Source organism: Clarias gariepinus, chromosome 6 (assembly GCF_024256425.1).
Source record: "Clarias gariepinus isolate MV-2021 ecotype Netherlands chromosome 6, CGAR_prim_01v2, whole genome shotgun sequence".
Taxonomy (NCBI): Eukaryota; Metazoa; Chordata; class Actinopteri; order Siluriformes; family Clariidae; genus Clarias; species Clarias gariepinus.
The window spans coordinates 35614123-35675070 of NC_071105.1; the positions used below are offsets into that span (position 1 = coordinate 35614123).

Sequence of the window (60948 nt, forward strand, 5' to 3'; positions counted from 1 at the left end):
TCTCTCTCTCTCACACACACACACACACACACATACACACATACACACACATAAACCCGCTCCACCTTCCCAGTCCCCATCAAGCTGGCCATGCTCCAAAAATGTCAAATATTTCCCTTAAACTGAACGAACCAGTAAACAGGCAGGCTGGGCGCCTAGTGGAGCTCGAAACTCAAAGCTCGGCCTCGTTGTCCAGAGGCCCGGGGGAAGGTTGCGCAAACACACACTGGTTATAGGCTGTTAAATTTTAAGGGTGTAACTTAAATTTATGACTAATTGGAAAACATAGTTCTATTACAGCTGTTACTCAGCAACAGTTGAATTCTTAAATCTTTTTGGTCAGGTGTTGATTCTGTCTCTTGCAAGACATCTTGATTTAAGGTTCAATTGTTTGTGACTTTACCCCAGAGCAGAGTGACTCACAGGAAGCTGGGGTCAGGACCCAGGGTCAGACGGGACACAGAGCCCCTGGACCAGACAGGGTTAGGGGCCTCGCTCAAGGGATCATCAGCGGCAACTTGGCGGTGCTGTGGGCTCAAACCCCCGACCTTCTGTTCAGTAACCCCGAACCTTAACCATATATATACATATTTCAGTTTCTGTAGTAACAATTCACTCATAGGGAGGATTAAATAAGATTAACAATAGAAAAAACACTGATCCAGTGAAGGCTTCTATCATTTATTAATCATTCTATCATTTATTTATATAAGGCATCATTTATTCAAGATTTATAAAAGACAACTTCGGTCAGTATCAGGGTTTGGAGTTAAAAGTTTCTTTAAAATCTTCTGCCGCAGGGAAATGCATCGAAATTGCACTTTGCGTTGTCAGTTTGTCAGTTACATGAAAAGTTGTTTCTACTTATTAACTACGAGAGAGAGAGCGAGAGATGAAGAAAGTTGTTATTAAAATTGCTTTAACAAAAGTCAAACCGGGACTTTTATTATTATTTATTTTTCCACGATTTTCTCCCTAATTTGGTCGTGTCCAATTCCTCCCCGTCACTAGGGGGCTCCCACATTAAGGCTACTACTACCATCAAATGTTTCCTCCGAACCATGTGACGCCAGCCACCGTTGGGGCGGTGTAACACACTCTGAGGACAGCGCTAGCCGCTCCTTCCATGTGTGTGAGCTCACAGACGCCCCTGATTGGCTGTAGAGCCGTGATCAATGTGGAAGCACGAAGTACCTCTCATTCCTCCCCTCTGAGAGAGCTCGACCAATCAGCTCCCTCTAGACCTCCAGCTGCGAGAGGTTACAGCATCACCCGGGAATCGAACTCGCGATCTCCAGATGATAGGGCGAGCATTTTACCACTGAGCCACTCGGAGGGCCCTAACCAGGACTTTTGATTGCACTGAAAAACTTTATAACTTAATTTCTTTTTATAATCCTCTGCTACACTAATGCACTTATCCCAGTGTTTCACTAGTGCTTGGGTACCATCAAGGTAGAAAGTTTTTTCAGTACACCAGAGCCATGACTTTCTGCTTCACGACTAAAACCCTGGCCCCCCTGGAATCCTTAAGTGGCCCAAACATGTAGAAATGGCTTGGTGTGAGGTCAGGACAGTACGGTAGGTGTGGCAATAACAGACAGATTCTTCTGTTCAGCAAGTTGGCGACAAGTTCTTCATCAATTTTCAACGATCAGGCGTTCCACAGTGGGCTCCGAGCCGCCTCAGCCGGGATTGTCATTCACAGGCGTACGGCCTCCCTTAAAACGTTTGCACCGTTCAAATGTTTTACTGCAGCTAAGCGTCTCGTCACCGTACTGTACTTGATATCAACGCTTTTATTCACCAGAAATTCCTGGTTGGATTCAAACGCCACCTGTGTATAAATTATGGCTGGTGCTTTCTCCCCTACATGAATATTAAACATAAGATGTTGAATGTAAAACCAATCTTTTCTCCACTGGGATAAGTTTGCTCACTTCTAGCTACGATCTGTTTTAAAGTTAAGATCCTGGAGTCGATGCAGCCGCTCCCTGAGGTCCAGACCCGTCTACGGCGTGCGCTGAGAGAGAATTTATTCCATTTCACGTCTCATATCTGGAGCTGAGGTTTACAGGGAGCAGGGTGGCCAGACTTTTCAGTCCGCTCACACAGTCTGAAAGAACTCTTCTTCATGCCCATCTCTCTTATGCTTCACTTTCTCACTTTCTCTTTCTCTCTCTCTCAATCTCTCTGTGTGGAATCCTAATCAGACATGTAGTTCACTACTAATAGACAGTTTTTTCGTAACTGTAGAAAAAGTGGATCAGCCAACACATCAAGTCTGACTCGAGCTGTTATCTGCTGCACGGCACATGAAGAGGATTAGACGGGCAAGTGTTTACACGGCAAACTCAGATGATAGCAGGTGAAGATAACGTATGACGCTCTCTGTGTGTTTACCTAATGAACGGATAACGAGGCTTATTCAGAAACAATCACACACACATTCTGTACACATACTGCTTTGCTCACTTTTCAAGTCTAACAATACACACGTAGTACTGTACGAAGAAAAAACACCGACACAAACTGTGTCTGTTTAGTGCGTCCGAATATCCCAATCTGTATAAAAACTTAAATTAAGATTGAAGTGGGTGTGGCCTAAACACAAACGTTTGTTTGTTACTTTTTTTTTTTTTTTTAAGCTTTTGCAATTAAAATTTTTTTTCATCATTTTTTGATTTAGAATCACTTTTACATTTACAGGGGTAAGTCAAAAATTATCCGCACTCTTATGCTTATATAAAAACTTCTGTTGTCCGGACCCCTGTAAATACGAAAGTTTGTTGACAGATGGACGAAATGTATTGAAAAGCAAGGTGATCATGTCGAAAAATGATGTATTTGTTTTTAAAAATAAATTCTAGGATCATTTTTGACTCACCCTCGTATTTAGGTCAACTTGAAACCGTTAAATGCTCTAAAAAAAAATTTTTTTAGAACATACAAACCACACGCATTTTAACACAAAGTGCTAGTGCAAAGTGTTGCCGCTTCTTCTTTTGAATTTATGGCCGGTTAGCGCAACACTGCCGCCTACTGTGCTGGAGTGTGGAGTACATGATTGGGAGTAAAAAAAATTTTTTTTATTATTATTATAGTTAATTTTAATTGTATGTATAATAGTTTTTTTATTATATTTATTAATACGTTTATAAATATAAATTGCTTTGTATAAGACATGACATTTAAACAATCAGCTACATAAGTTACATAATGTTTTAAAGCTTCTTGGTACTATTGGTAAATTTCAAGCAGTGCTGTCAATTCATTAAAATTTTTATAATACAGATTATACATTTTATAATATCTCAACTATTAACAAATGTTAAATTAAGATCTCTCGAATGGGGCCGGCGCTATGGGGCGTGGCAACCCACCGACAGCGGGGTTCGAACCTGGATCCTCAGATGCAAAAACCACTCACACTTTGTACAGTTTATTATAAGCTTTTTATAATGGAACTTGCTGTTCGGCACACCTGGTGATGTTTCCTCACTCGTCTTATAATCCACGTTAAACGTTCCGTTATCACACAAAGCCGGGGAACCGTGCTGCAATTATGGTCCACTATCCACTAGGAAGCACTGAGCATTCCTTAGCCTCAGCTACATCGCTCGAGTTTTATATTGGTCTTAACCAAAGACATGTGCACATTCATGTCAATAAGTGCAGTCTTTGTATCTGTATCTAACTTCCTGCTCGTAAAATTTTCTTGTTCTTGTCCCACAGGAGCCCAGTCCAGACGTACTCCAGTCACATCTAATCTCACCCAGATGCCCCGTGAACCTTAATGGCAAGCTTTCTTTTTGTCTTTGTAAACATATCCATTAAAAACACATTATCTGTGCATTATAAATAATGTATTTGTATTCAGGTACATCCTTAGTATGTACAAATTGAACAGCTACAACACATGCACAATCATTTGTGTTTTTGCGGCGCAATATGTTGAAATGTTTAGGATGAATATAAAACTCCTGTTTAAAACAATGTTGTTGGTTTTTTTCTTTTTGTCATTACTTAAACAATAAATATATAACTCACTGAGTTTAAGTAGTCAAAAAAAAAACAGAAATTTTGCTGTGAAAGTTTTATATTTTCAGACGTTTGTATATAGTCATATGTAGGATTATGAAAATTTGTTTCTGGAATTTTTTTTCTTTATTTTTTTTATTTGATCATTTCTCGGAAAATGCTCTAAAACTGTTATCGATGGCTCATTCCGTACTCAGGGGGCATTTACTAAATTTCTATCCAATGAAATGCTTCCCATAAAGTATAAGTCCCTCCTACTTGACAGTTTTTAACCAATTTGGCAAGGATGTGCCTTATCTTAAAACCTACTGGCTGTAAGTCAAGCTCCCAGACACGTCCCACCCTGACTTCCTGTTTCGGAGAATAACATCATGAAGTCAGCTTATAGGCATTTTAACTCATGTTCATGTTTTAGAGGATCGGACAATGATGGTCTTCAAAGTCAATAAAATAATGCAGGCTGGAACTCAGAAAAAATATAGGAATAGACTTTAGTTTTGTAGTCCTGATTTATTAGATGTGATTTGCCACAATCACACATTCTTAGTGTGTGTCTGTGTGTGAGAGAGAAACAGCGAGAGAGAGAGAACTGGGACAAAATGGACCATCAAGCTTGGACACTTTGCTGCTACATCGTCATTCAGTCTTGCCACGCTAGTGTTAATGGTGTAAGTGTGATGGAAGAGTAACTGGTGCTAGCTGGCTCGGTTTGTCTCATATCCTCACACCGGGTGATTCACCGGATTCAACTCATGTGCCCTTTTCATCTGTGATTTACCCTTTTCACTTTTCGCATGTGTCCACTCTGTATAGAAATATCCTTAGCAAATAAATATATAAAAGGAATAAAAAGCAACAGGATGCAGCAGTTTGCCAAAAGTAGCAATTCAAAAATTGCTTTTTTTGTTCACGTACAGTAATATTTGAAAAGGCCTATCTGATACTGTTTATGAAATGTTTGCTCTTGTTATTACGTATTGCTAATATTTAAAGCACATAAGACTGTCCCACATTGGGTCCAACTTTCCTAAGTTCTGTAACTGGAGACTCCTTCCAAAAATTTGTTAGAGGAGGTGGAGGTCGTGGACAGTCCTGTAAATCTCATAAGTTTCTCCTTATGTCCTTCTCTTGTTGTCCATCCACGTGTCACCGGCCTCATCGGGGGCGATGGATAGGGATATATCAGTACTTACGAGGTTGGGTTGCCCGATTGTCATTGATACACTACAGGTGATTTCGAACGCCAATTAGCCTTACTTAAATGTCTTTGGACTGTGAGAGGAAAACTTAGTACGCAGAGGAAACCGACCATAAGCATTGCATTCTCACACAGACCCAAGGTTGGATTTGAACCCCGAACCTGGAGGTGCTGACTCAAGACAGCAATCGAACCCCAACCCTGGAGGTGCAAGACCCAAGGTGGGAATTGTACCCCGACTGTGGGGGATTCAATACAAGGCGGGAATTGAATCCCAACCCTGGAGGTGCAAGACCTGACTGAACCCCGACCATGCAGGTGCAAGACCCGAGACGGGAATCAAACCCCGACCCTGGAAGCGCAAGACCCGAGGTGGGAATTCAACCCCGACTCTGGAGCTGCAATACACAAGGCGGGAATTGAATCCCAACCCTGGAGGTGTAAGACTCAAGGTGGGAATCGAACCCCGACTGTTGGGGATTCAATACAAGGCGGGAATCGAATCCCAATCCTGGTGGTGCAAGACCTAACTGAACCCCGACCATGCAGGTGCAAGACCTGAGACGGGAATCAAACCCCGACCCTGGAAGCGCAAGACCCGAGGTGGGAAATCAACCCCGACTCTGGAGCTGCAATACACAAGGCGGGAATTGAATCCCAACCCTGGAGGTGTAAGACTCAAGGTGGGAATTAAACCCCGACTGTGGGGGATTCAATACAAGGCGGGAATTGAATCCCAACCCTGGAGGTGCAAGACCTAACTGAACCCCGACCATGCAGGTGCAAGACCCGAGATGGGAATCAAACCCCGACCCTGGAAGCGCAAGACCCGAAGTGGGAATTCAACCTCGACTCTGGAGCTGCAATACACAAGGCGGGAATTGAATCCCAACCCTGGAGGTGTAAGACTCAAGGTGGGAATCGAACCCAGACTCTGGAGGTGCAAGGCAAACCGGGAGGAGGATACCAAGCAGTGTAAAATAGAAAACTAGTCCCATATCCAGAGTGTAAGTTAGAATCTCATGTACTGTACCACACACCAAGTAGTGTTTTAAACAGGGGTTAGAGAGGGATTCGGGTTTTAGCCTTGTGTTTGAAGCTAGTTTGCTTTGTGGATTGCATTAGTCGTGAAACAAAGCAATGACATGAGTCATGAACCTGTCCGGGCATTGGCGGCAGCTCACATTCCCGTTAACTAGCAATAATAAAACAGAGCTAAATAACAGAGCTAATTCAGAACAACTTCAGAACAAAAACAGAAGGTTTTGGCAGGCAGCTGCTCTCCCTTCTTTACGATACCGAGTATCATGATTGACTCTTTTAATCATACACAGTACCGGACCAGACTGGCCTACTTTCATCTATGGTTGTTGCTATAGAAACGATAACATTTTAAAATGAATACTTTACTATAATGTCTACCTGCGATTTACTTTAAAGTCAAAACTACTATCCAAGCTGCTGTTCTGACCAATCTGAATGAGATTTCTTATTCTAATTTTAGAGTTCACATGGTAATGTTCATCTCACGCACTACAACCTCTGCCCCAGTCAATACCCTGTGGCGCCATACACACGCACCCCCATCGCTTAGGCCCTGACACACTGATCTGCCAACCTGTTGCAGCGTAGAAAAAAAAGAAACATGATGTACAGGCAAGAAGAAGGTCACGTTGGCCTTTTGACAGCTTTGTGTCTCCGAAGGTTTCGAGCTCTGCATGGGGAGGTGTGTCTGTGTGTAACATTAGAGTTTTCCCTCTTTACAGAGTGGCCATTCTATCCTTCTGGTCAATACTGTCTTTCACTAGTGGATGGGAACCGCAGAAGAAGATGCAGGGACGAGCAAAGTGGCATTTTCCCCCATCCCAACCAGGGCCAACCAAAATACGCTGATGTAATTTGGAGCGTTGTAGTACAACTACTATATACAGAATGTCTACCTAAAGAGATAACAGGGAGACAAAGACATGAGGGATTTAGTGGGAAAGAGTTGTGGGGGGTGGGGGGGATCTAGTAGCGGGTAATGTAAGGATGAGACTGAAAATCTGAAAATTTGCTCAAAAACATTTGCATTTACAGAAACATCATGGCATCATACATGTATCCATCCATCCATCTATGAACCTCTGTAGACCAACTGGTGATCAAGGCAGCCAATGGTGAACATTAGATCTAGTTCCATTTGAGTGTATATGTATAGCATAGTGCGAAATATCATATTTGAAGAAGGATGTAACTCACCCATGAGTAATTTTACTACGGTATGTACCATAGTTTGCTATATGGTATGTAACATACCATAGTATTACTGTAGTACTTCAGACATTACCATAGAGGCACTATAGACCCTATAGAGTATAAGGAGTACTGTAGGTACTATAGCAGTTACTTCTGCAGATACCACAGTAGTACTATGGTGTGTACCACAATACTTTGGTGTACATAATGGAAGGTACTAGGGCACTTCAATGGGTAGTACAATAGTACTATATGTACTACCAGGGTAGGCACTGTGGTACTTCAGTTGGCACTGTGTTAGTACTACAGTGTGTATCACAATACTTTTCTGAATACTGTGGAAGGTACTATGTCATGTCAGTTGGTACTGTAGTAGTACTTTGGTCTGTGCCACCATACTTTGGTGAATACGAACTATGGCACCTCAGTGGGCACTGTGTTAATACTATGATGTGTACCATGGTGGTATTATGGCATGTACCCTAAGGTACTATGGCACTTCAGTACACATATGGTACTATGGTATGTACCACCATACTCTGGCGAATACATAGGGTAGGTACTATGGCACTTATTTGGGAACTGTGGTAGTACTATGGTGTATACCACAATAACTTGGTAAATAGCTTGCTACTTACTGGGTACCACAGTGGCTAGTATAATAGGTATACAGTATAATATGATACGATTGTAGTTAGTACATAGTACTGATATGGTATAGTACCGTAAAATATATATTTTCAAAAGTATCTTTGTACATATTCTATAGTACCAGCCTATACATTGTACATTGTAGAATAAGATATTATAGTATACTACATGTACCATAGTGTGGCACATGTACTATCGCAGCAGATACTCTAATACATAGCATGGTAACATTTCCAATGGGGCACTGTGAGCAGATTGTAAACAGGACTCCTGGGAGGGGCAAAACTCCTGTCGTTATGCCTGACTAATAGAAATGATCAGCACAAGGGGGACCTACATAACATTACACAGGCTTCACATAGTCAAGTGATTTGCTATGGAGGGGAACTCGTCATGAAGCCCTTCTCCTGGAGCATTTAGATCAGAGTGTGAAAAATTCATTTTCTGTATCATTACTCTTCGTCCATTGATAAGTGGGCTAAGCCAAAAATATCACTCCTGCCAAAATTTATCTGAAGATACAAAAAAAAAATACATTTAAAATCCTGTTTACACATCATTAGCACAGTTTGTCAGTAGCTGAGTTTATGCACTGCAAAAAAAAATATATCTTAGCAAGTGAAATATTTTTGAAAACAGTAAAAATTATCTACATATTCCTAAAATAAGGAACCAAGTATAGGCTTATTAAGCATGTTTCTAGTCAAACGTTAATAAAATTGCAAGTGAGAGATGTCTTGTTTTAATGGCATGTAATTTTACTCCTTTTCAGGAATTTACTTCTTAACAGAAGCAAAATGATAACATAGTAACATTTCCCTAGAATAATCTTATTTGGTTTGTTGTAAACTTATTTTAAGAAATTATATTTGACTAGAAAATAATATTTCACTTGCTAAGATATTTCCTTCATGGTGGACCTGAGTTTCTTGCTCCGTACTACGTCTTGGTAGGATGCTTTCTAGTAGCGGCACAGTGGCGTAGTGCTTAGCACTGTCGCCTCGGGGTCGAGGGTTCGATTCCTGCCTCAGATCTGGGAGCATGGAGTTTTAATGATCTCCCTGTGCTTGGTGGGTTTCCTTAGAGTATTCTGGTTTCCTCCCAAAGACAAGCAATCTTTTGGGCTAATTGGCTTTCTCAGATTCCTCGTTGTGTGTGAATGTGTGTGTGTGTGTATGTCCTGTGATGGATTGACACCCTGTCCAAGGTGTACCCCATCTCGTGCCTTCTCGTCCCTCTACAGGATCAGTTGTAGCGAAAAAAAATGAATGCATGAATGGAAAAACAGAAACTTGCACTTTTTTGAAAATATATATATATATCTTTTCAATTATTTATGCTCCTCTGGGATTGTCTTACCAGATGCATAGGGATGAGACCCTGAATTTCAAAAATCATAAAAATGAAAAGAATGAAAATCAAGGTCACGGAGGTATAAAGGTTGTGGTTTACGTTGCAGTTGTAAAAATGAGCCGCGCAGCCATTCAAAGACAGCCGTAACAAAGACTGTGGTTTTCTTTGCATCCCGAGGAGATATAGAGTGAAATCTATATGCCTCTGACATCATTGTCCAGATGCCCGAAACTGTCTCGTCTTGCTCAGGAGAGGCATGAAAAATACATGCCTGGTGTACAGCTCCTTCCTTCTCTCTCTCTCTCTCTCTCTCTCTCTCTGTCTCTCTCTCTCCCTCTTTCTCTCTCCCTCTTTCTCTGTGGTATGATTGAATCAGTGCGATGCTACCGATCTCAATGATGTATGATGCCTGCATGTAGACTCTGCCACGAGGACACTGTGACCTACTTACACACATGCGCACTTGGTGGACGGTCTGGTGTACGGCTACATTCTAGTCCAAAGAAATGTGATTACAGAAGTAAATATATATATACAGTATACGTGCATATCACTGTCATCCAGGACTATTTTCTCTATTATCACTAATGTAGACATAAACATAGCGTAATTCGACCGTATGGTTTTGTTATGACGTTTCCAAGCCGAGTATAAATATAGACCATTCCATAAAGAGGACTATGCACGACTTAAGCCTTGAAATAAATCACAAGGTTTTTTTTTTTTTTCCTATTACAGCCCTTCCTCATTAATACACGGTTATTTTAAAGTTCCATGAAGCTACGCGGTCTGGTATTCATCCCGTCCAGGAGATTTCAAGTTAAATGAAAGTGCTATTAAGTAAACAGCTTGTCAGCTCGTCTCCATAAGGGAGAATATTCAATTAGAAATGATCAATGCGTATCCATGATGATTTGAAAGGACAGCAGTCACATCGCATGCCAGAAACTGTCGGTAAAGTAAAAGGCTTACACGTTTCGCATGTTACTGGTGTCCCTGCAGAGATCTACTGTATGTACTGGATTCATAGCCGTGTCAGCGAGCAAAGCCTCTGACATTCTTGTATGTGCTTGCAGATGCAGGATTTTGCAAGTGCTTATTTGTTCCTGTGTGCCACAATAATGTGTCGAAGCTTACAGCTCTGAAGCTGAAAAAAAAAAAAATCGCAGAATCTCGCAGAATGCGAGATGCAAAGTGTTTCTTCACACGGTAACAGCTGAAGGCGCTGAAGGCAACGTTGCACAATATCACAGCATTACACAACCCCCTTCCCATCATTTATGCAGAAGTGATAACAAATATGCACTCAAACACACACACACACACACACACACACACACACATACACTCTGCATGAATATGTGTGGTATCACTGAGCGATATAGCCGTGTACCAAAAAAGCAGGCTGTTAGGGGAGGAATTTAACATTGCTTCAGAGAGGCCACAGACAGCAGGACATGACGGTGCTCTGTGGGTAACAATGAGACCTTAGTGGACAGCAGACAGAAGGAAAGAAAGAGCAAAAGGGACAGAGATTTAATTGTACAGGGAATAAGAGCTGTGAGATTGAGATCTCGCAGTGGAGCTCTGCACTCAATGACCACTTTAATAGATACGCCTGGCCTTTCCTGGTCCTTTTATGAGATACACCTACAATATAACTAACATTTTACTGACTCTAGCTCATCTTATCTACGTGTTAGTCCGCATCACAGCTGTGAAATAAGTCTGCGCTCACTGTACACTTTATTACACTTTTATGGGTAGGGCCTCCTTTGCTCTCAAAACAATTGAATTCATCAATTCTCCATGACATGGATTCCATAAGCTGTTGGGAGAAAAAAAAATGCCTTTGAGTTTCTACCCCGTGTTGACATGATTGCATCATGCAGCTCCTGCGGAATTTTCAGTCGCACTCTCATGCTCTCAGTCTCCTGTTCTAACACATCCCAAAGGTGTGCTACTGGATTCTGATCTGACGACTGGGAAGGCCAGTGAAGAACACTGAATTTATGTGTCATGTGTGTGAAAAGAGTGTGAGATGGCATTTGCTTTGCGTTTTTCATGCATTATTGTCCTGAAAGATGGGTAAGTTGTGATCCCAAAGGGATGCACATGGTCAGGAACAATACCTAAAACACAGTTGACTAATCAAATGCATGAAGGAAAATGTGTACAAGTGTTAATAATAATACCATACCTCATCCTATTATAAAGTACCATGCTAAACTAAACTGTATATGTTATAATGCATTAGATAAGTATACCTTACTACAATATACAGTACTTAACTATATTTTAATAACACAGATGAAAACTTATATTTAAAGGTTTAATATATCATTGCTCACCAGTTTTGTTTTGGCAAATTGTTTTTTTCTACCTATTTCTATTTCAAACAATACTATACTGCACTATTCTATACTACATTGCACTTTACTATACTGTAGTATACTACTTTATAATGCACTATTCTATACTACATAGTGCAGTAGTACAGTGTTCTGTACTGTACTACACTATTCTATACTATATAAACTTAGTGTTTATGCTTTACTTCACTACACTATTATAGAACATATAATAGTAACTATGCTGTACTGCAGTATTCTATGCTACATTACATAATATTATGCAATACTATAGTATTCTATTATATTCTATATTATACTGTATTTTACTATACTTTACTACTCTATACCACATTGCATTATACTACATTATACGATACTTTACAGTTCTATCCTGTGTTTCACTATACTACACTACACTGCACTAAACAATAATATACTATACTCGTCTGCTATACTTGTACAATTATAATGTAATTACTATTCTATACTATTCTATCCTAGCCTACACTGTAATATACTGTACTGAACTATTCAGTACAACATTGCATTGCACTGCACTGGACCATACCATACCATACCATACCATACAATACCATACCAAGTACAGTATATCACACTGTCTTGCACTATTCTATACCACATTTCACTATATTACTCTATGCTATTGTACGCCATAGTATACTACACTAGTCTATACTATACAACACCATACCATTCCACATAAATGCCATGCTAATCCACACAAGATTATACGACATTACACTACTTTATACTAAACTATACTATACTGTACTTTACTATTTAATACTATTCTCTACTATCCTATTCTATACTACATCGGACTATGTGAAACATACTACATGTGACTTTTTGATTTACATTTTGATTTACTATACAGTACAGTATAGTATAGTATATAGTATATGTATAGTATACTATAGTATACTATATTGCAGCATTGTATATACTATACTATAATATAATATAATATTAGAATATTAAAATAATTAATATTAAAAGTTACACGTAGTATAGTATAAAGAAAAGTATATGTATAGTATACTATAGTATACTATAGTGTAGTATTGTATAGTATAGTATATACTATACTATACTATAATATTATTTATTTACTATATTATACTATACTATACTACTGTATACTAGAATAATCGTATACTATAGTATACTGTATAGTAAATCAAAATGTAAATCAAAAAGTTCCAACTTACAAATAGCAAAGAAAATGTACAAATATTACAGAATAAAAACATACTAAATAAAAACAATAACAACTGTGTGACACTCGACACAACGATGCCATGCATGTTTGTAGTTTGTTTGTTTACGAATAACTTAGTGTTTATTGGTGAGGCCTGAGAAAAGACAAAATCTGAGTATATGCATAAAACCTTCAGCCCACATGTCTCCCTGTTTCCACTGTTACAGTTACATACATTCTGTTATACGATTGGACACATGTATAAGCTCGTGTGGTTTTCCTTCCTCTCTATTGGTCGTTTTAGGTGTCAGTCTAACCCCTTTAACATTCGCATTCCATGTGTAGGGGGCGGGGCTGACGTTTCGTTAGGAGGAAAAAAAAAAACCTAACACAGACGCCATTTTGAATCCTGTATGCACGTAGACTTGTGTTGTTTTCGTTCTCCCACCCGTATTCCTTAGCATCCGTCCTCCTCCTCCTTTTGCAGTGAAAGGCTTGGACCAATCCGGAAGCGGGTCGGTGATTAGTCTTAGCCAATCACAAATCAGGAGGCGGGGTTTCTATGGAATACGGGTGCACGTATTCCCTGACTGAGGAGAGCGAAGATGGTTTAGTGGAGAGACTTTGATGCGGGAATTTTTCTTCTTTTTTGTCAAGCAAGTCGCGTTGAAAGTCATACCGAGGGACGTACGGGAAGACGCTTAAGGAGTTCTCTGAGGGGGTTATGAGAGGAATTTTGTTGTTTTAGTGTGCGGGGTTTGTTTTTTTGGGGGAAAATATTTGGACATGGCAGCTCGTGCTTTTGGTCGGGGCGCGAGACACTTTTATTGAGGGTTGTTAGCTAGCGAGCTAGCCGAGACGCGGGGTTTTAACGTAAACGCTGAAAAGTTGGATTTTACAGAGTGTAAGAATCGTCAAACATCAATTTTTCCGAAGGTTTGGTTTACCATCGACGACAGAACACATTTTTTGGATGTCTAAATGCGGTTTGGGAGATAAATCCTGTCTCCTCGCTGTGTCCCCCCCACCTTTCCCTTCTTATGGACCGGGTTGCTATGGATGATTTACCCGAGTGGACACCTTCAGACTAAGATTTTTTTAAATATATATTTTTTTCTATATAACCCGATATTATGGACTATACTAGTTTTTAGGATTAACTCTGAAACTGGATATCATTGCAAACATTTATTTATGAACTTGTAACTTGAGAAGAAAGACAGACAGAAAGAAAGAGGACAAAAAAAATCTGACTTCAAACTATCATTTAAGAAGAAGAAGGAAAAAAACTAATAAAATAGTTGTTTTATTATGTTGTTAATAATAATAAGTACCATGAATTTAGTCAGGTGGAAACGTTTCTCTTTGAGAAATGGATGGGACAGACTGATTCATGTCCAAGTCTAGTCACCACTTTTTAAACAAACAAACATTTATTATTATTTTAAAATTACTTATAACTTATAAGTTACGATAAAGTCTAAGATTGATCCTGAACTTAAAAAAAAACAAATAAGGATGTTTTTTATTTGTTGTGTGGACTGTTTTATATCTCACATTGGATCAGTGAAGCTGAAGATGCTTTAGTGAAGATCCTTGATATCACTGGCGCTTCATGAACATTCGGAAGAAAATACTCAAAAAAGAGACAGGTCTATCTTCATCTTTATCGTAAGCAGGAGCAGCATCGTTGGTGCATGATTTGTTTCGGATTTAATCCCGAACTGAGGATTAAACCATCAGCCTGAAGATGGGATCTGCGACCAAACTTGCGTTTGCCGTTTTCCTCATCTCCTGCTCATCAGGTGGGTGTATAAATCAATAACATCTAAATAAAGGAATAGAATATAGAATATTTTTATTTCAGAATGGAACATCTCATGGACTGCAGTGTGCACGCGACACGAAGTCCACGATCACTCAAATTTTAAGCAGTGCATTTCCCACTTCTTGAATCATACATTGCTAAAATATCCCAACCTTTATTATTATAAAAACAAGAGATTTCTTCTTGATGATAGATGCATCGTTGACATAAAACCAACCTTTTCTGTCTTTAGGTGGCATCGCTTTTGTACTGATCGCCAGCTGCAGAGTTACAGCATTAACATTGATCTGTAATGTGTATATATATATATATATATATATATATATATATAAACTGCAGTTTTAGGACTGTTTTTGTGAAACGTAAGTCATAAAGGTTTGTGTAACCTTTGTGGACCGCTTTGGACATAAGGAGAAGAAGAAAAGGGCAACTTTATACCTGGTGCCTAGCCCACTAATAACCCAGTGCATATGTTAGGGCTCAGCTACTCTTATTCACACACCAGTATCTGATATCGCACCATATTATGTGATGTAAGCCTGTTCGACTTTCCAGAAAAACTATAATGATTTTGATCAGGTGTTCAGACAGATGCCTGTTGTCTGTCTGAAAAATATTCGCCTCTATAAACTTGTACTCAGAATCAGTCATTTGATATTATTTTTATCATTCAATTATAAAAATTAGTCTCTTAAATGTTCATGAAACACCTGCATTCCAATACTACTGATTTTTGGTAATGTTTTGATGATTTCCCTGTTTTGCCGGTTTTGCACACGCTTTTATTCGCCTTGAAACATACTAAGACGTTTATGTTGTGCAAAGTTAAACAAAACAATGCACCTGTTTTAGATTGAAGTCAGAGTAAGTACATTACTGAAGCAGTGTACGACTAAGGGCGACCTGCTGGTCTAAAATACTCACAACTCACAATCCACTCCGGCCAAGCACTGAGCACCTTACGTATACAAAAACAAACAAACAAAAAAAACAGTCAGGCATGTAATTTTTAATCAGACTTTTCTGTAAACTTTGATAACACAAAACTGCATCGCACTTCGGAACTACTGATAATGTAAAAATATCATGTTATAGAAGGAATGAGTGTATCTTAATTTAATACAGGTGTAAGAAATGTACACCGTAAACATAAAACTCGTCATACACAAGAAAAATGTTTAGGTTTCTTGGTTGGTCAGTTATGACCAAGAAATGTGCTTTATGTACAAATTTTAAGAAAATAAAACAAAAAAATTTATTTAGTTGAATGAATTTTTATTTGTATAGCACTTTTAACAATGGCGATTGTCTCAAAGCAGCTTTACAGGATCAAAAAATTGATGCAAAAAATTCAAAAAAATCTGAGGAAATGTGTATAACTATATATAATATGTAAAACACATTTTTGTCCCTGGGTGGATAACTGCTGCAGAAAGCTAATGCACTTTATTAAATTTAAAACGTAGCTAGTAGCGTTGCAAGTTTCACACGTTGCAAGATTACTGCTGGGTTGTCGTGTTTACACCACAAATTTTATCAATTAATACATTCTTTATCGGTTAAATTTTTAATGACAATTAACTGATTAAGAATCAACCGTTAACGGCTCTACTAGTAATCATTAAAAACATCCACATGTGCAATTTCATGGCTGCTGTGTAAAACCTGATGCACGTAATCAAAGCTCAGTGTAGTGGACTGTGAGTGATTAATAACTATTAAGGAGGTTCCTAATTTCAGTGTTTGATTGAGGTGAGTGAGTGTTAATGCGCCACTATGATGTGTGTCATTAATGATTCTGTAATCATTGTACTTTATACATGTACTGCAATCACAGCCACATTTGCATTACAGCATAGGGCAGACATTATACATTTTTATCTCATTATACATTTAAGGTCCTCGGCTGGAGGGCCCAAAAGTGGCTGATTATAAGTGGCTCGTACTGATTTCTGTTCATCTGTAATGTTGCACGCACTCCTGTTATATTTGTCTGCGTCATCACAGCACCAACACTGATGTTGCATCAATAAACCAATCAAGCATCTGGACTCGCACCTTGCCAGGGACATGTTGTAAGTCTGTGATATCTGTAGTCTAGGGGTTTGTCTTGGCAGGGCTAGGGGTGTAAGACAAGTTTCCCCAACTTGCCTTTGTTGTATTCATTCAGCTGAGACATATTTGGCATCCAAATTATCCTTCTTCACTTGTGCACTTGTCTCGATTTGATTTTTGTATTTGCCTTTAATAACAGTATCTCATAATGGTTTATGTTACTGTAAATTCTTGTCTTTTGTGCGCACATGCGAGTTTGTTTGAGGCCAACATCTGGATCACTAGCATCCCTGGAAGCTGTTACTTCACAAACAGATCAGAAACATTTACAATTACAATCCCGCAATTACAGGAGTCTAGACGTTCAAGACCAAGCCGAATATGTTAATGATGTGGAAGTAGGCGATATAAGTTGACTCCTGATTTTTAATTTTTTTTGTATTTAAAGAAAAAAAAAATTTATAAACGCTTATCGTGCTTTAAATTGCAAGCTTTTAAAACCTGATTGTGAATAAGGTTTGCGTACACCGTGTAACATCTGACAATAAGGAAACTCGTTTCTGGCGAGGGGTCAACAGGTTGATCTCAAACACGGCGTTGATAACGCTTCAGTGCGTTTTTACTCTCAGGGTGTGCAGCGTGTTGTTCGTCCGACCCTCCCCGAGTTGTGTTTGTGTGTGCGCGAGTGTGAGAGGAACAAAGAGAAAGACATGTGTGTCGTCGTATCTGTGGAGTTGGAGCAATGCCCAGAACAAGGTTAATTACACTTTCACTCTTCTGATAGAGAGAGAGAGAGGACGGGATTAGATAGTGACAGAAGAAGGTGATTTACAGAAGAGAGATGTTTACAAGACACACAGGAACATGTACTTTTATTGTATTTTATTGCATTGCATTGTATTTGTTTACTTATTTATATATTTGGATCCTGCCTCAGAGTGCGATTGCATGCGTGTGTGTGTGTTTATACAAAGGATATGTAACACGAGGTGAAAGTTTTTAAAGAAACATGCAGCGTCTCATACAGCTTAACCTCAGACCGAGCTTAGGTCAGTACACAGAGACTCGATTTGAGCATCCTAAAGGAAACTGCATGATCGTACGTGACCGTGAGAGCTTGATCGCTCTCTGTGCAGATTAGCAGAGCTCCTCAGCGTTGATCTTAAATAGCTGGGGTTGCTGTTAGTGCAATGAGTATCATCCTCTTTTTAACGTAAGCCCACAGAGCTTCCTCCGGCACATGCCAAGGTTAAGAGAGCTCAGAAAATACCAGATCTCTAACACACACACACACACTCACAGAAAGGCTTCTAAGCTTCTAAGGGTTATTGTCAGTGTACAGATGTCCTCATCGTAACAATTTGAAAAACATTCAAAGTCTATTCAAAGAAAATAAGTCATTTAAGTCTTTTTAAGGTTGTTGTTGTTATTATTATAATGACTTTATGCATTGCCTTGACAAAAAAAAAAATGCACACTGTCATTCAGTCACCTTTAGCTTTGATTATGGCATACAAGTGTGGTGTCCAGTTCATGTGTGACAATGATTCCTCATTCTCCCAAAACCACTCTTTCACAATCTTGAATCCTGGAATAAACCCTGTGGCATCAGGAAATTAAAAAAAATACTCAATAGATGTGATAATCTGGTCATTCAGTACATTCAGGATTAAGCAACCCCAGATCAATAACACCGCCAGAGGTGTAGTAGAGGCTTGAACAGTGGACACTATGCATGATGGGTGCATCGATTCATATGCTTCGTTTCTTACCCTGAAGCACCCATCGCTCTTGGAATATGCTCCATCTGGACCTTTTGCTTGAAAAGTCCAATCTTTATGCTCCCTAGCTTAGTCTCGCTAACAACAGTTTTTCATGTGTTGTTTTTTTTTTTTTTTTATGTCCACACAGCTGTTTTGTCCCAGTCCTGTGAGTTCTCATCATGCTGTATGTGTGGGTCTTACTTTTACTGTTAAACATAGTTCTGATATGACACAGCTTGATCTGCTTGATGGCTAGGCCAGTAGACCAGTAGGCTGTGCATGTCGCTTGTACTGGAATTTTTGTAGGACAGGTTTCAGTCTCAACAACAGAAACTCCAACATCCTTGTCTCGGCCGGCTTGTTATGCCACGTCGGATTGGACATAGACAGCAGCGCGTACTTTCACTTCCTTCTTTTTCCTGTTTGACAGAAAGCTTCGACTTTTCCGACAAACCAGGTGAACAAAGTGTAGTTTCATCTGTAATTTTGGGGTGATTAGTGAACAGGTGACAGGGTGAAGAATGTCCACGTGGGGTTCTGGTTCTGGCTCTTGTAAACCACCTCCACCACTCTTACCCTTTTGCCCGGCCCCCACCTTTTGAATTCCTGTGCTAAGAGCAGGAGCCCCAAAGGAGCAGAGCGTCACTCGGCAGCTGTAAGAGGGGATAAAACAGATGCAGTGCTAACACGCGCTCTTTCTCTCTCTCTCTCTCTCTCTCTCGTCTCCAGCCTTTCCGGCTCCACTCTGTCCAGGTCAGAAGGGCAAAGCTCTGGCATGTGCCTATATTAAATTCTCCTAATCGCCACTTTTTTTTTTTCCTTTCACCTACCTGGTTTAGAATATTAAGGTCTATATTTTGACGGATAATGAACACTAAAAGTGAGCATGCTTAAAAATAATGGCCCGGCTGCTAGATCTTTTTATGCTACATCATTAAAGGTAGAGCGAACCAGCTAAAGTTTGAGAGCTAACAGGATTGTAGTTAGATATCAGATCAGCCGTGACGTACTTGTATATTATGTCGTGATGGGTATGTATAGGATTTTACCACATTGACAATGTAAACTTGTTGTGGCAGCATTCACAAATACACCGTTTCAGCACTGCGACCTGGAGCCGTTTCACACTCGGAAAGATCACAGAGCCGATCTGCAGAATCTCACAAGTGTGATATTTGTGTGTGTGTATGTGTGGGAGAGAAAAAGAGCGAAGTTGTTGGTGTGAAAGGAAGCAGACCAGCCTGCCAGCGCCAGCGTATTCCTCGTGTGTTTATGTGTTGGCAGCCTTTGCCTGCGTGTGTGGGCGTGCGTATATTCAAGGGTCCGGAACAGCGCATTCGGAGGCACTCGAGGACGGCGTTAGAGGAAAGAGGGAAAAAAAAACTCGGCGGTGATTACAGAGTAGGAGCCGGGAGCGAGGCCGCACTGTTCAGAGGACACACAAGCTTTAACAGGATAATCACAGGCTCTGAGACGCTTCACGGTGGAGGGATGTGTCCGTTTTTATCAAGACTATTATTACGGGTTAGCGTTTGCCGGTTTAGATTCGATGCCCCGTCATACACGCCGTCTCAGCTGTGTCGAAACGGAGTCACGTTCCGTGCGCTGTAGAATTCTCAGGTCTGATTACCGGTAGGCTGAGGGCGTTTTTACATTAGTAGGAGCGATTGCTCTCTCCCTCCCTCCACACACCCTCGATGGCCAGCGTTCACATTATTATTTTTATTATTATTGGCTCTGTTGCCTGGTATACTTGTGTATTTACACTGTCTGATACAGCAGGTGGCACCTAATTGGTTTGTGAGACGCAGTCAAACACAACAGAAAAACTGAATAAGGGTTTTAACTTTCACACTATGCCTAAAATCATCAGTATTCTGTCAGTGCCTGGATTTGTAACTTCGCATAAACCTCTATTAATTAAAAAGGTGTGTCCTTAAAACGTTTTAGATTTACGTGAGTTTAATTAAATAAGTAAGTAATTAATTTATTTTTGGGAAGGAGTCTCCAGTGTTGGGGCATCCTAAAACAGAGGAGTCTTGTCTAAACCGAACAGCAGTGTGCGTTTGTGCTGACGTGACAAGTTGTGTTTCTTTTCATCACATTACCCCACCTAATGTTATTTTTTGTTTTTGTTGTTTTTTTTCCTGTAAGAACATGCCACAATGTTTTATTCTTTACATAATGCCTCCTTTGAAGTGACAACGAACAGATTCACTGTATGCTAAAAGTTGTCATGTAAAAGTGTTTAGGATTTCTTCTTCTTCATTTTTTTTAATTAAATTTTGTTCTCCGAGCTCAAATGCCGAACTTAATCAAGTAGATTGTGACTTTGATTAAGAAGATTAGTTAGAGATTAACCTGACTATGTTAATATTTCTGTAACGTTCCTACATTTGTGTAATGGGTTGTTTATTACACTACCAAATCGGGGGAAGGGAGGGGGGAGCTCCTCGCTAGAGGTTGATGCTCAAGTTCATAAGACGACTTGGTAATTATTACTACTACAGAAAAAACCTACAGGATCAATAATAAATAAATAAAAAAATACAAGTTATGCAAATAAAAACATAGAAAGTGTGTTTCTGGGAAGGAATTTGCTAAGATTTTGTAAAATAGTGACTGATCAGTCTGACTCGCTTAAACACCTGAGTTGGGTGTTTAGATGTGAAGCACATACACACAAACACGCACATATACACACACACACCCTTTTTTACACTCAGGTACAGGTGTTGTAAAAAGGAAAAAAATACTGAAACCACAAAATGAACTTCTCAGGGTGGAAATAACACTGCTGACACTGAGTGATTAATGCGGTTATGGTTCTGACGTGTGTGTGAGTGTGAGAGAGAGAGAAAGGTATTGAGTGCAGTTTCATCGAACATGGCAGGGAGATTAATGGGAGACGTTTTTTTTTGACTGCATATTTGCCTAGAATGTAACTGCGTAACAGGTGTATCAGGGCTCTACAAAGCGAGCGTTTTATTTTGCATCTGCGTGCACGGGGCTCTCTCATCCGCGCCAACAGTGAGAGTGCGAAGCGGCTCCCGTGGCAACGGCGGCAGTTAATGCTCGCAAAGTCATTGGATCCCTACTAGCTCATGGGTCAAAAAACATAGTATGTTGCATTTATGAAATTAATGAACTGCTGCAGAGAAAAAACTAAACCTTATTCCTACATACAACAAAAACATTTTGAACTTCGAAAAAATTAAAGATGCTGAGTTGAAGGTTACTTTCAAATAAAATACTCAATGTCTGTTGGAGTCATCCTCGAATTTATGAAATAAAAAGCCGAAATTAAATTATCCACTTATCGTTCGCCACCATCCTTTCATCGCGTGTACTGGAAAGTACAAAAAAAAATTTTTAATTGAGCTCGAAAAAAGATTAATATATTTATCATCATCGGCTACAACGTATTGGACTAGTAATCTGTAAAAAAAAATTTATAAATCTTGCTACATCTTTAATCAGTTATTATTATTATCATCATCATCATCAATAATATGGAGTAAGTGATGGCCAGGGTTAGGGTTTTCTGGAATGGTGGGGTTTTGTTGAGGGAAGTTCCCTGCAAAGGGAGTGCACTTCCTGTGAAGTGCACTTCGGAATGGAACGCAGCTTGGGACTCAAAAAACTCAATAAATCGCATGCCATTGGGTGTCGCACATCGGCGGTTGTGACGCATATTTTGAGCGGAAAAATGTAAACGCGTTTCAAATTTACAATTACATAAAAAACTAAAATAAAATCAATTTCAATTTAAAAACTCATTATTTATTTTTAAAAGCCACATGGAGCTGCAGCAGGGGGATGAAAGAGCCACATATGCGGCTCTGGAGCCACATGCGCGTTGCCGACCCCTGAACTAGACGGAAAACACGAACATGTAAAAGCGCTCGCTTTTAAAGCCGAACAAAGAGAGCTAGAGAGAGAGAGAGCGCTGCCGAGCGGCGCAGCTGTTTCACTTCATCATCCGGAGATTAGAAGTTCACATCACTACGACGCCTGGAGTCAAAAGGCCGATTCACGAGCTGCTTTTCTCTCTCTGTGTCTCTGTTCTCACAAACAGATGTGCTGTCTCAATTCGTAGCAGCTCACATTAACAGAAACGTCCGTCCTGCTGAGGTTTTCGCGCGGTTGTGTGAGTGAGGCGCCACAGAAGTCTTTTACGGTTTATTTATGGTCCAGCTCCAGTGTGCAGATCATCCTCATAAAATGCCGGTCGTAGTCGTAGGTTTCGAGTCTGTTCTGTCTTTATTCTCCGTTAGATTGCCACATAGTCGATGAGTGTAGTGCAGGAAGAGTCTGTGTGTGTGTCTGAGAGAGAGGGAGGTTGGCGGTGGTAACTGCTGGAGAGGGTGAGATTAATGGCTTAAGGTGTTATGACAGTACAGCGCGAGTGTGAGATCGAGCAGTTAATGGATGACTGTAGTGTGTGACGGAGTAAATGAGACCATTTCCTCTTCACAGAGCCTCGGGTTAAGCGTTTAAGGTGCTGGAACTGTGTGTGAAATGTGTCCTTGTGACTGCCGAGTGTGTCTGTGTGTGACAGAGAGGGAGTGAGAGAAAATGGAAAGGGATATACGCACGCGCGCACACACACACACACACACACACACACACAGGGAGAAATAAAAATAAAAAGATGCATGCACAGAGAGAGAAACAGCAAAAGAGGTACAGAGACTGAAAAAAGAGAGCAACATACACATAATGGAGAGACAGAGAAAGACACAGTGAAAGAAAGAGAAAAGCAAAGAAGGAGAGACATGGTCAGAGGTAGACACTTTCAAAGAGGGAAGAGAGACAGCAAGCCAGAGGAAGGGAGATGGATAAAGAGAAAGATTCACAGAGAGAAAGGGAATAAAGCGGAGAGGCGGTCAGAGACAGAAACGCGGTATCATGGAGAAAGGAAGCGCAAGTGAGAGAGAGGGAGGAACACAGACACCAAGAGAGGTAAATAAAGGAAGATGGAGGCAATGAAAGAGAGAGACACAAAGTTTAAAGTACAAATTAACAAAGAATAAAAAAAAATTTTCTGCCTCATGCACACGGGCCGCTGCTCCGACTAAAATTTCTCCTTTTCTAAATTACATCTTAGTACGATTTTTTTTCAAATGTTCAAGCTTTTTATTAAATATTTTTTTAGTGTTGCATTTGTTTGCTGTTTCTTTTTAGGTTTTCAAAGTGTTCAAGGATCTTTCTGCCATCAGCTCAAGCCAAATCAAAATGTTAGTCTTTTTAACCTTCTCAGGAGGCGAAAGTTTGTCCGTTTTCCTCCCTCACTCGCGGCAAGGTTGCGCGCGCTTTCAGTTATGTATTCAGGTATTTTTAAACATGCTTCTGAGCTGCTTCTCTTGAATACTGTCTCTCGAGGGTCAATACTACATTATACTGGCATGTGTGTTTTGTAAGTTTTAAAAACTTTTTCTTTCTGTTTTTTCCTCTCCTACCCCACCAAGCTAATTTAATTTTCCCCCGAATGTGACCTCATAAAAGATCATCCTTCTCCCAGGCTTGTTGTTCGCTCTGGAGCGCTCTCATTTTTACATTAAGACCGAAAGTGCGTTTGGAGGAAGAGTGAAATAAAGGGAGTTTAAGGTATGAGAGGGAATTTTGGCTGGAGCATTATTACACACACACTATTTAGGCGAGCTCTGAGGCTCGGGTTAACTTTTTTTTTTTTAAAGTAAAGAAAGTTAAAAGAAACAGTAAAATATGTGACTTTTAAATTTGTGACTTTGCTGCATGACTTAGGAATCTGTGATCACTCATGACACTGTAAAGTTCTTTTTTGAATGTAAATTGAATCCAACCAAATCAAAAACTGTCCAGAGTCGATCATTAAGAACGTTGTGAGAGGAAAGCACACGAGAGTGAAAACATTTAGCTGAAATCTTCCTAGATTGATGTACAGTGCCGATTCACGATCAAGGACGTCTACATAAAAGCGTCCTTTATGTGAGAACGATGCAGCTGAATTTCTGCGCTGTTCCTGCAAACGTTCTCAAAAACACCAATAAAAAAAAACTGTAGCGTAATAGTATTTCCAAATTCCATAACCTCAAACAACATGGATAAATATTTCTTTTTTTTTAAGGTGTTTTCCTGATGCCTGGTTTTGTGATCAGCATCTATGGGTTTGAACTTGTGCACAAAAGACTGCGTTAATTCTGCACATTCTAGGCTTAGGCTGCTCTGTCTAGCACTTTTTCTTTTTAGGAAGGCCATCTCCCATGGTTTTGTGTTTCATTTCTGCTGATTCTCCCAGCTCCTAATGAAGTGGCTGTGCACTTTCAAGCTAGCACTGTACCAGGATTCACACAATGCCCACTAAATTATCCTGCTTAACAGTTCAGGTCCTTAACTCGCCCTCCCTTAACCATGTTTACTTCACGGCAGGCTGCGTTAAAATCCGCTTGTGTTTGTTAAAGGGCTGCGCGGCACCGTGTTCTGCTACGGTACACCAGAGGAATGAATGCTATGTGCAGCTCGAGTGGCTTGAAGGGCAGCAAGCAGGAATGTGCAGAGCTATTGAGGGTACAGTAGAGGGGCAGATCTCGAGACGAGGGTGAAGGTCAGCGATTAGGTTTATGGCTCACTGTTAGCGCCTAGGATGAAGTATGACCGTGTTATCTAACGCTGCACTGTCGCCGCCGCTATTTTAGCCAAGTGTTTTACGTGTGTGGTGTTCAGATGTGGTCGATTTGAATGTGTGGATAGCAGAGGGCAGTATTCGTGTGTAGATTTACTGTAGGTACATGCCGTCGGTTTAAAGTGTCAGTGTTTAGGTTTGGATCTGTGGTGTTTGGATTAGATTGTCAGTGTTTAGACTTGGTTACGTGGTGTTGATGTGCAGTATTAGGGTTTAGACGTGGTTATGGTGTCCGACGCATTTAGCTGTGGGTGTCTGGTGTTGGTTGGAAGTATCAGTGTTTAGATTTGGTTATGCAAATTTTGGTGTACAGTATCAGTGTTTAGATTTGGGTCATGGTGCTTGGAGTAATGTCAGTGTTTTAGATTCAGATATGTGGCATTTGGAGTACAGTATTTGTGTAGGTGGTCTTGTAGTGTTGATGTGGAGTATCAGGGTTTAGACGTTATGGTGTGTCGACGTATAGAATTAATGGTTAGATTTTGGTGTGTTGGCTTTTGGTAGTACCAGTCTTTAAATTTGGTATTGTGGTGTTTAAAATATAGTTACAGTCAGTTTCTATGGAGTACAGTGTCAGTGTTTAGCTGACACTTAGATTTGGGTTATGGAGTCTGTATATTTGTGTCAGTGTGTCAGTATTTACACTCTAAATATTGACGCACTGTGCCAAACCCCATAATTCAAATCTAAACACTGATATTGTACAACAAACGCCATAACCCAGGTCTAAACACAGACACACTGGGCTAGAACACCATAACTTGGATCTAAACACTGACACACAGTGCCAAACGCAAATCTAAACACTGCTACTATACACCAAACATTGGCACAGTATGTCAGTGGTTAGATTTGGTTATGCAAAGTTTGGTGTACATTATGAGTGTTTATATTTGGGTATCCTGGTGTATAATATCACTGTTTAGATTTGGGTAACCTGGTGTCTTAAAGGGGATTGTTAGGCTTTAGACTTGGTCATGTGGTGTTGATGTACAGGATTAAATTCAAATAAAAAAATTTATTTGTCACATACACAGTACGATATGCAGTGAAATGCTTATGAGACCGCCGGTGACCTTAAAAAGAAAATAAAAAAACTATATATAAGGAATAAATATTAATAAAAAGAAATAAAATACAAAGGAAAATAAATTTAACTAGTAAAATAAACAAACTGTACAGTTAAGGGCATGTAATAAATATCACAAAATATAGAATATAGGAATATGGGGGGGGAATATATATAAAAATTTTAACATGTTTTAAAGTGGCATTAAAATGTTTTAAAGTGCAAAGTGTCATGTGCGATGGCAGATAAACATGTATTGTATAAAGTGACTTATGAAAAGTGACATGTGCAATGGCTTCAGATATGTAAATATGTATTGCATGAATGTGTCCATGATTGTCCAGACAGTGTCAGTGTTTAAAAGATATTACTCCTGTGTGGTGTGATGTGATTGAGAGACCTTATCGCCTGCGGGAAGAAGCTCCTCCTCAGTCTCTCTGTGTTGGCCTTCAGGGAGCGGAATTACTTCCCAGACCGCAACAGAGAAAACAGTCCATTGTTGGGATGGCTGAGGTCCTTCACAATCTTCCTGGCCTTGGTCCAGCATCGCTTGCTGTAGGACAAGTGCAGGTCAGGGAGCTCGGTGCGGATGATGCGCTCAGCTGATCGCACCACCCTCTATAGAGCTCGTCTGTCCTGCCTGGTGCTGTTTCCAAACCAGGTCGTAATGTTTCCCGTCAGGATGCTCTCGATGGTACAGGAGTAGAAATTCCTGAGCATCTAGAGGGCAGTCTAAAGTCTCTCAAGCGTCTGAGGTGGTAGAGACGCTGCCGGGCCTTTTTTACCACGGTGTTGATGTGACAGGACCATGACAGGTCCTGCGTGATGTGAACACCGAGGTATCGGAAGCTGTCCACTCTCTCCACTGGGCTCCTGTTGATGATGGGGGTCTGGTAGTTCCTCTCCTGCTTTGTACTAAAGTCAGTTGTGGTTAGATTTGGGTATGTGGGCTTTTGTTATGGCAATACCATTCTGTAAATTTGGTAAAGTATTTTTTGAGATAGTTTAAGTGGTTAGGTTTGGGTTTGCAGTAATTTTGAGTACAATGTCAGTAATTAGCTGCTATTGGTTTCTAGATTTTTGTTAATATCAGTGTTTAGATTTGGGCGTGTGGTGGTATTGAGAGGCGTCACAGTATAGATTTGGTTAGCAGTCTGTCGTCGTACTGTCTCTATGTTCAGATTTGGGTATGTAATATATATTTTGTACTATATCGTTTAAGGTTTGCGTGTTTGGTGTCGGTTGTACAGTATTGGTGTTTAGATTTGGGTATTTGGTTTCAGCCATGCACGGTTGGTGTTTGGAGTAGGGTTTCACTTGGGTGTTTTGTGGCGGGACAGCTGCCGCTCTGCAGTGTAATTGAAGTGGAGACTGATTGGCTGCGCTGCATTCCAGCCTGGATTAAGAGATCGGATTCTGCGGCCGTGTTCTGCTCTTTACTGGCCCTGTGGAAGGAGTGCTGCCTTTCAACCTTTCCCTGTTTTTTCTCTCTCTCCTTCTCTCTCTCTCTCCCTGTGATAATGTGTGTAAATGTTTCTGATTTTCTTTTTTTCAAGAAAAAATAAAAGTTTGCTTATAAATTCTATTTGTTGTTTATTTCTTTTTCATTGCGCTTCTTTTCTAAAGAGTTCCTGTTGAGGTGTCATGGTGTCTTGACTCACGGATACGTCGAGGAGAATATTTTGTTTTAGGATTGCTATTGCTACCAGGCGGCGTTTCATAAGCGCATATGCCGTGTTTCTTTCAGGGAATGACAGGAACATGCTTCTGCGTGTTTTCTTTCTTTCTTTGGTTCATGTCCTCTTATTCAATTAAAGAGCCGCATGGACTTTTTGTTTTTGTTTAGTTTTTTTTCTTTCCCTGAGACGCATTACAGAACCTGACGCGACAAAGAGACGTGTATTAAAGGCAAAAAAGTGGAGTTCTCAAGAAATATTCCCGATTAGGATGCCAAATATTTTGATTAAGATAAAGTAGGAAATATTTTTCTTCCCTCCATTGTTGTCTTGAATGTCCCGTGTCCATTTCAAACACACTCTTATCCACAGAGTGGCTTCCATGAGGCCATTTGCCGGCCCAGTCTCTCTGGAGCTGCCTGGGTTAAGTGCTTCCCTTGAGGGCACAATAACAGCAGCAGGATGCTATCAATCAGCGTCGAAAAAGTTCATGACTTTCGCTGGGTCTGGGTCAAGCTCCCGTGGCTTCACGACTCCCGCCGGTAAATGCAGTAAAATGCCAGTTATTAACATAGCGCCAGTGCTTTTGGATGTAAGTACGACATTAGTGTGATGTACGTCTATTTTTTTCCGGGACGCCTGAGCATCCAGACAGCCAGTCGTCTTGGGATGTACAAAACGCAGGCACAAGCTCTGTTGTCGAGAGAGGTCAGAGGTAAAATGAGCAAACTGCTTCAAGCTGACTAGAAAGCTGATATGATAAGTTGAGTAGCCACTCTTTATATCTGTGTTTAGCTGAAAAGCATTGATAGGGCAGAGAATCTCACTTTAGTCAGACCAATGTGAACCAATCTGATGGCTTTTCACGTAGCTTTTTGTGGATTTATACAATAGGAAACGAATAAAACATGGTTTACACCCGTCTGTTGATTATTTAGGACGTTGCATTTCCAGGCAACACAACTATAAGAACTGAGCCGAGGTTTGTTAGTTGATGATTTTTGTGTTAAAAAACGCAAAAAAAAACTGAACGATCTGGAGCGATTACAACTAGGGTTCACCTGCTTTCTCATCATCTTAGTTTGCTTTCTTCTTGCATCTTTCATTTGAAAAGTTTCTCTTCTCTTTCTTTTCTTCGCGTGGTCCCTTTTTGTAAACATATGGTGCAACTCCAGGCCCGAATGGAGGTCTTTTGTGCATGTTGAATTATTAAGTGTGGTCAAAGATGTCTGTCAGCAGAAACCTTAAACAGCTCGGAGACTCCTCGTCCCCAGCACTCGTCCCCTCTCCAGTCGCCATCGTAATACAACCCCCACCTCTTGCTCTCTCTTCCCTTTCTCCTTTTTCTTCTGTCTCTGTCTCGGTTTCTGTCTGAGACAACAAAAACACACAGAGACAGACTTTTAAGTCAAACACACATTATCAGCAGTTCACACTGTGACAGTTTAAACTGGAGGTGATGTTAAACTGGTGATTCTCCAACACTGCTGTTTAATTCAAGTCCCTTTTAGACAAGGGGACACTCAGTGGGCGTCCCGTACTTTTTGCTATCAGTTGGTGTGTATGGTGTAATGGCTGAGTCTAATTGTCTTATTTTGGCTTTTTGACTGACAAAAGGCCTGCATAATGCCAAGCTGTCAGAGAAACGCTGCTTCGATCCGGCTGCTCTACTCCGCTTTAACGAGAGCCAGGCCGTCTCTCTCTCTCTCTCTCTCTCTCTCTCTCTCTCTCTCTCGATGCCAGGACAGCATAATTGGAGCTGAACCCAGGTGTAATTCCTCTGTTGGCAGTTTCAATGTCAGCGTTGAGATCAGGCCATCCTAGTGTATAATTTAGGAACAGCACAATCCTGAAGCTACCATGATTGGACTTTGGTTAATTGGAAGACTTTCTATATTCTATAGAATTTTTTATAAATATGTTAATCACATCGTGTACTTTCATCTTTTTTTTCAGATATACATGTATGAACCCATACAGCCCACCTGCATATTACAAACGTAATGCTGATTGAGTTGTAATAGTGCGCCATTCAGTTCTCTTTGTTTACCCATCCAAGTTTCGAACTCAACCTCTTGGACATGTCATATATGTTATTAATTACATTTGCCCGGTTTACGCTTGCTGCGTTGAAAGATGATACTGTGTGACCTAATCTTTGTGGACCGTCCCACTCGTATGTGCTTGTTGAGCATCCCATTCTAGATTGAGTTGTCCCGGTGCCTCCGTGTTTTTCCTCTTATTTAGTCGTACATAATTCCCACACATCAGTGGGGGCTCTCACATTAAGGCTACTGCTGCAGTCAGGGAGGGTCGATCATGTGTTTTCCCCAAACCATGTTATGTCAACAAACTGCTTGAACTGTTGGGGTAGTCGTGACTCATTTGGATGACTGCGCTATCTGCTCTGTCCGCTGTTACGTGAGCTCACAGACAGCCGTGATTGGCTGTAGAGCTGTGATTGATGTAAGAGTCCTAAGTGCCTTCCATCCAACCCTGCTGAGAGAGCTTGTCCAATCAGCTCTCTTCAAGCCCCCTCGGCTGCAGGAGGACTTTACCACAAAGCGAGATTTGGTCTTTCTTTGCTGTTATAATGCACCCCACTGGTACATGAAGGGTTTCCCCCAGATTTTGGGGATTCGTGTTCATACAGCTTCCAGTTCCTCTTAATTCAGACTCAAGTTCCATTTCATCCCAAAGCTATTCAGTCAGGGCTCTGTCTGTGCAGGACCCTCAAGTTCTTCGACTCGGCATATCTTTGCAGAGCTCACTCTATGCATTATAATTCCACTTCATGCTCAGAGTCTTATAAATTAAACCATTGAACCAAGAATTTCGTCCTTCGCATGACTAACCAACAGCTCATCCAACATACTGTATAAAGAGCAAATCATGTTGCGGTATTCTGTTAAGAGACATCAGTGTGTGTGTGTGTGTATGTATGTATGTATATGCGTGTGTGTGTGTGTATATATATATATATATATATATATATATATATATATATATATATATATATATATATATATATATAATGTGTGTGTGTGTTTTATTTACTTTATTTTAAAGGACTGGGTGGTGTGATGCAGTGATTTATGATTGCAGTTTACCAAGAATTCAGTCTGAGAAATGAATAAATATCTTTAAATTAAAGAGTAACACTTCACTTTGCTGTAGCTTATTAGGCCTTATTGGTTTAAAATAAACAGGCCAGTATAATGGTCTAAACAAAGTTTATAAAATGCACTTTTTTTTGTCAAATTTATTCCTTTTGTTGCTTGACAGCCTTTCATACAACATTCACTCTCCTCCGGGGAAATACAACACTGTCCTGTGCAACAGAACCACGAGGCGATCTAAAATATTTATCGCCAGGCTTTGACAGCAGCCATACCTGTCACTTCCTCACCCTAAATACTGTACTGTAGGAGAAAAAAAAAAAAAACATACAAGCAACTTTGTTCCCTTGTCGTCTTTTTTTTTTTTTTTTTGCTTTTACGGTCTGACGAGTCACAGGTGTGTCAGAAACGTGCTTCATCAATCAGCGTGGTGAAGTCGTCATCATCGCTGTCTTCAGATCTGGTGTGTCCTGAAAGTGAAAAGCACCCTGGTGGTGTGTGTCAAAGCAATTCCCTTTCACTTTAATCTTGTTGCTCGGGTTACGAGAAAGATACTGTGTGCGCGGATGAACCAGAGCGTCTTAGTTCAGATCGAGCGCATGAATATAAACCTGTGATTTTCTTTGTCTTGCAGTCTGAGCGAAACTGAATCAAGAATGGGAGAATATTACAGCACTGTTGTTGTGTAAATGATTGTCTTTGAAAGGTGTAACGGGATGGATTGTGTCTTCTGAAAAACTCTTTTGAAACCTCGCTGCGCATTTGGCTACAAACTCGGGTGAAGTTTGTCCTTCTGACTTGCTGCCAGACATTCCTGAACATTCCTACTGTAAATCAGATAATGGCCAGTTCATGAACCGGAGATAAGCCCTACTGCAGTCTCTGGCAGTAATGAATACGTTCTTAATCAACACAGACAAATTCATTATGGCTGCGCCGGGTCTATCGCATGTACCTCAGAGCGCTCCACAGTTTTAAAGCAATATAGTAAAACTGTAAATATTCAACAGGCTCTACATGCACGTTTCCTACAGAGCTGATTATCGTTGATTGCCGCACACGGACCCTTTGCGAAGGAGAGAAACCCTGCTACCAGACTGAGTGGAGTCCTGCTTAATCGACCCTCCAGCTTCACTGACGGAGCACTCGGCTGCAGGTCGTCTGCTGGCTAATACCCAGTTTAACTGCATGTGAAAAAAAAACTTGATTGTGTGCGTTCTGGTGAAGCTTGCTGTTCCTGAGGATCTTTAAACGGCCTTGTCTAATGAGAGCGGGTACTTTTAATTATTAAACCAAAGCTGTATTCAGACTGTGGTTTAATAATTAAAAACAAAACATCGTGACTGCTGTGTGCTGTCATTCGTTATTGTATAAAAGCAAGTTAATTAATATTTACCAATACCTATAGATAGATAGAATTTGTAACAAGAATTTCTTTGTACAAATTTGTCCATATTTGCTTCATTGTCTAAAGGTTGACGTATAATATAAATAAATAAACAACATAATGGTGCATGTTATACCTTGTAGGCATGTTGAAGGTATAAGGCATGGTGATGTTGCTCAACTCACGCCGTGGTGTCAGCAGTCAGCATTCAGCTTTAAACAGACATGTCATGTTATTGAGAAATTTTTTTTTTCTTTATCTATTTTGGGAAGCATGCTCTTATGGGAAATTAGTCAGTGACAGTTTTACTGTTACCACCCTGAGGTTTTTTTTTATTATTTTTTTTATCATATCTCAGTTTGTCACAGATCAGTTTTTTAGTTAATTAATGTTTTTAAAAAATTTAAGGAAACGAATATAATCATGCTTTTATTACTTAAAAAATTTCAAGAACACATCCAGCATGGAACTTTTGTCTTGAAAAATTAAATGAAGAACAACGTTCAAGAGGTCCAATGTTAAAAATAAAATACTCTAGTTAAATTATGAGGCATTAAGTATTTTTTAGGGATGCACCGAAATGAAAATTCTGGGCCGAAAACGAAACCGAAATTTTTGGATGCACTTGGCCGAAAACCGATACCGAAACCGAAAATGGCTTCATTAAAAAACATGTTTAAAATATTTTCTTTTTGTTTTTATTAAAAAAATGTTGCATATTGCAACTTTGCTGTCCTCATCTGAAACTTTGAAGTGCTTCCAAACCGCCGACATACTCCGTGTTTGATGCGTAATGACAGCGCGAACGAGACGGGAGGATGGGAGAGGCGTGGCGACACTTTCGGCTTTTATTTTCGGCGCTTTCTTACGTTTCGGCTGAAACCGATAATGCTATTTCGGCCGAAAATTTTCGGCGGCCGAAATTTCGGTGCATCTCTAGTATTTTTATTTATTTATTATTATTGTTTGTTTGTTTTTTGTAAACCTTGTTTTGGACACAGAAGGTCCGAACGGTCTTTTTTTAACAATAATGGATGAATTAAAAAAATAAAATTCCTTTTTATTTGTCATACAAAAATGCTGTAGTTTTAGTAAAACAAGGTATGTGCTAATATTTAGAGGCCTACAGCATGAGAGCTAGTCCAGATGCTTTTATTTGTTTTGTTTTTTTAATCAGAGTGGAAAGGAGGTTTTCACTATTGCGTAAGGGGATTTTGTTGGCATCATCGGGCAATACTCTCTTGAGAGAGAGAGCATATACTTTGCCTAGTTGCAAAAAAAAAAAAGGAGTACTTTGTTCAGCAGTGTGCCCAAATACTAAACCATGCAGCTGCAGTCCAACTTTATTTTGTACTATGATAGTTAACCTTTGCAAATAATCAGTAAGTGATCCGTACAGGTCACAGTTCAACTATGATAATAAAAATATTTCCATTTATACTGCAAACTTAAGATTTTTATTAATTAAAGAAAGAATCAGAAAGTGCGTTGTGTGATTTACATTGAATGTCACATTCGATACAAGTAAGACGAGATATCGCTTACTTTTAAAGTTCAGTAGTGCTAGTTTCTCTCTTTTGAGTTAAAATTGTGTATTGTCTTTTGTGATTGTAAAAAAAAATTTTGGATTATTTATTTATTATTATTAAAGTTATTTTTTTTACAAGTAAGGAATTTCAAATAAACTAAAATTCCAAAGTGATATCTGTCATATCAGCCACCTCCCTGCGGTTCTCTAAAGCTTGTTGCTCACGAGTTGTGGGTCCCTGTGTTTTGACTTGGCTTCCCGCTGTGAGAGCGGAGCCGAGTCCAGGTAAACTCGAGCGTCTCTCCCTAACTGCCTGCGGCTAACCGCTGACACGCGCTCGCTCCGTCCGTGTCAGACGCTGCGTAGCGCTGTGAAGTTCTCTTCATTCCAACGACTTATTTTTATTTTTGGTTTGTCACCCGGATTTAATCACGAGCAGTGCCCCGCTCATACTTGTGGTTGTGTTTGTGGTGGCCCTTGTGTACAGGGTTAAGCCAGTGGCCGAGAGAATAAAAAAAACTTGATTGAGTTATGATTCGCCGTCTCGCTGATTTTTGGCAGCTGTAATGCTCTGATGGATTTTGACTCCTTCTGTGGTGTTGATTTTCAGTTCACGACGTACAAAAGGCGTACACACCGTGATTAAATCCTTTCGGGGAAATTTCATTAGAGTTGAATGGAATGTGCTGATTGGGAAAAGTGGAGCAGGTTTTCTCACACTGTTTTGAGAAACAGGAAGCAAAAGAAAGAGAGAGATGAAGATGTTGCTGCTCTCTTTCCTGCTTTTTATACTGAATTTTCCATTTAGAATTAAATCAGAGTTTGTTTTTCTATAAATTCTGACCAATACGGAATACACTGTAAATAACCACTCACCGGCTTTGGGTACAAAAGTTTGCACACCCTGAATATGCACTTCGGTTTCTAGTACTTTTAGTCTCACCCTGTAAACCTTGATCTCCTATTTCAGATTAAAAGGTCAGGTTTGTTTTTGTTTTTTTTGAGAGTTCTTTCTTTATTGTCTACTGTGGTGCTTGAGTCTGTTTGTACAAACCGTTCACAATGGTGTGCATGTTGTGCCCGTTAGAGCTGTGCGACTAAAGCGTTTTCATACCTTTTTTGACTTATTTTTGGCCTAGTTTTAACATTTTAATTTAGTGAAATCTTTTTTTATTATTATCTCTTCTTGAATATTTTTAAAAGCCTGAATTTAAATTTAAAATGATTTAAACTGCAACCATTAAATGGTCTAAATAGTCTCGTTTGCAAGTTTAAGTCTTCTTCTTTTGAATTTATGGGCAGTTGGTGCAATACCGCCAACTACTGGACTTAAGATAAAAAAGATTATCGTTTTGTGTGTATGAGACATGAAATTTAGGGTGTTTTCACATCAGATGTGATTTATTTGTGCAACATCCAGTTGGAAAGAAATGTCAAGAGCGATGCTATCGCGATGGCTGTGTAGGTCAAATGAATGAGAGGTTTCAGAGGACCGGTGATGACGTAAGGGATAAAGCGTGATCTCCTTTCGTTCTTGGGTACGACTGGCTTCCATATTTGATTAGATCCGCGCGCAAGTACACCGCTTTAATGGGATACAGGCACATTTCACAAGTGCAGAACGATTGTGTTCTTATAGACCAAAATCAAGCAGAGTCTTCTTGGAAATAATCCCAAGGCCCCAATGTGTTTTTTTTTTTTTGTTGTTTTTTTTGTTTTTTTACGTCCTTACTTCCTATGAGAAAAACTAGTAGCCAAATTTTTCAAATACAATATTGTAGTACAAATATTGCAATATAATTTGGGCTGCTCGATTATGGCAAAATTTATATTCGCCGTTACTTTTGGTCTGTACGATATGATCAAAAATGATGATTAAAAACGTTTTTTCTTTGATTTTGGAAATATTAGACATTTTTTATTATTATTTTTAAATGTTTAATTGTTGCCTTTCTTGAACTATAAATAAAATTCATCGATAAATGAAATGCAAGACAATAAATCAAGAAATCATTCTCATCTTGTTGATCTCGGTTCTCCCTTTCATAACAGTTGAAAGCCAAAATCATATTTGAAAATAAATTTAATTTAATCGAACACACCTGAGTAGGATGCGCTCTTGATTCTAGCTCTGTGAGGTTACACACACTCTTGCAGAGCTGCGATGCATCCCTCCAAGCTGTATTTCTTTTCTATAGACATTAATTACACACCATGTACAACATTCATTTTTTTTTCTTCTTTTTTTGCAAAAGGGTATTGATGGCCGTTAGGAGTTTATATTGAGAGATTGTGGTGGGGGAGGGTGGTGAGGGTAAAGATGTCGTACCACGTGGCAAGGTATCGTTCAAACCGTTCGTTTTTAATTTGCATGATTCAGTTTGTCGCATTCTGCTGTCCCTGAAATCACGGCTCTGTGACGCACAAGTGCGTAGAAAACAGCTGTCACGTCTCGCTTTGTCGTTCGCTCAGGGTTAGTGATGCACATTTTAAAAATGATTACCAAGAGCATTTCAGCGAGGAAGCAAGCCTCCAAATCGGATACTGATGATGACTGTCGCTGACATATCAAGGCTGTAGCATGTTTGAAATCAGGTGACGCTACACAAACAAGATAAAAAGGGTGCCAACTTTTTTGCACACAGGTGTTTTACGAGTAGATCTCATGAGTGTTGGGTTCAGTTGCGCTGGTTGTTGAACAGTGTGTAGGTGGAGTGTGTGTGTGTTGCTCAGGTGTGTTCCTAGACATGTTTATGCAGAGCCAGACTTATCGCGTTCTCTCTGTAGATTGACGACGGTGATACCGAAGCATTTCCGTCGCTGCCTGTCGCTCTGTTTGTTTAGCCTGCATTTGACCCCTGTGTTATTCATCCAGGCAAATGAACTGAGCAGATTACTGCACCTTAATGGCTTTGTGTGCGCGCAAGTGTGTGTCTGTGTGTCTGAGAGAGTGGATTGGGGGGGGTGCTTAGGTTCATGTTTTTGAATTGAGATATTGTGTTTAATCTGACTGAATGAAAGAGGGAATGTATGTACGAACAGAAGACAGATGGCGAGAAATGACCAAAGGGTAAGGTGATTAGAAGGTCAGTGAAAGAGCACGGGAGCTGACTTTGAGGAAATGAGACGTCTGTGAGAGGTTTATGAAACGAAGTATTATTTAGGGTTGTTCACTTCTTTTCTTTTTGGGTTTTGGGCGTGCTGTTGTAGTAAGATAATCAGCGGCAAAGTGACCCGAGATGAGCGGGCGGAGATGCTGCTTGCACCCGTAAATTTCTTCTTTTCCAGCTAGAGTAGGTCGTAAAGTGTTTTATTCCTCTTCGTGATTTGAATTTGAATCTGTTTACAGGTTCTGTAGTAGTTCGGTAGTTGCGACTATGGGTTCTGTCTGTTTATGGTGCTAGCACTTGTTACTTTCTCATAATTGCTTTTAGGAACTCGTTTAATAGAGGTGGAGAAAAAATCGATCCTGTGATGTATCACGATTCTTTAGTGTGACAATCAGGGTCTTGCCACACTGACTCCAAAATTTTTTTCGTTTGTTTTTTTAATGATTTATACATTTATACATTGCATTGTATTTTGTAGGTATGTGCACTCGTGTGGAGGGGTGTGAGAGAAATCGGCCTTACTCGGTTTCATTGAGTCAGTCCGGAAACACGATATAAAATGGCTGTCCTGTAAAGCTGTCCTGATGGTGAATAATCCTAATTACGGAAAATCCTTAACAAGACAGTCCAATACACTGAAACACAGCTCTGAGAGAAAACGGTGTCCGGGAATCCCTTGCGATTTAAAGGCGCAGATTAGTGACGCGCGGGTCGTCTGGTAACCCGGAGGTCGGGTTGGGGCGGGTAAAGAAATTGTCACTTTATTTGCGGGGCGGGTTGGGGCGGGTCATTAAAAACAAAATTAAATTTTAAAAAAATCCATGTATGGGCCCTTCCTTCTCTTTTTTCATATACATTTGTAGTTTGATTCCCTTTTTATTTAATCGTTTGTTTGTTTTCTTTTTCCTTTTTGTTGTTATTGTATGCAAAACTAAAAAGCTTCCAGCTCCAGGTTCTTTTTTTCTTTTTTAGTTTCTCTCCCTTTTTGTTATGCCTGGCGTCTAGCCTTTCCTTATACTTGTAAAGCTGGCTTGGAGCTAGGGAGGGGTGGGGTGGGGTGGGTGCTATAGGGATTTATAAGGAGGTTTTAAAATTCTGTATTGAAACATTTCATGTCTACCCTGTAATATCCCTGTTTTAAAATCAATAAAAATATTGTTGAAAAGAAAAAATCCATGTATGTTGCGTGCAATTCCCTATAGCCTATATTAAATATTTGGGAATATCTGTTTTCATATTTTATTAAGTTCTTTGATAAGGTTACGTCACGTGACCAGTCACGAAAGCGTCACAACAAAAACAAAGAAATAAAAGTGAAGATGGAAGACGAGGCGCGGGAGAAATTGAGGTTGGGAATTTACATCATTAAAAGAAAAAAAGGTCAGGCTGTCACAGCGAACGTAAAAACGCTAAATAAACATTTCCGTGTAATAAATGAAAAAAGTCAGTGGTTATTTAGCGTAGGCTGTAAACGCTAAAGTATACCTGCCCTATACAAATCTAAAATAAAAAATTGTTTAGCCTAGATTACAAACTGCTTTGTAAATGTTCAAAATGTGTCTCAGTATCTTATTAATATGACCTGATTTATCGTTCATATTCATAATTATATGTTGTTGCCAGTTTACACGGCGATGTTTCCAAGCACTTTTAGACTGAAATAAAGGCTGTTTTCATTTGAATTACAATGCCTACTATGTCTATTTAATGGTTGCGGGGCAGAGGCGGGTTGTAAAAATAGATACAGTGGTGCGGGGCGGGCTGGGGCGGGTCAAATTATTTCATAAGAGCGGGACCCGTGGGTTGGAAAAATACCCGACCCGCGCATCACTAGCGCAGATACAACACTTCAAGATTAAGTATTTCTTAGGCAATTTTAATTTTTGTGTGTTTGGTGGGGGAAAGGGTCAGGGATTTAGTCAAATGGATTGGTTTGCTTTATAATGTATATTCGTGTCTAATGCGTATAAGACTCATTTTGTCGGACTTTAGAACAAATCTAACTTATAAACATGCTCTTGGAACAGAACTAATTTGCAATCTGTCTACCTGTATTCTATTCAATTTATTTTCATTTAAATAGCCCTTTTACGAATTGTCATTGTAGCAAAGGAGCTTTACAGAATAAAAAAATTATGGAAATGAGTTTTAAAAAGTGTGAAAAAATCTGTGTAAACTAATAATAGTCGGTTTTTCCCTGATGAGCAAGCCGAGGGCGACGGTGGCAAGAAAAAATTCCCTGAGATGTCAATAGGAAAAAATCTTGAAAGAAACCCATCCTTATTTGGGTGATATTTACTGTTCACATATCCGCAGCGCAGCGTCCTGCGTGGTAGGAGCGAATAATTTGCGAAGTTTAGAGTTGTCTATAAAGAAAGAAATTTGGGAATTTATGAAACTGTGATACAAAATCAAAAGAGAAGAATATGCACCGAGCTATCAAGATATTATCGTAACGGCTTTTCCCTGGTGTTTTCCGTCCCTGTCGCTTAAATGAAGTTTGTTCCTTTCTTTCTAAACCCTTTCTTTATCTCGATTCTCTCATGTCCTTCAGGGGCGATCTTGGGCCGATCGGAGACGCAGGAGTGTGTGTTCTACAACTCCAACTGGGAGAAAGACCGGACGAACCGCAGTGGAATTGAGATGTGTACCGGAGAGAAAGACAAGCGCCGGCACTGCTTCTCCACATGGAAGAACAGCTCGGGAACCATCGAGCTCGTCAAGCAGGGCTGCTGGCTCGACGACGTCAACTGCTACGACAGGTACGGCACCACCAGCATCCAAAACACCGTCCGAGTCCCACACAGCAATCTGTAGTAAAACCCAAAAAAGGGTTTTGATCACACGCGCGCACACGTTTCAGGGCTTCATAAAGCTTGTGATTATTGTATGTTTATTTATTAATTTCTGATAGGAAAAAACAATCATGTACAAATCAGTTAGCAGTAAATCCTACACACATACGGTGTTCAATAAATAAGAAGCCAAAAGAAAAAGATTCATACACACACACACTCTTATTCTCTCTCCTTTTCTTATTGCGGTACTTGTGATGTAGATGAGGGGCAAACTGCCAGCAGATGTAAACAATACAAAACAACCACTGTTCTGTGTGTGTGTGTCTCTCTCTCTCTCTCTCTCTCTCTCTCTGCAGTAGCGAGTGTGTAGAGAGGAAGGACAGTCCAGATGTGTTTTTCTGCTGCTGTGAGGGCAACATGTGCAACGAGAAGATTTACTACAGTCCTGACACTCAAGAAAAAGAGAGTGAGTCTGTTTCTCAGACACACACACACACACACACACACACACACACGTTTATAGTAGAATTAAACAGAATAGACTTTGGGAGGACTTTGGCCTTGTTTGTCGTTAACAGAACGGACGACCCTCATAACTATCAGAGTTTTTTTTTTTTTTTTTTTTAAAGAGTTTTGTAGTTAAACACTTCAGTATGAAAAATTTGATTCGATTTGTTTTCCCCTATAGAACATCATAATCATCCGAAGTGTTCTAGCTTTAATGGAGGAGTCTCTGTATTGACTTACTTTGCACCGGGGAAAAAGAGCTGTATGGTCGAGTGGACCTTTCTCATAACAACCTCGTCATTATATACAGTGTTTCTTATTTTTCAAATTAAAGTAAGCAGTAAATAGTTAAGTGCATTTTTGCAGATTGCCCGTTTTGTTTGTCTGTGCGCCTGTACAGCATAAACAGTACTGAAAGATAAATAAATTTTTAGCTAGACACTAGCCTAGTTGGTTTGTTGATTTATCTTCAGACGTTAGCACTTTTGCAGAAACTCATAACCCCTGTCGACTCGCACTTAATACCGTTTCCCAATGTTTCTTTTTGTTTTGTGTTAATGAGCAATTGGTACAATACCGCCCTCTACTGGGCTGGAGGGTGGCCCTCAAAATTGGTGGGGGGTTAAAAAAAAGTTTATATGAAAAAACCAACAACACACAGCGGTAGTTTTTAATACTTGAAAATCAGCTGCTTGAGACAGTGGCATAAGTGCTCTTGAATCGAAATGACTCGGAAAAAAAAATTTGATCGACAGCAGTGTTTCTCCGCACATACAGTATATTTACTTATTAACCCTTTTTAAAAATCTGAAAAACAGTTCCCTGTTGCCCTAGCAGAATAAACGGGTACAGGAGCGGTAGCGCCAGAGCGCGGTGTACTGAGAGGCGGTAAATGCACCCTGATACCAGCTGCCGTTATAATGTATAAGAATGCCGTACTGAGGGTTGCACATGCTCCGCAAAGAATAAGAGTTTTGCACGTTGAACAAGCTGCACTTTAAATAAACAGGAGGATTAAGCAGCGCGAATCTATTATCATTATTATTAATACTATTTATAGCCATAATACTATTTATAGCCATGTATATATAAATACATAATGCCAGCCTGTTCAGAAGACACCATTGCAAGTATATAAGAAGTATTTATTTTTTAACCTACTTAAAAACTTTGAATAAACAAAATGAGATCTCTGACGCAAATCTAACCTTGTAAGAAGCAATTTCGAACACAGATTAAAATGTGAAAAAATACTCGATACAAATGTGAAGGAGGAAATGCAGCACAATACAATAATCACACATAACGAGCTGTGAGCCTTGTGAAGATGAACAAAATCCAAACAGATTTTTATCAGGGATTATAAACCATAACCTGAGCTAAGCGTCAGTGTGTTAGCGTAGCGGCGACCTGCGTTTTCTGGCGATTCAAGAGCGGAGACATAATGCAATCAATTGCTGTACTTGGAGGGCTCAACCCCAGCAGGGCAATTACATTAAAGCGGGTGCGTTAGGCTCTCTCTCTCTCTCTCTCTCTCTCTCTCTCTCTCTCTCTCTCTCTCCCTCTCTGATGCACAGGGCAATCGTAACATTGAGAGCAGCGGACATGCTTTTGTTTAACAGTTACCTCGAGCTTTGAGTATGGATTTCTGCAAACCGTTCATTGATCAGGGCATGCTTTTGATTGCTTTGGGATAACTTATTTTTAAAATTTATTCTAGATGACAAATCTTGTTCAGTTCGAATAAAGCTTTGGTAGAATTAATAGTGTCACTATTAGGTAGCATTTTGTAATTCCCGTTAAAGTATTTGTGTCTTACACATATCGTTTGTAAAAATATTCTTTAAAAAAAAAAAAAACAGCAAGTTTAAAGGGCTTTTTTTTATTTTGAATTAATGACTGCGATAAAAGCAATTTTACAAAAGATTTAAAAAAAAAAAAAAAAAAAAGGGAGAGCTGTACAATTTCCTTGTATGGAGTTGGGTAAAGGGTTCACAAAAACTGCGGCAACAACAAAAAAATAAATTGACCTTTCACCTAGTTGGAGCACGGCATCAAGGGAAACCATTAGCAAGAGCGAAAAAGAAGCATTTCAGACCCAGCAGAAAGTGAGGCACAAAGGCTAGGAGAGCACAAGAGAAATGAGAGGCGAGTGCAATAATGAAGGCACATCTGTAAACTAGAATGTTTTTTCGCATTCATCATGCTGACGTTAAGGCCAAGCAAACACTGATGCACAGCAGGTATGGCTTTACTAAGTGTCTGAGCAGTCTAACAATCATAACAAAAAATAGTTTGTTTAAAAAAAAAAACATTCAGAACCCCCGCCCCCTTTTTTTTTTTTTGGTAACACCGAGGCATTTAAGTAGAAATGACGGACCGTCGCTTTAAGGGTGGCGTCACATATTTTGCATTCTTTAGCTTTCAGTGTTAAGTGCAAAGACCAGCAGACAGGAGCGAGGACATGAAGTCAGACGTCAGAGCTAGATGCTTATTGATTTCATCCACAGCTTCTTTATCATCCTGCTTCTTCTTTTTTTCCTCTTTCATTCCTACTTAATTAATAGTTGCACACACATTTAGAAATTGAATAATTGATAAGAATTAGCAATTATAGTAAAAACAATATAATTTTAGTTAAAAAAAGGAGTATAGCAAAATGGAATTTTATAAATTAGACATGTAAAGGCAAATTAGTGACGTTCAAAAAAGATAGTTAAAATAAAACAATATTGTTTTTGTCTACAGCATGTTTGCCCTCTTGTGGTGAAAAAAGTTAATAGACACTGTTTGTGAGCCACAGAGAAATATAGTGCAAAACGATTCTTTCAATTCTTACCATAAATTAATGATTAATTGTTAACTTCCCTAAATCACACCCCTATGTGGATCTTCTCCCTTTTCCCAGAACATTCAATGGATGAGAAGTATAAAGTGATTTTATTATTCTTTGTATATAAAACATATAGTAAAAGTCAGGAAAAAACACTTTGACATTCAATTCAATCCAATTTTATTTGTATAGCGCTTTTAACAATTGTCTTTGTCACAAAGCAGCTTTACACACTCAAAAGAATTTTTTAAGTTTGTATGGAATGTGAGTGTGTATGAATCAAAATAGTCAGACAGTCCCAGACATGACCAGCATAACAGCAGCTCTGAGCCACCTTTTTGTTGATGATTGTCCTAAAACTTTGTGCCCTGTTTTGTGTATGTGGGGCTTTTTTTCCTCTCTCAATAGATGATGTGCCAACTTCCGAGGAAGTGCCGATTCAGGATCTGCCTCCATTAGGGGCGTAATTGTGTTCATTAGAAGCTGAAGCAGCTCCTGGATCAGCACTTGTATTCCCAGGGCTCGACCCCAGGAGGGCGATTACATTAAAGAGAGTGTTAAAGTCTTCTTATTTAACAGGCGGAGAGAGAGAGAGATAGAGAGAGATGGCTCAGAGCAGGTGCAGCGTTAGCTCACTGAAGCGCTCGCTCCGTTACACATCTGGAATGTGGGAGATGTTTTTGGATCATGTGAGGAGGGGGAGATGATCGCTCTTCTCTGTCACCTTCTGTTCATCCATACACAGAATGAAGAGGTGCATGAAGGAGGATCAAGATCTGGTTTAATACTCAAATTGTTTTTTCTTTTCTTTTTTTTTTTTTTTACTTTTTAAGGCACTTTGGGTTCTCAATTGGGTTCTTAACTCGATTTACCATTCGGTTTGTTTTTGTTTAGTTCTTCGTTGGGTTTTCTATTGGGTGATCCATTGGGTTCTCCATTGGGTTCTTTATTAAGCCCTCCATTGGGTTGTTCTTTGATTTTTCAATTGAGCTCTCCGTTGTGCTCTTTGTTGGGTTCTCCATTAAGGTTTTTGTTGTTGTTTTCATTGGGTTCTCCACTTGGGTTCTTTATTGGGGTCCCTGTTGTGTTTTCCATTGGGTTCTCCATTGAGTTCCTTGTTGGGTTTTCCATTGGGTTCTCAGTTGGGTTCTTTGTTGGGTTTTCCATTGGGTTCTTTGTTGGGTTTTCCATTAGGTTCTTCATTGCATTCTTCTTTGGTTTCTCTATTGGGTTCTTTATTAGTTTTTCCATTGGGTTCTTTGTTGAGTTCTTTGTTGGTTTCTCTATTAACCAACTATTATTATCTTCATGTTTTTTTTTATTGATTCTCCCTTTAGGCTTTTCATTAGAGTAACCGTTGGTTCCATAGTTGGGTTCTACGTTAGGTTTTTCAATGGGTGTCCAATTAAGTTCTCCGTTGGGTTCCCTTGAGGTACAAGGGATTGGAGATCAATACTAACTATTTCAAATATGAATAATAACTCACAGGCTGTTGACGTAGACAAGATGTTGATTCTCACATTAAACTCACCGCTTAGTGACGTTTAAGTTCTGTTTTTTTTTTTTTCAAGATAATGTTCAGACTGTTTGTCTTGTCATAGCAGCAAAAACTACATAGCTATTTTTTTTTTTTTGTACACAAACCCATCACAAATTACAGTATTTATGTCCGCTATGTAGAAAACACAAAAGAACACATATACTGTACACCTTCACTGATTAAGGACTTTTTTTTTTTTAATAAATTTTATTTAATTTTACTTCAAACATTATAATTCTAGCTGGAATAAGTGAACTTGGTTGCTGAACGAAAATATCGTATAAGTCCTGAAGGGACTTGAGAAGGAGCGCACTAAACTCTCGGTGTCACTAATGATCTCCTGTGTGTGTGTGTGTTTCAGACATTTCGAACCCTCTGACACCGAAGCCAGAGCTGTTTAACACACTGCTCTACTCTCTGGTGCCAATCATGGGCATCGCAGCCATCCTGCTCTTCTCCTTCTGGATGTACCACCACCACAAGCTGGCGTACCCGCCCGTGCTTGTCCCTACACAGGTACGCCTCCACGCACACACACACACACACACACACACTCATCCCGCGTTCTAATCGGGAAATCGATAACAGAGATCCTCAGAGATGCCTTCAGAGACAAGTAGTGCTAAATCTTTACTGATACCGAGACACCTTTAACAGATCAGTGCATGTGTGTCAAAAGTATTGGTACCATCGCCAATCTTAGAATATTTCACACGTCGAAAATGCTAACTGCAGGACAAATGCATGAATGTCTTTTAACCTAGTGTCGTCTTCTCTCTCTCTCTCTCTCTCTTTCTCTCTCTCTCTCTCTCGTTATCTCTCCGTCCGTCATTTAATTTATTTTCAATTTAATTTTATTTGTATAGCACTTTTAACAGCGGTCAGTGTCGCAAATCAGCTTTACAGAATCAAAAAAAAAGAGACAAAGACTGAGCGATTTGAATGAAATGTGCCTGAATCACTGTGATTAATTTCTATCCAAGTGTCTGTATTTTTTCTCGTTCGGTCATTTATGTTCTGTCTATCTTTCTCCGTATTACTCTGTTGCTGCTGCTCAGTCTCTCTTTATGTCTTTCAATCTCTCTCCCTGTCATTCAGTTTCTCTCTTTTTCTCAACTCTCTGTTGCTCAGTCTTTCTCTCAATTATTCAATGTCTGGCTCCATTTCTATCTGTCTCTCTGTTTAAATTTCTCTCTCTCTCTTTCTCAGTCTCACTCTTCTTTCTTTCTCTCCTCTTTATGTGTTGTTCCGTTTCTGTCTCAGGTTCTGTCTCTCCGTTTTTCACGCCGTCATTAGGTTTTTTTCTTTTTGTCATATTCGCTCTCTTACCATCTCTGTCATTTCATTTTCTGTCTATATATTCAACTTTTTGTTTCTGTTTCTTTTTGCACGTTGTACAGTTTGTACTCGCCTCACCGCTAACAGATGGAACGCAACAATCAAAGGTATCTCCTGATTTTAATCAGGGCCTGTTTGTCCTGTTAAACACAACGAAAATGAAATTAACGAGTGGCCAGGGGCACATGATCTTTAAGAACGTTTCCTAAACCGTTGTGAAAGAGAAGACACTGAAATGAACCTCGAATTCGTTTCCTGGCTGTGTTTCTCAGATTTAAAAAACGAACGTCTACGGACGCTCTACTGTTTCTGCACTTACGCTGTAGCAAGTTTCTGATTCTGTAATCGCAATGATTTTTTTTTTTTTTTTTTTTTAGGTGCGCTCACATTTAGAAATCTCACTAAACTACGGAGAGGAGTTTTATTTTGTTTTGCTTATGTTGTTTTTTGTTTTTCTTTTGCTCCGCAAATTGCTTCTTCTTTTTTCTTTCTCTCTCTCATTGATTTCTTTTAAACCTGACGGAAAACTCATCGCCGCTACGGTGCAGCATTTTAAATCTTTGACTCATTGCTATGATCTCCTCCTCTCAACCTGTCCGCTGTTTTTTTTTTTTTTCATTCATTTCCCAGTTTTTCCTTTTTTTTTTATGTGACCAGAACGTTCTCGTCTTTCGCTTGTCACTTTTTCATCTGTGATCTTTCCTCTCTTCACTGGAAGCAGTAATCGCCTTCTTTTGCCTTCTTTCTTCTCTTTCGCTAGCACGCCTTTCATATTATGATAGAGGTAAGATGAGTTTAATTAACTCATGACTTCACTGTCTTTTTGTTTAGTTTTTCTGTTGGATCATTAAAGCTGCCTCTCGTTTATCTTTGTTCATGTTTACTTTCCTCTCAGTTTGCATGCGAGAGCTCGCTGATTTGAGTGCAAGAGCATTTCTGTCTGTCTGTTTCTGTGTGTGTGTGTGAGAAAGTATTTCAGTTCAATATGCATGGACAGATGTGTTCGGATGATATCGATGCCACACCTCGTTTGAGACGAGTCAGTATTCGGGGGCAATGGGGAAAATTGCATCTCAAGGAAAATGTAAAGTGTGGATCCGCGTTTTGTGTGTGTATGTGTGTACTGCATTTAAAAAGATTACTTTTCTCCCCCGTGCAGCCGAAAGAGGAGGCCATGTGATTAGGTTCTTTGGGAAAGACTGAGCGTTTTCACGTTAGGCATGATCGATTTGTACCGTGCCCAGGAACAATTGCTCCCACTCTTTGCAGTTGCATATTTTTCAGCCCCCGATACAGCAGGTGGCCGTATGCACCTACTTGGTTTGTGAGCCATTAAAAGCAGATTTTAACCTTTACGCTATTCCTAATACTATTTTTATGGGGGGAAAATACTCTCGCGTTGCCGTCCTTTTGTGTCAGCGATGGACGTGTAGGACAGAGGACGAGATTGACGCGCGCTGCGCTTGCATTGTGTCTAAACGTCGACCTTCCGTTCTCGGGTACAATTGTTACCGTGTCCGATTCGATTCATGCCCGAGTGCGCGTTACATGCTCGCTCCGGAACTGATCTAAGTAAACCGGACATTGGGGTCGAGTGTCCTCGGAAAGACTTCAGTCTCAGAGAGGTGAAGGTGTTGGATGATAAACATAGCTGATGATGATGTCGCCATGACGCTCCCAGGAGGCGGGTGAAGTGTAGCTCAGGGGTTTGTTTGAGTCTCGTGAAGCGAACCGACCTTATCCACACACTCTCCATACATCAGCTCAGAGGTGCTCAATGTCGAAGTGTGTGTGTATGTGTGTATGTGTGTATGTGTGTATGTGTGTGTGTGTGTGTGTGTGTATGTGTGTGTGTATGTGTGTGTGTATGTGTGTGTGTATGTATGTGTGTGTGTGTGTGTGTGTGTGTGTGTGTGTGTGTGTGTGTGTGTGTGTGAGAGAGAGAAAGAGAGATTGTTGGAAGGAAGACCTTGGGACATGAGCGGCTTTTTGACAGCTTTGTGCTTCTTTTCTCATTGTTTTTCTTTCTTTCACTTACAAAAGCTTTTCAACACAACAATCCAAAATACAATGTTACCCAAAACACGACCACAAACAGTGTTTGTCTGTCTCTGTATCTCTCTCTCAAAGTGTGCTCCATTGGCATTTTTATCTGTCTCTCTCACTCTCAATCTGTCGCTCTTGCTCTCTGTATTGATCTCTTTCGTGCTCTCTCACCCTCTGTCTCGCGCTCTCTTTCTCACCCTCTGTCTCGCGCTCTTTCTCTCTCACCCTCTGTCTCGCGCTCTCTCTTAAACTCTTACGCGCTCTCTCTAACACTCTGTCTCGCTCTCTCTCACACGCTGTCTCGCTCTCTCTCTCTCTCTCACTCTGTGTGCGCTCTCTGTCTCACGCGCTTTCTCTCTCTCACGCGCTCTCTCTCTCTCACCCTCTGTCTTGCCATCTCTCTCTCACCCTCTGTCTCGCGCTCTCTCTCTCTCACACTCTCTTAAACTCTCTCGCGCGCTGTCTCTAACACTGTCTTTTGCGCTCCCTTTAACACTGTCTTGCTCTCTCTCACACGCTGTCTCGCTCTCTCACACGCTGTCTCGCTCTCTCTCACTCTATGTGCGCTCTCTGTCTCGCGCTCTCTCACCCTCGGTCTCGCGCTCTCTCACCCTCTGTCTCGCGCTCTCCCTTCCTCTGTCTCGAGCTCTCCCTCACCCTCTGTCTCGCGCTCTCCCTCACCCTCTGTCTCGCGCTCTCGCTCACCCTCTGTCTCGCGCTCTCGCTCACCCTCTGTCTCGCGCTCTCGCTCACCCTCTGTCTCGCGCTCTCGCTCACCCTCTGTCTCGCGCTCTCTCTCACCCTCTGTCTCGCGCTCTCTCTCACCCTCTGTCTCGCGCGCTCTCTCTCACCCTCTGTCTCGCGCGCTCTCTCTCACCCTCTGTCTCGCGCGCTCTCTCTCACCCTCTGTCTCGCGCGCTCTCTCTCACCCTCTGTCTCTCACCCTCTGTGTCTCGCACACGTTGTCTCGCTCGCTCTCTCTCTCACTCTGTGCGCTCTCTCACTGTCTCGCGCTCTCTTTCACACACTCTGTCTCACGCTCTTTTTCTTTGTCTCGCTCTCTGACCTGAAAATAACAGAACATAGGAGTCATGATGAGACATGGGTGAGAATTCTCACCTGTTACCTGTCGTATAAACCCACCACCTCTCTCACTATTGGCTAGTGTCGCTGTGATTGACAGGGGAAAAAGAGCCTCTGCCCCTCCCAGTCGTTTCTTACTCCCACGACCTCTCGGCCATCCAAACTGCTGAACGCCTGTCTGTTGGGTTCATTTTTCTCTTTACTGAACCTGCGTGTCTGTGGGTTACTGATTTTATCCAGCGCCGCTCTGATGCTCTTCTCTTTGTATACAGCGCTATAGAACGTTTTCTTTTTTTTTTTTCCTCCTTTGATTTCTGTCTCCTGGTATTTTCATTCCGTTCGCTTTGCCGTTCGACGTCGTCCTGTTTAAAGGCCTCGGGTTCTCCTGAACGCATTTTATTTTATTATGGGAGACGTGCTCATTCCTGTGGGAGGAAGATCGAAGCGTTTTCACCTCCACCGTCAGCTTTCTCTGCCTCTTTAATTATTGAGAGGCAAAGAGAAAAGTCAGAACGTAAGCACTCAGCTCGCTGTGTGTGTGTGTGTACAAATTACACAACTCTGGTCAATGTCGCATCAGAACTCATTTCCAGTCCTCAATCACGCTCTCTCTCTCTCTTTCTCTCTCTCTCCCCCTCTCTGCCGTTAACACGAACAGACAGGGTGAGGGCCGGTATTCAGACACACGATGATTGTGCAGTGATCTGTAATACTCGAGCTTCACCATGATGTAAAGGCATAAAAAAAATAAAAAATCCATGTTCGATATTCTCCATAAAACCTTTATTATGGCTTTACACAGTCACCTTGGGCGGAAACACCAGGTATATAGAAAATAAACACTTATACTCTCTTCAATTTCCGATACAGCCATTATACGTACTATATGGAGTTGTTTGTGTGCGAGAGCGTGCGGTACAGCTGGACTCCACTAGACGTCTGGCATCATCACGACGCAGATGAAACCTTGTGCAGTTCTGCCACGCAGCCTAGATTTGAGTTCATGTTTTTCCCGTTTTTAACTGCTCTTATAAAACGGCGCGGCAAATATCCAGTTTATATAACGCAATTGTTTGTTCTTATACTTTTGTCTTTTCTTTTTGTTTGTATCAACAGGAACATGTAGAGTGGACTCTCTACACAAAATGACTAAAATATTTTATTTGTTATATATATATATATATATATATATATATATATATATATATAATTTTATTTTTATTTATTTATTTTTTTTTTTTTTTGTTAGAGGACATTTATTTACCCGGTCTGGGTGTGCTGTTTCATCACAAGGATGTGAAAAAAAAATTTTCACTGTATTTTTTTAGCATGACAAGCTGGGGTATTTCGTTGGTTTGTTTGTATGTTTGTTTTCTTGGGGTGCTTTTACGGAGTGCACTTGACCCCAACATTTGAGTGCGTTTGCATTTTATATATATATAAAACATTCCGTATCCACCTGTATCTTGTATCCACCTTTCCAAGTGGACTTGAGCATGGCTTGGATAGGATATGAAAGCCAGTCGTATCTGAACCAGGAACTGAAGGGAGCGTGATGACATCAGCGACGTCTCCCTTTAAAATCTTTTTTGTGGCTGCAGCATGTGCGGTGATCTCCTGTTCTTTGACCTACTGATTAAGTATGAAGGCATGCAAGAGGGTTCAAGCTTTTTTTTGTTTTTTTCCCGGAAAATCTGTAATATTAGATAAAGCGCAAAGGTTGGCTTTCTTGTTGTCGTCTTCTCTGTGTTTATTGGCGGCTCACAAACCAACAAGGTGCTGCCACCTGCTGTATTAGAGCGTGTTCTCAAGTATTGAAAATTATAATAATAATAATAATAATATGAACCCTGGCCAGTAGTGGAGTTGGGAAAGAATCGTTCCTAGGCATGATATTAATTAATCATATGCCTAGTGTTAAGCCAGTTCAAAACAAAAAAAAGTGCAAGCTAGGGTTTCAAAATCAGGGCATTATTTGGCGCTGATGTCATTAAAAAATGGCGTAGCGGTACCGCAAGATGTAAAGGCGTGGGAACGGCAATGATCTGAGATAACGATCACCACTTATAATCAAATTCTGATTTTGTTTGTCACGTACACAGTATGATATGACATGAAATGCTTAAACGACGGCTGATGACCTAAAAAATGTTGAAATAAGAGTTTTCAAAAAAGAATATAAAGTACGAAATCAGAGAAAAAAAAATCGAATATATAGAAAAACCTTTAGCTGTAGAATTTTTTTTTCATTATGTACTAATAATAGAATAAAATGGAATTGTAATGGAATACAGAAACCATGTTCAGTCGTGAGCAAGACAATGTGGAGAGACGAGTATAAAGAGCTCTGTAGTGCTTTGCGAGGATCTGTAGGTGGATGGATTGAGAAACAGAAATGGGAAGGAAAAAATAAAACATTTCAGTTCACCTACAAGTGATATGGCACAGTCATGTGACACAGCACCACCACCATGATTTCAAAAGGACACGAAATGTACGGAGATAAAAATCTACAGGGATGTTTTTTTTTGTTGTTTTTTTTTACGGGGGGACAAAAACCATGTACCATGTCCGGGTTAGAAAAGTCAAATCATTATGATCCGTGTTCGACGACGCAGGGCTCATCATGATTCGTGTATTTGTAGTCAAGTGTAGGTTTGGTGACTTGTTTTGTGGATCGTTCACAAAATTAAACGTAGCCGACAAAAAACTTTATTAATATTATGTGGTTCTTTTAGTAGTAGAATTAAAACACACTTTGTAAGTTAGGTATCGTATCGCTTAAGCCGTGTGTACAGATGATTATGAGTCCTGTAAAGATTTAAGACGTTACAAAAGGGGCGTGTCGGCAAGGCATCAGGTTTTGTATTTAATACTTGAGTGAATATACGAGTGTGTGTGTGTGAAAACCTGTGTTTTAGGCAAAGATTTTGGTTTGGTAATGTGCAGGTGGACTGATTGCTAGTCTTTTTTTTTTTTTTTTTTACCCCAGGACCCCGGTTTAACTCCGCCCTCTCCACTCCTGGGCCAGAAGCCGCTGCAGTTGCTGGAGGTCAAGGCCAGGGGGCGCTTTGGGTGCGTATGGAAGGCACAGCTGCTCAACGAACACGTGGCTGTGAAGATCTTCCCCATCCAGGTAATACAGGGAGTGTGTGTGTGTGTGAGAGAGAGAGATGATAACCATTAGAAGTTTACATTATGCGAATGGGTGCGAATAGTTTTGTGTATGTGTGTCAGAATAAGCAGTCCTGGCAGAACGAGTACGAGATGTTCAGCCTGAGTGGGATGAAACACGAGAACATCCTCAACTTCATCGGCGCTGAGAAGAGAGGGAACGGCATGGACATCGAGCTCTGGCTCATCACAGCTTATCACGAGAAGGTACACACATACAGACACACACACACACACACAGGGTGTTCAAGTTAATATATCATCCTCGTGTTCACTCAAAGCTCGTGTCTGCCCCCTGCTGGCTGCAGTGTCAGTGATTCTGTCCAGATCTGTAATGATCATTAATAAAAAAAAAAAAATATATATATATATATATATATATATATATATTGCAGTCTGAGCACCATCATCTTTTTTTTTTCTTTCTTTTTTTTTTTAACCAGAAAATACGATATACTTGTATTCGTCCCACAGTGGGGAAATTTTTCACTCCAGGAGACAGAGAGACAGTCTACTCTGTCCTTTCCTATGAATTGCATCGGTGTGGTCTGTTCAGAACCAGTCATTTATAAATTTTTATTATGTTTAACACTAACAGTTTTTAAAACCCTGAGAGAGTATAACCTAAAACGCAAATGTTATGATGTAATAAGATGTCTGTAGTGTGTGTGTTAACTGTTGGACCCAGAATCCTTACATGGTTATTTGTTAAATCTGGAACAGAATAGCATTTAAAATTTTGTTGCATGATTATAAACAATGAACCCTGTGTGTGTGTGTGTGTGTGTGTGTGATATCAGGGCTCACTGACTGATTACCTGAAGGCGAATGTGGTGTCCTGGAACGATCTGTGTCACATAGCTCAGACTTTTGCGCGAGGTTTGGCGTACCTGCACGAGGACATCCCGGGCCTGAAGGACGGACACAAACCTGTCGTCGCACACAGGTACACACACACACACACACACACACACACACACACACCTTAATTATACCTTACACTTCTCTTTCCATTTTCAGCATTTTTGCACTCTTTCTCTCACACTCACACACACACACACATTTCCTAATCTCACATTACACTTCCCTTCCCTTTTTCACATTCATCTTTTTACTCTTTACACACACACACACACACACACACACACACACACCTTAAACTCACCTCATACTTCCCTTTGCCTCATTCTCATGTACACACACACACACACACACACACACACGGATGTACACGTCTTAATCTCACCTTACACTTTTCTTCCAATCTTTACCTTTTAACACTTTCTCACACACACACACACACACACACACATTTTAATCTAACCTCAAACTCCTTAGTTCTTCACAATCTTCATCTTTTACTCTGTCTCAAGATTGGTGCGCGTTCTATCTCTCTCTCTCCCTAACACACACACAAACACACACCGTAATCTCACCTCACAATTCCCTCTGTGTTTTTTTTTTATCCCCTCCATCTTTTTACCCCTCTCTCTCCCCCTCCCCCCCTCTCCCTCTTTCCCTCTTTCTCTCCCTCCCATCTCTCTCTCTTTCCCTCTTTCTCTCTCTCTCTTTCTCTCTCAGGGACATTAAGAGTAAGAACATCCTGCTGAAAAACAATCTCACTGCCTGCATCGCCGACTTCGGCCTCGCCCTCAAATTCGAGGCGGGAAAATCAGCAGGTGACACACACGGGCAGGTGAGATCTGGTCAGGGCCACCCGATGTGGAGCGTGTAGATGATGATGATGATGATGCTTTTACTGTTAATTTCACTTAATTTAGGAGTAGAACTAGAAATTGTTGTTTTTGAAGTACATAAAATAAAATAAAATAAAAAAAGATTGATGAAGTAAGTGTGTGTGTATTTATAGGTGGGTACTCGGCGCTACATGGCTCCAGAGGTGTTGGAAGGAGCCATAAATTTTCAGCGTGACGCCTTCCTGAGGATTGATATGTACGCCGCAGGGCTCGTGCTGTGGGAACTGGCGTCCCGCTGCACTGCTGCAGACGGTAACACACACACACACACACACACACACACACACAGCCTAACGCTGACTCTGTATGTGAATTTTTTTGCTCATCACACAGAACATGATCTCACTGACCTGACCTTCATACCCCTACAAGCACACACACACACTTACACACAGATATACAAGGTTGACTGAGTGACTGACTTTGTTGTGAATGTGTGTGTGTGTGTAGGTCCAGTGGATGAGTATGCGTTGCCGTTTGAGGAGGAGGTGGGTCAGCATCCGTCGTTAGAGGACATGCAGGAAGTCGTCGTCCACAAGAAACTCAGACCCACTTTAAGAGAGTACTGGCAGAAACATGCGGTATGACACACACACACACACAAACACAAGTATAACAGCCAGAGACATAAGCATAAAATCATTACTCTTTTTTTAGAGAGAAAAACAAATAACAAACAAATAATTGCAATGTAAAATATATAAGAGAAACAAGGATTAATTTGTTTTCATTAAATTGTCATTATTCACAATAGAAGGAATAGCTTAAAGTTGACTGAGATGAATTAAGTGCATTACAGTGCCATACATTCTTATTTTATAGCCTTTTCTCGGATGCAAAAACAAAAAAAGGTATTTCAAATGACTTCAAAAAACTAAGGCACACATTAAAATTAATTTTAATATATTTTTATCTCTTCCTTTCATTTTGCAGCCACAACAGAACACTCCATCAAATCAATACACAGCTAACTGTTTGCGTCTCCTTCCACTTTGTGGATGATGTAAGCGTTCCTTCTTCGTCGGTGTTTACTGGCGGCTTGCATCCGGAAGCGTGTTGTGTCACGCCAAACTAATAATTGCGCAAAAACATAACGCAAGCTTTTAAAATTAATTAAATGAAGCTTCGAGGCAGAAGATTTTGCCTCGATCATTTTTTAGTAATCGAATTACTCGAGGAATCATTTCAGCCCTAATGTAGAATTAATTACTGAAACCAACATGAACCCATGAATCCTTTTTAATCCTGGAAATTATACAATATATTATATATGATATATATTCTCTTTCTCTCGCTCTCTTCATGTAGAAAATTCCGGCTCACACTTTCCTTCAAGTTTTTAACACACCAAGTCTGAAATTTACCACGACTTACTTGTTTAACAGATTATAAAGTGACGTATAATCTCTGTGTGTGTGTGTGTGTGTGTGTGTGTGTGTGGAGCAGGGCCTGGCCACGCTGTGCGAGACCATAGAGGAGTGCTGGGATCACGAAGCCGAGGCCCGCCTCTCGGCCGGCTGCGTGGAGGAGCGCATCATCACTATGCAGCGACAGACCAACCTCATCGCCCCCGACGACAACCTCATCCTCGTCACCATGGTGACCAACCTGGACTACCCGCCCAAAGAGTCCAGCCTATGATGCAGCCCCTCGTCAGCCAATCGGACTGCAGCAGGTGTGGCGCGATGTGGAGCCACAGGCGTCTCGGGCTCTCCAGGCTGCGAGGCCGTGCGCCTGTCCTGAGGAAACATGAGTGTGTGTAGTGTGTGTGTGAGGCAGTTTAAACCCCGGGGACTTCTGGAGGAAAAGACAAGACGTGATAACTGATATTACACACACACACGCACACACATTCTCTCTCTCACACACAACACAAAGTACATATATAAATCTATATATATATATATAAAGGACCTTCATGACGGAGGCTGAAGAAAGGAAGTCACCGTTTGCACCAAAAGTGTTCTTTCATCACAAGCGGAAAACTTCCTGTTTTTTGTTTTTTAAACAAGAGTGAAGACTTTACAAAAAAAAAAAAAAAGACAGTTTGGTTTTATTATGAAAATCGTAACGCTCGAATAAACTCCAATCCCTTTTTTTTTTTTTCTTTTTTCTTTCTTCTGCAAGTTCCTATGAATCATTATTGTAACGCCAATAAGAAGCGCTTCTGAATGTCCAGTACTACTACAACTACACACACACACACACACACACACACACACACGAAGTAAACGTGTCCTATACACCAGTCCCGAAAGCAGCGTTTAATTTTTCTATGCAGCGAGTGACGTCCGAATCGAGATTCTTCTCCAATTTTATGCAAATTACACAAATGCGACGACGGGATACCGACCGACCGACCGAACGTCACAACTTGAGCGCGACTCCGAGTGAACGCGAAGGAGGAGGATTTTAGTCCAATGAGCTGTGCATGTGCCCATGATTACGTAATTAAGCTTCCCGTCCTTATTTCATTCTTCTCTCTCAACAAAGCCACGCCCTCAGTGAGTCAGGCGTTCCTGAAGTGATGCATTCTAGGAAATCATCATCTGTAAAACCAAGCTTCTGAATCTTAATCATGACCCGTGTTTAAATGTTTGTTGTTATTTCAGTTTATTGGGTGATGCAGCACTTCATAGCTGATCCATCTCTCTCTCACACACACACAAACACACACACACACAGCATTACTGCTTTTCTATATTGCGTTTATTTTTTATTTTTTGTCTGCTGCCGTAAAAGCATCGTCATTGTCCCCCTTTTTTTTGTTTTTGTTTTTTGGCAGGGAGGATTTTTTTTTTTTTTGTGAAGCTGTGAAGGGTAACCCACGGTGGATTCTGGGTAAAATCTGCACCGTAGACTTTTTAAAGTCCCAAGTACGGAGTGATGGAGTCACTTTCCTAAGGACTGTTGAAAAGCTTGTATTTCATATCATACTAAAAAAAGTTCACATTCATTTCTCTCTCACACACACACACAAACACAGCTCAGCTGCTCTGGGTTTCATGATGCACACCCTCAGGTAAACCTCTCGGTCTCTCCGTTTCTCCTCCGTCTGTTCATTCCGGTGCCATCGAAAACAATAATCTGGGTCTCTTTCAGTTTATTTGTTGATTTTTCTGCAACACAGTTTTTTTTTTGGACGTTTCTTATGAATTAACACTAAACCTCTCTCTCTCTCTCCCTCCTGTATGGAAACACACTACATCAGTATTCAGGGATTCAGCACTATGCTTTTGTTAAAAAAACATATAAATAAAATAAAAATCACAGTTCTTATGCAATCATAGCAGGTGCAACAGCAACTTCTGTAACTGTAGCATGTCTTGATTTTAAGCTGCTTTATTTTTTCCCCCGGTTATTTATTTTTTCATGCTACAGTGGGTGCCAATACTTTAAAACACTAAGTTGAAATACATACACACCTGATCTACAAATTATAAACAAGATGCACACACACACACACACACTACTGTTTCTCATCACACTATCTACGGTATTGCAGAGGGAAGGGGAGTTTTAGTGTTATTACGTGTGTGTGTGAGCGAGAGAGAGAGATTTTGTATCCTGTTTAAGGAGCAACAGGAGTGTATAGATGTTCTCGTGCTGTGAATTTACAGAAAACACACATCAGCTGTGCAGGCTGCTCGTTTTTTTTTGTTTGTTTTTTTATGGACAGAGTTGAAGCCCTGAGTGTCACACACTTTATTACCTTTTTGTTTGTTTTGTTGTTCTTGTTGTCGTTTTCTTCTCCCCTTTTCAGCCGCGCCTGCTCGTTTTTAATGACCGTGGCCGAGCCGCGTGAGCGAGCGTCGCACGCAGGCCTCCTGAAGCTGCACATAGCTGTAAATACAGTGTGTGAACGTATGATGTATGTTGTAGATTACCAGTATAGCATGAAGTTGTTTTATTTTCAAAGGTAATCACCAGGCAAAAAAAACAAAAACAAAAAAAATTATAATAATGATGATGATAATAATCCTTTTTACAAGAAAAAGATGTACATGAAAAGAAAAGAAAAAAAAAACTATTCGATAGTGAGATGTTACAGTTTTATATATAAACTAGATTTGGGTCGTATTAATTTATGTTAAGCCCCGGAAATGTCACTTAAATCCCCGCTGTGAATTATACGGGGTTACACTTTGTTTATATTTTGTGTTTATATATAAAAACATACAGAGTCAGCCAAAAAAATGTATACACACTTCAGGAAATGAAAAATCTTTATAAATATTTTAATACTAAATTTATTGTTTATATGTTTAATATGGAGATTTAAGAGTCCAAAATATATATACACATGCGTACACTATATTACAAAAAGTATTCACTCGCCTGCCTTTACGTGCATATGAACTTGAGTAACATCTGATTTTTAATCCATGTTTAATATAATGTTAGCCCCGCCCCCTCTGCAGCTATAACCGCTTCAACTGGTGTAGGGTTTGTTTTCCAGGGGTTGGACTCCGCCCCTTTTACTTCCAGTCAAAGAAACTCTTAATGCTTCAGCATACCAAGACATTTCACCTTGTGGGAAGCAAAAGGGGGCGGGGCGGGGTCAGCATCATATGGATTGGGAATCGGATGTTACTCAAGTTCATATGCATGTGAAGGCAGGCGAGCGAATCCTTTAGGTAATATCGAGTATATATATATATATATATAATATACACACACATCATACTATTTTCCATTTCCTGAAGTGTGTAAAAAAAAATGTTTGGCTTGCTCTGTGTGTATACACACACATTTCTCAACTCAAATGAAATCGCATTGTAAGCTTGTGCTTTGAATGCATCCACGAAAACAAATAAATAATTAAAGGATTGTACAACACTAAACAGGACCCGAGCTTATGTTGTGAGCTGTGTGTAGCACGACAGGGTTGCACAATATGCACACAAAAGTTAAACGCCCGTATTAAAACCGTTTGTCATGCTGTAGACGAGCGTCATCCTTTTGGCTTGGATTTCTGTTAACATGCAAGCTTTAAGGCTCGTGTGGTTGTGAGGTGCCAATATTTTCTAACCGGAGAAATTCCAGGGTTAATCAGCCGAACAGTTTAGCAACCAGCAGTAAGAAAACAGCGAGAGGAAATCCAGCTTAATTATTATTATCGTTGTTGTTTATTTATTTATTAGTAAAATAGCAGACAGCACCCGATGCAAATTCCTCGTTTCCCTTTCAGAGAAGAATTGTCTCTTCCACTAGGAAAATTATCGAGTAAGCAGAAAGGCGTCGCGTCATCATCACCATCACGCGCTGGACCTGGGGCTCTGTTAAAGACGAACGTTTTTCATCAACTGTAATTCACCTTCCAGACACCAGAGGGCTCTAAAGTCAGACAGCGCTGCTTTAACGCGACCAGTTTCAAAGGAATTTAAACGCATTTTGCGATAATGATTTTTTTTTTAAAAACACAGTATATTATGCAGCCCTGTAGTGAAAACAGACAGCGTTAGTTTTGGACAAATCCTGGGTTTGAGATCAGAGTGCGAGTTCTGCCATGAGATTAGCCAGCAGTGTTTTTATTTTTTTTGTTGTTTTTGTTTGTTTGTTTTTTTTTTTTTAAAAACCCAAACGCATTACCTCTGTGACGGAGCCCGTCTCCTCCTCTCTCTCTCTCTCTCTTTCTCTCTTTCTCTCTCTCTGTCTCTCCGTCACACTGCAGAGTCTCAGCTTCTGATCTGAGAACAGGCCTTGAAGGAGCGCTTGTTAAATACTGTACAGCTGAAATGTTATGCTCTTCCCTTCAATAAAGTGACTGCTCTGTTAAACACGGCTGCTCGTGTCCTGTTTGTTGCTCATCGTCTGTGTTTGTTGTTGCTGTAGAGAGAACTTATGAGAATGGGTGTGCTGTGGAATGAACATTGAATATTATAATAAGAAAAATAATAATCACGCTGGCCTTTTATAAGCAAATGCAGCATAATTATTTAACTTAATAACACTATGAATGGTTTAATAATGTACCCTGATATACTGTATACAGGAGGAAGAAGTGCAGAGAAAGAAATGGAAAGTTGATTGGGAAGGAAATCAAGTTACACAAAATAAGATTTTATTTATTTATTTATTTATTTATTTTTAGCTTTCTGTGATGTTAGAGGCCAGATTTTTGTTCAGGGTACGCAAACTTGCGCACAGGTAAAATGTACCTAATAAACTGACATGCTGCATTTTAAAATGGACGATGGTTGTGGTTGTGTATTTTCTGTTCTTTAACACATCGCATTTGGGTATGTTTTAATTGGTTTTACCTTTTGAGTAATCTGTAAAGAAATGACGTGCAAGGGGTGTTCAAGTCAAACCGGGACTAGCGCTAAAATTTCTGATAAATTGGATTAAACGATCATTTGCACTTTACACCACTTGTAGGTTACTGGAACTCGGCTGCACAAGGCTGTGAGCGGTTTCCACATGTTTCGGTCATTAAAGGAGTTCCTGGGAGGCCAGTGTTTCCGTCGTGAAGCAGGAACTCTGAAAATTCAAGCACTAGTGAGACGCTGTGACGAGTGCATTAGTGTATGAGGGGATTATATAGAGACATAAAGATTTTAACTCTCATAACCGTGTTGTTATTGTACAGTCCTGGTTTGACTCGAACGCCCCT

General features: G+C 40.2%; 1 protein-coding gene across 1 annotated transcript; it reads left to right on the plus strand.

Annotated features, from left to right (window-relative positions):
• Positions 1 to 13643: 13643 nt before the first annotated feature.
• On the plus strand, positions 13644 to 59741 carry acvr2ab (activin A receptor type 2Ab). Its single transcript, XM_053498426.1, has 11 exons — positions 13644 to 14862; positions 39811 to 40018; positions 40411 to 40520; positions 45296 to 45450; positions 52394 to 52537; positions 52639 to 52782; positions 53376 to 53521; positions 54157 to 54271; positions 54446 to 54584; positions 54783 to 54913; positions 55779 to 59741. The coding sequence occupies exons 1-11, from the start codon at positions 14808 to 14810 to the stop codon at positions 55971 to 55973; spliced, it is 1542 nt and encodes a 513-aa protein (XP_053354401.1). The 5' UTR covers positions 13644 to 14807; the 3' UTR covers positions 55974 to 59741.
• The last annotated feature ends 1207 nt before the right edge of the window (positions 59742 to 60948 follow it).

Bases quoted from the DNA above. Each gene is read 5' to 3' on its own strand.
- acvr2ab (XM_053498426.1), top strand. From the start codon at position 14,808: ATGGGATCTGCGACCAAACTTGCGTTTGCCGTTTTCCTCATCTCCTGC. The intron at 54,272-54,445 runs GTGAGATCTGGT...GTGTATTTATAG, and splicing joins CAGGTGACACACACGGGCAG to GTGGGTACTCGGCGCTACAT. The intron at 54,585-54,782 runs GTAACACACACA...GTGTGTGTGTAG, and splicing joins CCGCTGCACTGCTGCAGACG to GTCCAGTGGATGAGTATGCG.